The 62,388-nt window shown below is 42.1% G+C and overlaps 2 protein-coding genes across 3 annotated transcripts; both read right to left on the minus strand.

The window, feature by feature from the left end:
• Positions 1 to 6,020: 6,020 nt before the first annotated feature.
• On the minus strand, positions 6,021 to 19,744 carry LOC142140847 (collagenase 3-like). Of its 2 annotated transcripts, none has more exons than XM_075198797.1 (11): positions 19,585 to 19,744; positions 17,907 to 18,148; positions 16,091 to 16,239; positions 13,516 to 13,641; positions 12,018 to 12,179; positions 11,795 to 11,912; positions 10,927 to 11,060; positions 9,840 to 9,999; positions 8,832 to 8,935; positions 6,381 to 7,348; positions 6,021 to 6,205 (listed from the first exon to the last, which is right to left on the minus strand). In XM_075198797.1, the coding sequence occupies exons 2-10, from the start codon at positions 18,101 to 18,103 to the stop codon at positions 7,248 to 7,250; spliced, it is 1,251 nt and encodes a 416-aa protein (XP_075054898.1). In that variant the 5' UTR covers positions 18,104 to 18,148; positions 19,585 to 19,744; the 3' UTR covers positions 6,021 to 6,205; positions 6,381 to 7,247. The 2 variants fall into 2 exon arrangements, with proteins under 2 accessions (XP_075054898.1, XP_075054897.1); XM_075198796.1 differs by lacking the exon at positions 19,585 to 19,744 and adding an exon at positions 18,662 to 19,456.
• Positions 19,745 to 24,033: 4,289 nt separating this feature from the next.
• Positions 24,034 to 39,765, minus strand: LOC142140066 (collagenase 3-like). Its single transcript, XM_075197928.1, has 10 exons — positions 39,642 to 39,765; positions 38,148 to 38,266; positions 37,119 to 37,267; positions 36,473 to 36,598; positions 34,607 to 34,768; positions 32,835 to 32,937; positions 30,415 to 30,548; positions 30,180 to 30,339; positions 24,743 to 24,849; positions 24,034 to 24,250 (listed from the first exon to the last, which is right to left on the minus strand). The coding sequence occupies exons 1-10, from the start codon at positions 39,762 to 39,764 to the stop codon at positions 24,153 to 24,155; spliced, it is 1,281 nt and encodes a 426-aa protein (XP_075054029.1). The 5' UTR covers position 39,765; the 3' UTR covers positions 24,034 to 24,152.
• Positions 39,766 to 62,388: the final 22,623 nt, after the last annotated feature.

The following is a 62,388-nucleotide window of genomic DNA, read 5'->3' on the forward strand; positions in this document are numbered from 1 at the left end:
TATTATCCCCACAGAGGAGAGGTGAGAGATAATACCCCCGCAGAGGAGGAGTGAGATATATTACCACACAGAGGACGGGTGATAGATAATACCCCCAGAGAGGAGGGGTGAGATATAATACCCCCACAGAGGAGGGGAGATGGATTATACCCCCACAGAGGAGGGGTGAGACAATTATACCCCCACAGAGGAGGGGTGAGACAATAATACCCCTACAGAGGAGGGGTGAGAGATAATACCCCCAAAGAGGAGGGGAGATTGATAATACCCCCGCAGAGGAGAGTGATAATACCCCCAAAGAGGAGGGGTGAGAGATAATACCCCCACAGAGGAGAGGTGAGTGTACACTGCTGTGAGAGATGAATACTCGTTACCTTGCATACAAATTACTTGATCAGAGGAAAAACATAATGTAAAACAAAAAATAAATAAAAGGCCTTCATCGTACAAGGTAAGGGCGCATGCACTTTTATCTTATTGGAAGTTGCTTGTATACGAGGAAACGGGTTAGAGTTTGTTACAGATATATAAACACAGATTATATTAATTATACACTTTGGGCTGAAAATTAGGCTCTCGGAAATATTTTATCCCGTGAAGCAGGACTGATCCAGGACAGACAAGTATTACACCAGGCACTGGTATCTTCTCTTCTTCCAATTCACCTCAGAGCTTTGCTTTGAGCAGACGGAGCTGCCAATATATCTTCAAACAGGAGACACTAAGGATGAGCGCAATTATTTTTTTGCTAAATTTGTGCCCATCACATTTATCATCAGAACTGCTTATTTGTGATTCTTAGAGAAACGTTTATATTTTGTTTGCCCAGGAACAAAGGTTTAAGAAATTTTACATATTCTGAATATAGGGATCGGCAATACGGATATTTAATTTACAACGTGTACATGTTTTATTTGTTAATACAAGATTGTGAGTTTGGGGATTATTTAAAGAACAAAATAACCAGCTTAAAACTTTATGTTTCATTATCTGAGTGCAATTTTTAAATATTTTATTCATGTTGTTATGTTTATTTATTATTAAATGTTATATTTGTTTGATTTCTCTGGGCTCAGTTTATTTTATATGTATATCATCTGACAACAGCTCCTCTCCAGCGCTGTGAATTGAATATATTTCTATCTTTGTGCTACTGTAGGAGCACACAGTCTAAGTATATGTGATTGAATATATATAAATATTTATTGCTTGATAAACTCTGCGTCTTTTTTTCTGTTGCTTTTAAATATATATCAATTATATCATGCACAAATAATGGGCATATATTTTTACAAGCAATGCTAGGATAAGTGATATCCTATGCATGTGCACACTACACACCCATTATACAGCATGTACACCATTATTATTATTATTATTATTATTATTATCTTTTATTTATAAGGTTGCACAAAAGGTCTGCAGTGCCGTACATGAAATTTACAGTAGTGTGCAATACACATATAGCAAAGATCCATAACAGATTATTAAACTAAACATAATAATACAAAGACCAGACATCTGCTAATTAACATATAACTTGGTAATGCAGATCAAGTTATTTACAGGACAATGAGTAAGAGTGATTTTGTAAGAAACATCTCTGATAATTGCACCATGGCCACTAGAGGTCTCTGTATTTATTAAACTTACCATTTAATTTACCCTTTTCCAAGATGGCCAGTAATGCATCAAGAGACTCTATCATGGATCCTGTTTGGGCCTACAAAAGCACTTCCTGGATCAAACCTTTGCTTGAGCATTCTGCTTGCTCAGCTCCTATTACTTGTCACAGTTGCTTGTACCCATAATTACTACCTGTGTACCGACTCGGTAATCGTCTGGCTACCCACTTGTGTACCAACCTGGCAATCATTTGACTACCCACTTGTGTACCGAACCAGCAACGTCTATTTTTTGGTGTATCTGCCCGACCATTGGACTGCAGGTATCATAACAGATGGTAATGTCCAATAGGAAGTAGGCCTGGGCTCAAGAAAACAGGGCTAGGGAAGCAGGCCTAGAGGTACAGAGGGTGATGCAATAGTATAAGTAGAACAGAAGGAAAGAGGGCCCTGCTCGTGAAATATAACATCCTAAAGGAAAGGGGAGGGCAAAAATAGGGTGGCACAAATTGGGGGAGTGGAAGTGATAGCAGAGGCGAAGAAGGTAAGAGAAGAGCTGATAGATTTGAATAAAGAAATTAGTTTTATGGGCATTCTCAAAGCCTTTGAGAGTAGAAGCTAATCTGATAGGGCATTGGAGATTGTTCCACAGGTGAAGAGCCACCCAGGTGAAATCATGGCGGCGGGAGATGGAATAGGTAATCAATGTGGTAGTGAGGCAGCAGTCAATTGCAGATAGGATGGGGGGGAGTGTGTGTAGAGATGAGGTTGGAGACAGAGGCAGGGAGGATTGGTTGAGGGCATTGTAGGTGAGGGTGAGGAGTTTCAATTTAATTCTGTAGGCCATGGGGAGCCTGTGTGGTGACTGGCAGAAAGGGATTGCAGAGATAGAGCAGTGGGAGAAAAGGTAAGGTGGGCAGGAGTTGAGGATAGTCTGTAAAGGGGGAGGTTACAATAATAAATGCAAAATATTTTAAGGGTGTGACTAAGAGTTATGGTGAAAAGAGGCCATAGATATATTTCGGAGGTGGAAGTGGAGATACCATCCCCAGAGGAGGGTGGAAGAGATGGGTAAGGAGGGGTGAGAGGATGGGACAAGAAGGGACTGATTGGAGGAGATGTCATGACATATGGACTCAATTTTGGAGGTGAAGTGGGTAGCAGAGTTGAGAGCAGAGAGCGAGGAGGGGAAAGGTGGAGGAGGGAGTTGAAGGTGGCAAAGAGACTACAGGGGTTGGAGGATTGGAAGGAAAATTAGAGCCTTGAAGTAGGACAGTTTAGAGGGTGATAGGGGGGAAGAAGAAAATGGTAGGATTGACATCCGGGTTGCACCTGGTGAGTAACATAAGAGAAGGGGAAGGTGAGAGGTGTGGGGAGATTCTACAAGAGAGTAGATGGTGGTTAGATGGAGGGATAGGTGAATTGTTGAAACCAGAGACAATATAGACGTGGAAGAAAAGCAAATCAAATGAGTGCCCACTGGTGTTGGAGGGATATGTGGTCCATTTATAGAGTCTGCAGGAGGAGGAGAGGCAGAGAAGTCTGGAGGCAGAGAGGTAGTAAAAATTGTTAATAGGGATGTTAAAGTCCCCCTGGATGAGGAAGGGAAGGTCAGAGGTAAGAAAATGATGGATCCAGGCAGCAAAGTGATCAAGGAGTTATAGAAGGGACCAGAGGGGACATTAGATAATGGCCACATGAAGTGGATCTTGAAGAAGAAAGAGAGGGAGAGCTGTGGGGGGATAACCCAGATGTGCAGTGGAGTGAAAGAAGGATTCCAACAATGCCCCCTTGAGGTCCTCCTGGTCTGGATCGGTGGCCCCTTAAGAGAAAGTAGCTGGAGAGGTGGTGTCATCAGGTGATATCCAGGTTTCAGTGATGGAAAGCAGGTTGAAGGAGCTAGAGATGAAGATATCGTAGATAGGAGGAAATGAGAGGCCAAACTGATACATGCTAACCTAGCATTCCAGAATGCACAGGATAGAGGGAAAGAGGGAAGAGAAAAGATGTGAATGAGGTTGTTGGGGGGCTGCTGAACTGCAAAGGTAGGCAGGAGTGAGGCAGTGAAAGGGAGAGAGGAGAGAAGGTTGAGAATTAGAACTAGAATGGGGTCCAACAGTGGGCAGGAAAAGTGGAGAGGAGAACTGCTGGTGGAACAGAAGTGGAGGGACAGAAGTGGAGGTGGGGCTGATCTGGGTGGGCATAAATCAGAGATGGAGAGGGAGGGAGCAAGGAGAGGGAATTGATTTGGGGGGGGAGAGGATATGTAGGAACTGAGGGTGCAACCCAGGGGAGGGGGAGATACAAGGAGAGAGGGGGAGATGAGGGAGGAGGCAGTGAAGCAGAGCAGGGGCAGAGAAGAGAACATAGGAGAGACAGTGGGAGAGGAAGGACAAAGGGAAGAGACAGGGAGGCAGGAAGGGGGAGGGAGTACCAAGGTTGGACATGGGGAAAAGATGGAAGGGAGACAGGAAAATAGCATGATAAGCCTGAGAATGTGAATTGAAAATATGACTGAGAAACAAGGACAGTGAGAGCTTAAACGTGATATTATATATAGGTTGTTGATCTGACATAGTCTAGCACCAACTGTACATGTAGTATACTATAGAACTGTTAGACAGCCTGTGGCTTGTCTACTATTGTGGAACTACAAGTCTCAGCGTGTTAGGACTTGCAGTTCCAGGACAGACGGAGAGACACAGGTTTATACAATACTGCTTAGGCAATCTGTGGCTCTCCAGGTGTTGTGAAACTACAAGTCCCAGCCTACCTAACAGCGCTCTATACAGTGCTGCTTAGGTAACCTGTGGCTTTCCATCTGTGGTGGAACTACAAGACCCAGCAGGTTTTGTCTCAACAGCCGAAGAGCTATAGGTAACCTAACGATCAGTATATATCACTATTAGATGTCCTGTGAATCTCCCGAGTTTACCTACATGTACTACACCATTCTGCTCCCACACTATGTAGGTAATATAGGGAGCTCAGCATATAACTCTGGAAATAAACAAATAAGGTATAGAAGATGGCAGTGAATTGATTTTTAATATAAAAAAAAATTGCAAATAAAAAATACAATAAAAAGATAGTGTCCCTTTAAATAGTGCTATAAGTGTCAACACTATACCTTTTCTTTACAGTTTACACAATATTTCTGGTCAGGATTAGACATTCCAGGCACCTATTCTCTTCTCTTGCACTTGCATATTATTTGTAAGCCACCGTGACTCATGAGGAAATATATTGCAGCAGAGACAGAACAAACGCTGTCAGGAATTAATATTTTGCTTAGTCAACCTTCACAGGGCTGGTCATTCGAGGACAGTTTGAAACTGGTAACCAGCAAAAGAATTGTATTTTAGTGTTTCGCTTTCGGTTAAAACATGGCAGGAGATTTTTTTATTATTTCTTCTGACCTTCAGTTTAGAAACTCGCGACGAAACATCACAGACACCGTCAATTTGGTTTTATTATTTAATTGCAAACAACACAAAGACAAAAATGTCATAAACGGTATGCAATTCATGGAAGATACACACACACATTGGAAAGAGTGGACCCAACACCTACGGACAGTGGGAACAGCCATTTTGTTCATTAGTAATGTCACTAGTTCCTAGTGAATTCATGCACTGCTTTGAGAATGTTGGTTCAACCCGCAAAATGGCCGCCTCTATTATGTGTAGGTGATGGGTACATGTTAAATGATATTAATCATATGAAAATGGTAATAGATTTTGATTGAAGATAACCTAGATTGCAGCAATATTAACAGTTTCTTACTGCACATAAGATCTGATAATTGATTAGGTCAATTTCTGACTCTGGTTATCTGTAAATAATACATCATATAGAGGTTATTGCTCCTTTGTAGATATTGAACCACAGCATAATTATAGATATTACAAACCCTGTTACTAAGAAACAGACTCATGCACTATGAAACCTATGTCGCTCCCAATGAGGGACAATAAATAGCTAAAAAAATATATTATCCATAATAAACCAAACCAGCAGTGCTCTAACATGATATAAAATCCCCTGTGGAAAGTAGTTCTTCTGGTGTAACTGGAAATGATTGGGGACTATGGTGAAATTTTAGAGGTGCCCTCACCCTTGTCCATCACTAGTGACATCCACCCACCACCCACGAATATCTGCACAAGTACCCAACACTAAACCCAATAATGACCACTTTATTAATCTAACACAGTTGCCTGAACCATATATACCCTCCTTTTATCCATACTATCTGCCAAATCTGATTGCCGCCTAAATCAATATGCAGATATACTGACTGAGTGCGTCCTTGAAGCCCATTCCCCCCTGAGTGCTAGACACACCCCCTGGGGTTGTGCCCTCCCATCGTTGTTAGGTGGCCACGCCCCCCCTCTTGCAGTGTCCAAATTCCAAAAGTTAGAAAGTTTGTAGATATTTTTTTAACGTCATCAATTATACAGTTTAACAGATATTGTTGCAGAATCCAGCTGTGCTTCAGACTTTAACAGTTTAGCCATCTTCTCCCTGGACCCATCTTTCTGTAGCGCCCTATACCCCATCTCCCCTCCGCCAATGCACTCCATGGGGTAAATGTATCAAGCTGAGAGTTTTCCGGCGGGTTTGAAAAACCAATCAGATTCTAGCTGTCATTTAGTGCATTCTACAAAATGACAGCTAGAATCTGATTGGTTGCTATAGGCAACATCTCCACTTTTCAAACCCGCCGGCAAACTCTCAGCTTGATACATTTACCCCCATGTGTGCAACACCCATGGCATGTTATCTCTATAAAATAAATAAATGGTAATAGCTTAGCCCTGTTTCAGCCCATTTTTATAATATAGTGGTCTTCCCGCAACACCATGTTTTCAGGGGACTGATTCAATAGAAACAGAGAAGTCTGAAGCACAGTCAGATCTCAGACCTCAGATATTTCAATCCTGTATTCCTTGGTGACATCACCCTATTACTTTCTAGCAAATACGTTGCTATAAGCAGTTCTGTCCCTGTTGGGAACTCACTGCCTTTTTTCATACCCTTTTATCCAGAACTAAACATCCACTATGAATAATTACATCTTAATATATAGGCTGTTTATGCGTTATCTCGATGGCTGACAGAATCTCCTCTTCATTTTAATTGCAGACAAATTCCCTTTATTTTGCCTTTATAAAGTAGCACAACATTGGCTAAAACTAAAGAGAAGCCATTTTGTGGGCTGAGCCTAAATGCAACCATCTTGTCACTGATAAGCCAAAGCTTCAGTGATGTCACCGGTTCCTGGTAAATTGATAGGCTGCAACGCCAGGTATGTTGATTTAACCCACAACATGACTTCCTCCACATTGTGCAAGCATGTTTTAAAAACATGAATAAACATTAAATCCATGCCAACATCATATAGAATAAGGTTCATCATAGTAGAGGAATTGCTGCAGTGTCTTTGCATTTAAATAACATTTTGAAAAACTGAACCCTGGTGCAAATACATAATATTTCACTGTACTTTGTAGCTGTCCCGCGCTTTATATCATACATGGATACAACACATATAGTAGACGTAGTTCTATAAATGACTGCTCAACAGTCTGCCATAGGAGACAGTGTACACTCAAAGTGTTAACACCACAGGAGAGAGTTGGTCTTCATTACACGAGTCACTTTTTTACTCCAGATGCTGTATTCATATTGAAGGGGCCCATTGAAGAAGTAAATGTAACCTACAATGAATAAGACATGTGGTAAGATCTCTGTATAAACCGCCGTGAACGATTTTATCTTAGAAAACTCATATCATTATCACTGAAACCTTACCAAGGCAGCCAAGCGATGCCGAGCTGCCTCAGCGATACTGATCAGCAGCTGTAACAGTTAACTAACTGCTTCTCTGGGCCAGTAGGAGGGTGGCCAAGCTTACGTGACCCAGCTTGCCTACTCATGCATGCGCAGAGGAACTGTAAATCTGTATTTGTGCTTCCGGTTCCACTTGTTAAATATATATATTAAAATTTGTTTAAAAAAATAATTAATTTGGTGGCATTCAAATTAGAAAAATGCTTTATTTAAATAAAGCATTTTATCTATTCATCTCCTCTGCTATCGCATTGCCAAGATAGCGACAGCGGCAGTACTGTTGCGACCCTAGTTGAATTTGCATAGTGAAGCTGACCCCTTGATAGATATGGACAAGCCCTATCTTTAGCAAGAACGCCAGTTTTCATTGGGGAAATAAGTTTTCAACCTTTTGTAAATAGACCCTTAAATGTGTTCATTGTATGTGGGTAATTTTTTAATACAGGTATATCCACTAGGAACCAGTGACCTAGGGCCCGATTCATTAAGGAAAGTTAAGCAAAAATTGAAGTAAGTTTTCTTACTCAAGTGTTCAAGACAAAACCATGTTACAATGCAAGGGGTGCAAATTAGTTTATTATTTTGCACATAAGGAAAATACTGGCTGTTTTTTCATGTAGCACACAAATACTTGGTAGCTTATTTGCACATTGAAATGTAAAGTTGATCTAGGACATACCCTACCCCCAATATAAATCTGCCATCACATTTTATATTTACCTCCCCCTCCAATGCAAAATGGTTTTGCCTTACTTGCTTACTTTTACTTAACTTTCCTTAATGTATCAGGCCTCTAGTCACTATTTATAAAAGCTTTTCTTGTTGTTTTTTTGTGTAACAGCGGAACCAAAAGTAAACTGAGCTGTAGAAGTTAACGTCGGCCAAGCTCTGTTGGGGGCTCCAGGGCAGTGAGTAACCCAAATCATTCTGGTTGTTTTTGTCACTGACAATGGAGAATTGATGAGCTGGCATCAAAATAATGGTAAATTACGACGATAAGTAATTATTTATTGTTGTATTAAGTGCTGATACAAAGTTACACTTTTCGCTGTAATGACTGGTAGTTTAATAAATAGGCCTCTAAGTATATTATAGTTTATTACAAAATCAGTAGACTGTATATTAGTAATTACAAAGGAAACAAAGGGCTAGATTTACTAAGCTGCGGGTTTGAAAAAGTGGGGATGTTGCCTATAGCAACCAATCAGATTCTAGCTGTCCTTTTGTAGAATGTACTAAATAAATGAAAGCTAGAATCTGATTGGTTGCTATAGGCAACATCCCCACTTTTTCAAACCCGCAGTTTAGTAAATCTAGCCCAAAGTTAAATGGCAGCAGTCCAATACTTACCACCTCTTCTATAAGCTGCATCAACTTTGTCACCTATCCCCAGTAAGTCATCTGCTATTAACCTGGGGGAGCCTTTCTCTATAGTCATAGTCTCTTCATCATAACTGGAACAGAGCACAAAATAGTAGAGAAATTGTTTATTAATTAGTATTTACATTAGTTGCTGTGTTACAGTGGCAGAATTGGGGATCTTCCTCCTGAACATTTTGTTCCGTGTGTTTAGCTTCCAGAAAAAATATCTCAGATTCATTATCATTACCAGATAAACTCTGTGTATACGACTCACTGCAGTCATATACACTCCTATATAGACAGGTACCGCCCTTCTCAGTTGGACATTGATAAACATAGCATTTAATAGAGTTCTCCTTCTAATTTGTATAGAGCGCTACAGTAGAACTGGTCACATATGCGGATATATTGCCAGTGATATCAGCAATTGCACATAAATCCTGTTGCTACCCACACTGTCAGCAGGGGAGGGCTGGCAAATTTTAGCCCGGGGGGCAAGGATCACTTTAAAGAAAAAAAAAATGCAGGTGGCCCAGTGAAGTAACTGGATGGTTTGAAAATGATCAGGGGCCAGGCATCCTTCCAAAAAATTATTGCACTTATTTATTATTGATTATTTATATAGCACAAATCATTATGCAGTGTTGTACAGAGGATATATAGTCATACGTACTACTTACATACTGTCATTATCATTTTTTTTTATTATTATTTTTTATTTAAATAAAAATAGAGTGAAGTTATCACTTACATCCAAGTTGTGTTGCCACCTACTTCATTTTTAGACTGCACACAGGAATGCCTTCTCTATAAACCAGACACTGTACAAGAATCGAGCTTTTAGCTAAATGTTAGTTCAGTTTTGTAGAATTCCATTTTGTTTGAGATACTAATACTTATGTAAAGGTGAAGTCTACCACTGACTTTAATGGACGAACATTAAATTTTCCCCCATTTAGGGATCTAGGGAAAGGAAATGGGTGAATGTTTTCATACCTCCAATATTTATCTCCCGTGAAGAAAAGGGTTTTGCCACTGGCATCATTATGAACAGCTGCATCTATAGATTTCAGAGTTTTTGGAAACCCAAGCTCATGTAGTTTTTTGGGATAATCACTGAGTATATCATATCCATTCAGAGCCCAAAATTTCTTCCCTGGAAAAGACGTAATTAAAATAGCTTATACACAACAGTACATATACAACAGCGTAGCATTTGCTCTATGATTGCCATATTATTTTATAACACTATAAAGAACATTTTGCAATCTACCCATTATTTCAGGCTTCATTCATTTGTTGTGTTTTTGCCAGTGGAATTTTGGAATTATTATAGGAGTGTGTACACATCCTGTGAAGTAAATGCTGATTGGTTGATTTGACAGTGCTCGTCAATCAGAGGTTATAAGAGAGAGCGTTGAAGTGCCATAGAAGTATCGGATTGGCTGTCAGAGGCTCCCAATTGAATATTCTGCCACATCATGTACTTATTTCAAAACAGTATGGTTTTGAACTATATTTAAGCAGACAATAACCACCTATTGTGCATGCCTAATCCGTCTGTTATGTACCTAATAAACAGGTACCAGCACAACCTCACTCAATGTATTCCATAATGCAATGTATAACAGAATCAGTGAAGGAAATCAAGAGATGACCTCACAGATCTTATAGATCTTATTTAAAATGTTTGATGAAACTCACAGAAAGAATTACTGTGTTCACAACAGAGAACCATATATATCATTGCACATATTACGCTAAGGTCAATTAAAACGTTATCCTTCGATACACAGAACGAGTGACTTATTCTGGTCAAAGCAGAAATCCGACCTGCAGATAGGTGTACTCTAATTCTAATGGAACAGTGCCATCAAGTGATAAAATATCGCACAATGTTTCAAGTGCAAGTAATAACAATTCATGTAATTGGATCATGGAATGTCACAAATTTAATCATTAAGAAAAGATTACAAAGTTGCATTCATTTGAAAATAACTCATGTTTTTTATATATATATATATATATATATATATAGAGAGAGAGAGAGAGAGAGAGAGAGAGAGAGATATTAGGGACATACCTTTAAAAATATATACAAGATCCTTCTGTGTATATTCGTAGGCAGCGTCGATTTTATTAGGTAGCTCAGGCCAGAAAGACTTGATCAACACTAACTCTGCTTCGACCATCTGTGGATGAACCCTCCAAAAGAACCTAGTGACAGGAGAGATACAGAATAATCAATTTACAGATTCCCGTAGATGGTTATAATTTATCGATGTACTGTAATCTATGTGTAAATGTTGAAGATGACCAGTCAGAAGGTTCTACGTAGGTTTTTTTATTTGATTTCTTTATACATTTTTGTGCAATATGTAATATGCAAACAAAAAAGTACATAATACAGTGCACTCAATCTCCAACTAATATCTCTGGGGTAGATTTATCAAACATTCTTAAAATAACAAAATGGAGGTGTTGCCCATAGCAACCAATCAGATCCTAGTTATCATTTATCTAGTATATTCTACAAATGTTAACTGCAATCTGATTGGTTGCTATGGGCAACACTTCCACTTTTCCTTTTTAGAAGGTTTGTTAAATCTACCCCCTTGACTCAAAGCCATGTCCTGCTGTCAGCATACACTATGCTCTTTCTCTGGTCGCCTTCCTCTATACCTCATACAGTACCTCTTCTGGTGTGAGGCATTAAGTAATCCAGCTTGTGAGAAAGAAAGAGCACTCTATTAAATTGTCTGGGTGATGGAGGAATCGCGTCATTTTAGCCCCGCAATTGCAGGATGCGGGATACTTGCCAGCTCTCCTGTGAGTCCGTGAGACCGACCCGAATTTCGGGAGTCTCTCGGACATTCCGGGAGAGTTGGCAAGTATGGGTTAAACTATGTGTTATACCTTAAATTCCATTTTATAAATGAAACTCTACCAACCTGTCTTTGAAGATAAACTTTTCTCCTCTGAGTTCAGTTATTGCATCAATCTCCAGCTCCGGGTCGCACTTCTCAGGAGTTTTTGGGTGTTTTGGGTTTGGGTCTCGGTTGCCAGGCCCTAGAATTTATAATAAAATTCTTAAGTGCCAATCTTTACAGGAACATATCTGAGGATCCGTGCACCTACAAAGTCCTTCTTATGACATGTGACATGTGTACTCACCGTATAACTCCTGGATCCCCTGTACATCGTCATCAGGAAGAACAAAGCTACCGGTCTCGGTGTACGAGTAAACCGGATACATCAGAGACCCTGGATCTCTGGAATGGTCTAGCCCCAGCGCATGACCAAATTCATGGGCGGCAACAATAAAGAGATTATATCCTGCAAGATATTATTAATCGTTTAGTATCATTCATCTAATCATAGGCTCAAATAGACTTTTTGGGAGCTGAAAACAACAAACTGTTAAGGTGTGCATTTAGAGTCTCTGACTCATTCGCATACATAGATTGAAGCAAAAAGAAACATCCTAATACGCCATGAAATTATACGACTAGTCTCATGGTCGGTCCACCAGTAACTCACCAGCACTTTCGGTAAAATAACCTAGCCTGCACTTGATAACTGAGCACACCTGGCAATTTTGTTAGCCAATTGAAACCAAATTTGCAAAAAATCACCAGATTATTATTATTATTATTATCATTTATTTGTTGGGCGCCACAAGGTTTCCGCAGCGCCGTACACAGTACAAACAGTAGACCAAACAGGGTGACACAGTACAGAACAATAAACACAAAGTACCAATGCTTCAGGAACTCCGGGGAGACATATGGAGTAAAGATAGAGCAGAAGAACCGGTATGGAGACAGGAGGGGAGGGGGGGGCCCTGCTCATAACGAGCTTACATCCTAAGCGAGGGTGAAACTAAAACAGGCACAAAAGGGAGCCAGTGAAGCAAGGGGGAGAGAAGAGAGGAGCCAGGGGGGAGAGGGAGAATGAGAAGAGTGGATGAGAGGTTAGGTGGATGGTTGATAGACTTTAAGGAACAGGTGGGTTTTAAGTGCCCTTTTGAAGGAACACAGGTTGGGAGAGAGACGGATGGAGTAAGGGAGGTCGTTCCAGTGCAGGGGGGCAGCTCGGGAGAAGTCTTGGATTCTAGAGTGGGAAGAGGTAATCAGAATGGAGGAGAGGCGACGGTCATTAGACGAGCGCAGGGAGCGGGCAGGAGTGTGAATGGTGAGGAGGTTAGAGATATAGGGGGCAGTAGACTGAGAGAGCTTTGTAAGTGGTGGTGAGGAGTTTGAAAAAGGATCCTGTAGGGGAAGGGGAGCCAGTATAAGGCCTGGTAGAGAAGGGGAGGCAGAGGAGGAGCGGCGTGAGAGAAAGATGAGTCGTACAGCCGCATTGAGAACGGACGGAGGGGGGCGAGATGGGAGAGGGGGAGGCCATCTGCTCTGATTCATAGCCCCAAACACCAAGGAACAAAAATTTTTCCCCTTGTAAATATTCCTCCAGACAGTCATTTATTTTATTATAAATCTTAATTAAAACAGTTTTATATTTATATATCCAAAATCATGTATTATTTTACGTAATCGCACATAGTTTTTAGGCGTGCATTGTGACAGAGCCTATTGTGTTTATCAGACTCATCTGAAGAGTTTTATTGAATGTTCATTAGATTCTAGAACTATACTGCAGCCAGATGCGTTACCTTTGTAGTCATTTGTGAATGTTTCGTCATCATCAAAATGGGTGTCCCCTCCAATTCTTTCTCCCGGGGGGAAAGCGTGAGCCAGCAAACCGTCAGGGCCATCAAATGGGTAATAATCCCCATGTTCTAGAAAATAGAACAATGAAAATGATGTGATATCGGTATAAAATGGTATAAATTCAGTACTTTAAATCAACATAAAAAAGCTTAAAAAATTGAGCCCAATGCATCCAGGCTTGGCGGGTAGAGCACGGTAAGCCTGGTAAGGATGGCAGGGGGCGCCTCTCTCCGACCATCTGACCCTTACTCTGAACAGAGTATGGATCAGAAAAGGCACCAGGGTATGGGGGAGCTGCCCATGTGCAGTGAAGCTCCAAAGAGGCAATCTCTGGCATGGGGGCGCTGGGGATGTATATAAGTATGGCACCTATATAGCCAAGAATTACCTCCACATTAGTGTCCCCATCCCAATGTGGGAGAGGTGTCTGCAGGAACCAGTTCATTGGTCATGTGCTATTCACATTCAATCAGCTGCCACCTGTAATTCACGCCCACCTCCTAGAGCGGTAGGAACTTCTCTTTGTATCTCTTCTCTTCCAAACGTCTTGTGATGTACGGCAGTGTCAGGGCCAGTTATAGGACTCTCTATGGCACACTGAGAATGGCACAGGTATCAGGAGCAGTACTAGAAGTTTTATATACACTCCTCTAAAGAGTGTATATAAAAATTACCAACTTCTTCCTCTTTCTCTCCGGGAGATCCCAGAGGGGAGGTGAAGTGTGAGGACGGAGGAGGCAGGGCGCGGTGAATCACGCCATTTTAGCCACTCTCCCATGATGCAAACGTGTAGTTTTGCCCCAGGGGCGGGGCTAAAAGGACACGATTCACCTTGAATCGCATCATTGAGGCTCCCATCCTGCCCACGTCACTATGTGGGAGAAAGGCCTGCTCTCCCGGGTGTCCGGGAGACCTACCTGGAATTCGGGAGTCTCCCGGACATTTCGGGAGAGTGGGCAAGTATGATATAGACCTGTTATGCACAAGTAGGGCCTCAAACCTTGCAAGCAATACCAGTGGTGCAAGTGTTCTGGCTGCTGTTGCATGTGGCACACAAGTACAGAGCAGATTTATTTTTTACACTGCAGCTGACCTAGGACGCGGTCACCTCCCAACTCTAAATTTGCCCCTCCCCTGAGTACTTTATTTAGGTCCCAAATAAGGTAAAACAATTATAGGAAACTACTTGTTCATTTATGTACTATTGGGGCCTGAGTCATTAAGGCAAGCAAAGGAGTAAATGTTCTCTGGGACAAACCATGTTACAATGCAAGGGGTGCAAATCAGTTTATTATTTTGTACATAAGTTAAATACTGGCTGTTTTTTCATCTAGCACACAAATACTTGCTAGCTTTATTATTACATTGAAATATAAAGATGATCTAGGACATGGCCTACCCAAACTATAAATCTGCCTCACATTTTAAATTTACCTCCCCCTCCAATACAACATGGTTTTGCCCAGGTGCAAATGTTACTCCTTTTTTATGCTTTACTCTCCTTAATGACTCAGGCCCTTGGAGTTTATATTATAAGAAAATAAACATTGAGGGCCTGAGTCATTAAGGAGAGCAAAGCAAAAAGTGCAAAATCACTTTCATTTATTAGTCTCCGCATGTTTATGTAACTATACCAAATACAATGTTTTATCTTTCTGTCATCCTCTATGCTTTCCAGGCATGTATTTATATCATCAGGCAGATACATTTCCACTGCAGTCAAGCTCTGTAGCAGCTTTATGGCATAACCAAGGGCTACAAAAATACAATTCTTATCCTGATAATGCAAATACATGTTTAATCAAAAAGAGTGCCGGAGAGACAGAGCAGTGTTTTAGTAAAAGTTGCAGGAAGGTATATACCAGTGGTCGAAGTGGAAATTTAGAAGTGGCAGTATGCAAAATGTAATGGGAATGTGAATGGAATTTGATAGTTTTACAATGAGGGCAGTAGAACAAGTGGCGGAGTGACATACAGTGCTATAATTAAAGTCTTCTGATGGTAGAGAAACCCTTTGATACAATAACTATTACATATCAAAGTAAATAATATCACTAGTTTATGTAAGGACATTGAGTCAATTTAGATCATTCTAAGAGGATCTTGCATACTTAATGACTTTGTGCAATGAGCAGCGATTGTTGTACACAATTACACTAAACATCGTGATACATTTTCCATCTGTTGGGTCAGAACCGTAATTTTAGTGCCTGGGGCGAGGAGGAAACCTGCCGCCCCCCCTAGCCTTCAATTTTAACCAAATTAATCTAAAAAAATCATAAACTGTGCCCCCCTTCAGTATGGCGGCCGAACAGTCGCCCCTCTCACACAGCCCTAGTTACGGCCCTGTGTTGAGTCATGTTTGTATTGTCTGTCTGACAGATCACAGGTACTCAGGAAACAGACTCCGCCTTTACCTGTTACCAACCATCTATAGTGAAATTTACCACAGATGAAGACAACTACATATGAACACAAAAAATTGATGTGACTGTGGCATTTTTTAGGCTTATTTACCTTTTTTTCCAAAGGAAACCATAATATCAGCAGTGCCTGACCGCAGTCTGGTGAAATTTAATGGAGTGACATCGCTCCATACTCTCAGTGCCTTCTTAATAGCTCTGTCCACATCCGCTGCTGATAAATCCGGGGTGTAATTAAAAATTCTATCAATAAAACAGGATAAAAGTCATTTAGATTGTTATATACGGCAGTGTAATATATGACAGTGTAATATATAGCAGTGTAATATATGACATTATAATATATGACAGTGTAATATATGACAGTGTAATATATTGCAGTGTTATATATGACAGTGTTATATATGGCAGTGTGATATATGACAGTGTTATATATGGCAGTATAATATATGACAGTGTTATATACGGCAATGTAATATATGACATTATAATATATGGCAGTGTTATATATGCAAGTGTTATATATGGCAGTGTAATATATGGTAGTGTAATATTTGGCAGTGTAATATATGACAGTGTAATATATGGCAGTGTAATATTTGGCAGTGTAATATATGGCAGTGTAATATATGACAATGTAATATTTGGCAGTGTAATATATGACAGTATAATATATGGCAGTGTAATATTTGGCAGTGTAATATATGGCAGTGTAATATATGACAGTGTAATATATGGCAGTGTAATATTTGGCAGTGTAATATATGGCAGTGTAATATATGACAATGTAATATTTGGCAGTGTAATATATGGCAGTGTAATATATGACAATGTAATATTTGGCAGTGGATATGACAGTACATGTCTGTAAATATTTCACTGAGCCAGGACATTCTGTGTAAAACGTATCTATGCTGCAAAACAATATATAAACACATTTAGGACATATATGGAAAATGGTGTACAGGTAATTCTGAAAAAGGTAATGTAACCCATGGCAACCAATCATTGTACACTTCAGAAAATGACAGAAATATCTGGCTGCTATGAGTTACAGCACTTTTTTTTTTGCCGTTATATATATGTCTAATAGTTACCACATATGAACCAGTTGATCTATGTAATGGATAGCTGCATATTCTTGTAAATAAAGACTTTATTTAGTATTTATATTCCTATTTCCTGTCAAATGTTTACTATATCAATGAGAAGTCCACTCATAGTGCCTTTTATTAGGCATGCTAACATCCACTGCACACTGTGTACGGATAGACAGGGCCGTCTCTTCCATTGGGCACGATGGGCAGGTGCCCAGGGGCCCTGCAGCCAAGGGGGGCCCGTCCGAATCCTAAAAAAAAAATACTTACCTTGCGGTCACATCAGCTGTGATCCGGCTCCCTCCCTGGTCCCCCCTGGTCCCCTCTTCCGTGCTGTGCTCGCAGTGAATGCTGGGCGTGATGTCACGCCCAGCATTCACTGCAACCACAGCACGGAAGAGGGCAGAAGAGACTCAGCGGCGCGGAAAAAAGAAGAGGATCGGACTTAAGGTAAGTTAAGGGGGCCCCTATATATATATATATATATATATATATATATATATATATATATATACATATATATGTAAAAAAAAAGTGATTATATATATATAATCACGTTTTTTTTTACATACATATATATTTTTTTTACACACACACACACTATTTCAATATATATATATATATATATATATATATATATATATTTTATTATTTTTTTTATTTTTTTTTTTATTTTTTTTAGGGGCCCGGTACACTGCATTGCCCGGGGGCCCTTAAAGTAGTTAAGGTGGCCCTGCGGATAGATTGTAAGTGAATTGTACCTCACAGTTTTGAAGTGCAGAGTTGCAATGAGGAGGACTAGAGATATGATACCTGTAGGTGAGATTGTTTGTGGGCCACTTAAGCTTCCGTGGGAAGAAGTTGTACTGTCCTACATCAGGAACGCCACATCTTGGCTGTTTCATAACTTCAAGAGTCTCTTCGTCCAGTTTCCCCGTCACATCCAGGCCGAAGAACGATTGCATTTCTTTCAACTGGGCTGTCACACTGTTGGCGCTTTTCCTCAGCATCCCGGCCGGGTTAGCAGCAGAACTATACAAAGTGCTTAGATATTTCTAGAGGCAAAGGAACAAAGTCTCACATTATATAATATTACAAGAATTAAAATTAGAATGCAGGGTATCAATTCACTACGTAACATAAGATACCACTGAAGCGTGACAGTTTCTAGGGCTGCACTAGACTGAATGTCAGTTCCACACACTGCCTGCACTGTCTGTAGGTGTGTTTTAAAGATTAATTTTCTTGACCATGTAGTCGTAAATTTGGAATTACTAATATGTCTAAATTAAATGTAAAAGAAACATCACACAGAGATGGATTAATGAGGTGATTTTTTAAGGGCAGTAAAATCATCACCTTGGACTTCTAAGAGCTTCCCATAACTGTAAAGCATTAAAAAAAATACATTAACAGGAAAAAGTCAGTAAAAAACATGGATTAAGCAACTATGGGCTCAGTGACGGTGATATTTTAGAAGAACAAAAATCCATTTAAAAGATCCAGAGTCTAAGGATAAGAGCTCAGGGCTCCCAAGTGTGCGGATAGTGGATGAGAATATTACTTACCTGTGCAAAGCGAAGATCATTCTCTGCCAGCTCAGAACTCTCTTCTACAGGAATGGGAATTGAAAGGCAAGAGCCCAGACAGACCAACAGAACTGAGCCTGCTAACATTATAGGTGTCATGTTTGGTTCTTTAAGCCCTGAACCTTCTGTGGTTGCATGCTGCAAATAAGCCTCCTTATATAGTGTGAGAGCCATGAGTCACTCCTTTGAGACATACTGAACCTTCTAACCAGTGGATGGTAAATATGATTACTCCTAAATCCCCTCAGAAGACATCCTGGTTTGTGGTGTGGAACAGAGAAGTCATACATCTGTGCCCCTTTTTGAAGGGATATTTTAAAGTAAACATGCCCTCAGCAGATCGGTGGGGGGGGGGAGTACAGAATTGCATAAAGTGCCCTTCTGGGTTTGGGTTTTTATTCATTAGTTTGCAAAATAATTTGTTTTACTCTTTGAAACTTAAAAGAGAGGGAGAGAGGGAGAAATTACTGCGGACGACTCATTGTCAGCGACAGTCCTGCCCAGGCAGCAATTTACAAGGAGAGTTAACAGGAAGCTGGGGCTGAGAATGACACAACATCGCATTTATAGACAGATAGTTTAAATTGCTGTATTTTCTCAGAATTCTCATTGTGTTCCTGTTTAGTACCCGGGTATGGGATCTTTTATCCTGAGTCCCTGGATCCTGAAAGCCATGAGGACCAGAAAGAAGATAAAATAGAAATACACAAAGATATATCATACGCACAGACATATCATACATGCAGGCATGATCACCCAACATCTGCTCCAGTCCTGGGAGGTCATTCATGTATTGCACCCACTGTGCAGTGCTGTCTTTCCGACTGGGCACAATGGGCAGGTGCCCGGGGGCCGAGCGACAAGGGGGGCTGAGGCAGGACTAAAATAAAAAAAAAACTTACTTTTTGCGGTCACCTGACCGTTCAGGTCACGTGGTGATCCGGCTCCCTCCCTGGTCTCCTCTTCCATGCTGCGCTCGCAGTGAATGTCGGGCGTGATGATGTCATCACAGCACTGAGGAGCGCAGAACAGCGACGAGAACAGAAGAGGATTCAACCTGAAGAACAGGGCGACTGAAAGATAAGTTAAGGGGGATTCATAAAAAGAAGTGATATATATATATATATATATATATATATATATATATATAATCACTTTTTTTTACGCATATATATATATATATATATATATATATATATATATATGGGTGCCGATGCACCGCTTTGTCCGGGGTCCATAACGTTGTTAAGATGGCCCTGCCACTGTGCTCTGCAAAATGCAGAGTCGAAACTAACCCCAGTTAAAGGGGCATCACCCGGAGCTGAGGGGAGGATGTAGCTACCTCTCCATCTGAAGAGATGGTAGATTTTCTGGGGGCCAGTTCCCAAAGCGGTAATGGGGGAGTGCAGTTGTGCATGCACGAGACGGACACATAGGAGCATTTGCACATTGTGGGAATGGTGGAAAATATCTCTACCTAGTGCACCCTACTACCACTTTAACACCACCGCCTTCATTAACTTCAGAATTTCAGTTATTCTCTCGGTTTAGGCCTATTGATGTCTTAATTACAATCAGGAGAGAGAGGGAACTTCAGGACTTTATTTCACGTGTCACTTTTGTGGGTTCCAAGATTTTTATTACCTGGTCCAAAAATGACTAGAAATGCGCTTTCCCTTATAAATCGTAACTGTCGGATGCAAAAGACATCCCATTAAAGGTATTACCCAAGGTCTGGTGTCCAACATCTCTGAGGACATGTAAAATTCAACTCCTTTAACGCAGGGGGAAAAAAGCACTGTGGTCCCTGATCAACAGGGAATAGCCCTCTAAGGGGTATATTTACTAAGCTGCGGGTTTGAAAAAGTGGGGATGTTGCCTATAGCAACCAATCAGAGTCTAGCTTTCATTTATTTAGTACTTTCTACAAAATGACAGCTAGAATCTGATTGGTTGCTATAGGCAACATCCCCACTTTTTCAAACCCGCAGCTTAGTAAATCTAGCCCTAAATGCGCCTTTACATAGCATTTTTTTAATCCCTTTATTGCACTATTTCCATTTATATTTTGCTGCTATTTTTACTAATATTTTATTTAACTATACAAGTTATGTTTTAATTAATGTTGTGGTTTAATGTAAAAAGGAATATATTCAATATATAAACCACAGAGTGCACCATTAGAGCCAGCTCTGTTTTTTTCTTACTTCTTGATTTACTGTGTATTAACTGAATGATAGCACCTCAACACTCAAAAAGATATGAGAGCCAAGAATCCCTATAGGGAAGCTAAATAATGGATAGATAAATGCTTAATGAGTATATGTGGTTCTAGGAATTAGCTAGTCTGAAAATAACCCCAACAAACGGGATACTACTGAAAACACAACTGTTGATTATTTAGTGCTAATTTGCGTCTGTTCTCCTAGGATGTAAATTAACACTGTTTTCTTCCCCCTTAATATTTTTGACAGATAGTTTGTCTGACAATCACCCTAACATCACGTCATATCTGATAAGAGATTCATGTCGGCACACGGTGATATTCATCTTGCCTCCTTTATCGTAAAGTCTTATTACACACTTGTTATTATGATGAAGATAAGAATGTGATCTCTCATTAAAGCCTTAGAAATGTGTTTATGCCAGTTTGCAGGTTACTGGAGGAATGTGTAACTAACCACATAACAAACGCATTAATCTACAATCAGCAAATAGCTTCAGGACATCGAGTTTTATCTGTTTTGTAGTGAACACATCGCATTTGATTGGGCAATATCACAGCGTTTTAACTTGCAGAGGAATGGACTGATTTCTGGGTCTGATTTTGATGTAACTATATCCAGCACATTAGTTACTGACGATGCAGAGAGAAAATCCCCTTTGGAGTAAGCAAAACATTTTCTTTCCTGGTTAAAGAGCCAGTGGACCTAAGTCACAAGTATGAAAAGGATTTTGGTAACATTAACAAATAATATTTATATAAAAGATCCCCAGATAAACACATGATATTTGGCGGTGCTTGCAAGCTTATTTGCCTTTTAAAATATAGTGTATTTTAATAGTCTTATAGGGGTGAATTCATGTGCAGATGATGTCCATCCCCACACATTGCCGGCCAATACGGTACAGAATCTCAGCTCATTTTCTCCTTGTATCTTTATGGAACGTGTGATGTCTGCCGTGATGTGTCTTTACATACTGTTCCGGAGACACACTGCAGAACCTCAAGCTGAACTGAACTTCCTCCATAGACAAAAAAATGGTGTGCATAGGAAAAACAGCTCCATCATAATCACAATATCATTCATATGTGGTTCTTTATCATACAGCATTTACAGATTAGGTTTTCTGGGTCTTGGGTATTTCAAGGGGGGGGGTTGCACCTTTTTATAAGTCAATAAAAAGTAAATTGGGGATAGAAAATTAAACAAATATTTATATTATATATTATTTCTAATAGAGTGCCAATCATATTACACAGCTCTATACAGTGAGTTTTGTAATATTCCACATCAGTTCCTGCCCCATTGGAGATTACAGTTTAGGGTGATTTAGTCAGAGGACAAGTAACCCTGCTCCTTCCACTATTTAACTTTCAGTCTGCAGCTTTCGGGTAGCTTCGATTCTCCCCTTCACATCATGACACATCCCCTGAACATGTATGTCTGCTGTCACTAACACAATCACAGGAGTGGACAGGTCACTACCTCCCATTCATCTCCTAAAATATTTTATGCTGCTGCGAATATTGTTATTGGCATCATGTTGTCCTATCTTTGTGACAGTAGACAGAATTGTAAAGTGCTACGGAATCTGTTGGCGCTATATCAATAAATGTTGATGATGTTGATATTGATAGTGTAGCCGGCAGGTATCACTCTACTCCCCCATTTCTCCTCCTTTACTTCCATTCATTATATATTCTACAGGTCAGAGAAGTGAATGTAGTTTATTATAGAGAGCAAAGAAGCGAGCGAAGGGTGAGTAAGACGTTCTTTCATTGTCTGTCATGATTCATTGTCCTAATGTCCTTTTGAAAATGCAGTAGGAGGTCTTGTTCATTGTTGTGTACCTACAAGGATGTTTAACTCTTTCTTGTCCAAGGCCACTCAACCTGTTCCAAGTAAGATCATTAAGTGAATTTTCCAGTTCACGTTCAATATAATTTGTCACATTGTTTGTGAACTAATTTAGCTATGCTATTAATGTAATATTCTGGGCGGTGCCCATCTGACCCCCTTAATTGTGTCCTGTGCTCTGATCACCCTTCAGTCATGTGTTTGCCCATCCCTTGCAGTTATCTCCTGTACCCATATGCTGCCCTGCAGTCAGGTTCTATGCCCATATCCTGCCCGGTCATTCCCTGTGCCCATACACTGGCAAGTAGTCATGTTCCATGCCCAACCCCTGCCTGGTCATGTCCTGTGCCAATAATCTGCCCTGTAGTAATGCCCAATGTTCGTACCCTGCGCTGTAGTCATGTCCCATGTACGTATCCGGTTCTATGAATCCTTTACACATACCCTGCTTGCCTGTTCTGCAGTCATATCCTTTGCCAATCAGCTGATATACAAGTTACAATGAGTTACATCCTCTTAATGAATACTTTTTCAAAAATATATATGGGTAATACTAGCAATTTGTTTTATAAACAGTCTTACTTCCTTTTCTGTGTTTATTCATTGTCTTTATTCTCTAATATTGGGAAGTTGAGGCTTTTTGCTATAAGCATGCTAATTCTAATGTGCCATCTTCTTTACCATTAATATATTTTGCAGTTAGTCTATTTTGGCTTTTCATTATGACTGTTGAAAGTCCCATACTTGATTCTTACCTAGGGCCCCATGTAGTCTAACATCTGCTTTGAGTGGTGGAAGGAATGTTGTGTAGTCTTTGTGGCAGTACAGATGTAACTTTGAAGCGGGATCAGAAGAACAAGGGTGAATACTGGATAGAACATGGATGAGTAATTTATTGTAATTTATTTGTGGATGCATTTTTTGTGCTAGTGCAGTGTCTTTATGCACCTGTGCATTGATGCAGTATTTCTGTCACCTGGAGGGAACACTCACCAGACAGGAAGTTACTCCTTAGCAGAGCAGGTGCTGTCTGGCTGGATAAACAGTGGGACAATTCGCCTCCTGTACAAATGTTATACAATTGTTTCTTTCCCAGTATATATAGGATTGTCTTTTGCTTCTAGCTTTAATTGCATTCTGCAGACAAACCAGCTACATTTCAGAAATATCAATATAGATTTTGGTCTCTGAGCTTTTATGTAAATGTCCCCTGTCTGTCGCTGACCCAGGAAATGTACCAAGGGAGGAACAATTAGTAGAATACAAAGAGGCCATCGATATGTTTTAATACACAATTGAAATACCATGAACATTTTAATATACAAATACAGTTTTTTTGGATATAAATAATACTTGCTATTTGATACACATCAAGAAGAGAGCAATTGTTAACATAAGGTTGAGAATTTTTCTGAGACATCTGTAACATAGTTATTGCTTGGGTTGTACACAATCTGTGTCCTTTTATGGTAAAAATAGATGTACCCTGTATGAAAGAAGATTATTAATAAACTTCACAAGAGTGTATATGTCATATTCAATGTATTTTATGGACTTTGGTACAACATCTTCTTAAGTCGATATAAACATTCAGATCTAGGCCTTGGTGAAGCTAGCATGGCTAAGACACCCTTCTGCAGGTGTCTATTCACAGTTGCCTACCGTGGCTGGTATAAATACGCAGAGCTACACATCGAGTGGTTGGAGCTTGCGTCTCTAAGACTCCCTTGTTGTACAGGTGTCTATAGGCAGCTGCAACACTGTGGCTGATGATAAACTCTTCCAAAGACATGGCACAAGCTCAGCCATTCGGCAGTCCAGAAGACAATGGGAATAATTAAAATTAGCCGTAGGACTGTGACAAAAATGGAACATGGATATATAACGACTGAGGTTAGCATCCCCCTGTAGTTTGATTTATATTAAAATGAAAGTCTTTTTGGCTCACTGTATACCTATAATTTCATAGTGAACTTACCATTCTCATGCCTATAGGCTGCGTCTACTTTATTTCCAACACCGGGGAATAGTGAATCCAGTGGTACCGGGAATCCAATCTCCATCTGTTTTTGTCTTTCATCATACCTAAGTAAACACCAGGGGAAAAGGCTGTCATAGTCATTTCACAGTAGAGAAACTGGGACACACAAGTGTCCCAGCGATATGCTTCCAGCTATCACCCCATACCTAATACAAGCAATAATGAAGGTAAGGGAGGACAGGGGTCGGTGAAAGATAACATGTAGGCTCTCAAGTAACACACATTTTGGGTAGCAGCAAAATTTTGAAAATATTTGAAAAATTCACTTTTTCTCGCTGTGCAAATCTAAACATATATATATATATATATATATATATATATATAGATAGATATAGATATAGATATATCGGTTTATATATGTATATAAATAGATATATATATATCTATATAGATAGATATAGATATATGCATATATATTGGGGAGCACAGTGGCCTAGTGGTTAGCACTTCTGCCTCACATCACTGGGGTCATGAGTTCAATTCCCAACCATGACCTTATCTGTGTGGAGTTCTCCCCATATTTGCATGGGTTTCCTCCCACACTCCAAAAACATACTGGTAGGTTAATTGACTGCTATCAAATTGACCCCAGTCTTTGTGTGTGTGTGTGTGTCTATGTTAGGGAATTTAGACTGTAAGCTCCAATAGGGCAGGGACTGATGTGAATGATGTGTACAGCGCTGTGGAATTAGCAGTGCTATATAAATAACTGATGATATATATATATTTACATTTTTATTTTCTTAAAAACGAAAACACTTTTCCAAGGACTACACACTTACTTATAGTTTGGAATAAAACCTGATTATTTGGGGTGGGTGGGATAAATGCAGGAAAGGAGACAATTTTATTTTTCTTTTATGACATTGTGCTAATTGTTTGCCTTAGATTTAACAGGTACTCATTTAGGTTAATGTGTCAGAATGCCATTTAGTGCAGGGTGAGCACATTTTCTATGGAGAATGAGGACTTATTACAGTAATGTGTCTTATTCTGAGTACAATGAGATATTGTTATGAACCTGCGAGGGTGGAGAATGTGCATATTGGAAAGTTCTGAGTTTTGTATCCCTTCTAAACAACCAGATTTTTAAATATATTTTGAAGAAGTGGCAATCTTATATCTACAATTAATTTCAAAGGATCACATTTTGCACCATCTAGGCCCAATTTATGGAAGAAAGTGCATTTCTATATGCACATAACACAATATAAATATAATAATAAAATGTATATTTGAGGCACTTAAAATAAAGGTAACCTTAATGTCCTATTTCTTTCATCACTTAAGTAAAATATATGCTAATGATGCTCCAAAAATAATAAAAATTAAGGGGCTTGCGATACATACAAATGACATACTATAGCTGGATCACGTAGAAATAACTTATTTATACCTCTACATATCATTGCAAATGTGCTTCTTTTTTATATTGTGTTGCACTTCTGTATAGATTGTTGTATTTCTGTATAGGAAATGTATGTCTACAACTGTCTGAAAGCAGGTAATCTCATGTTAATTAGACCTTTACATCTCGGTGACCAACACGTCTCCTTAGCCTGAAAGCACAGGAGGGGGTAATCACACTTGCTGTCAAGACTTCCTATGTCTCTAAGACAGTATGCAAGTGATGCAGGAAATCACAGCAAGTTTTAGAAACTCGCAGATTGACAGATTGTAAATTAAATTGTGTTAAATGCAAGATTAGAGAAATATCACATCCCAATCGATACTAATCTCTGAATAAAATAATTCAGACTTTTTGGTGCCTGGTCAGAAAAGGGGGCTGATTTACCCCCTTCCAGGCTGTGTCCAAAACTGTATAAAAAAGCACTGTTTGACCATGTAATGTATCATTATTCCATCTGTACACTACTGAAAAGATCACTGTTACCATAAACTGGCATGTAGTTGTCCTTATAAGGGCTACTTGAGCTAATAAAACATCACTGCTTCAAGATCCTGCTTTGACGTCTACTTACCTGTGCTGTAATTCCTGTGAAAAATCTAATCTATTATCTGACTGTTCTCAGGTTGTTATCCTGCATCCAGTACCAATGCACTGTCCGCCACCCTGCAGCTCTAGCCAGTGTGATAGGCCAAGGGGGAACCATCAACAGCAACCCTGATCTAAAGGAAGAGGTCATGGGTACCAGTCCTGGTGCACACCAAGCGGGTATACTAGCAGCGAAAGTTACCCAGAAGTAACCGGTTCTAGGTGCCATAGAAGGAGCCTAGTGGTGGCAGTAGCAAGTCGCTCCTACAGCGTTTAGAGGGGTGCAATTTGGGATAAAGAAAGGGAAAGGTGGTAAGGCAAGCCCAGCTGGTCCCCAGCAAGCATGGACAGGGTGGCATAGGAGGTCCATTCTTTACACATTTTCAATGACATGAAACAAAAGTAAGAGATACCCCGGCCCAAAAACACTTGATACAATTATAACTGTTGGCGCAGGGGCAAACGTAGGATTGGAGTGGAGGGGGGGGGGTATTTAATAGGCCCACCATCCCACCCTAAATTAATAAGCCCACACCAACCCCACTATTAAATAAAATAGTCCCCACCATCAAATAAATATCCCCCCACCAATAAATGAAACGCTACCTACCATTAAATGATTAGCCCCCACGATTACCCTACTATAAAATGAATTCACATTCCACCCATATTACATTAAAAGACCCCCCTGTACTTACACTAAAAATCCCCCCCCCCCCCCCCACACACACACACACACTTACATTAAAAGTTCAACCAAGCCAGGCTCAATTTTTAATACAGGATAATAGTGGAATGGGATAATTTTTTTTGGGTTCACTATCTACAGTACAATAACACTGTAGCCATAACTGTTAACTGAAATGTACATACATAAGTATCATTATTAACTGTTGTATTGTTTTATGGAAACTATAAGAAAACTAAATGCTGCATGCTATATTTACACTGGAACTATGTGAACTTATATTAAAGCCCCCCCTCCCTTTTACATTGAAAGTTTCTTCCCCTCAGTGTGACACGTTTACATGAAAAAGCCCCCACACACACATTCTCCACCACTTCCCCACACTTACCTTCCTCTTCTGGCGCTGTCTCTTGTCTCCCGCAGCCTACACCACACATGACACACACACATGCTGGCAAGGTGGGAGAAAGGGATGGGGACACGGTGCAGGAGAGAGAGCTGTGAACACAGCAGGGGAGACGATCCGCAGCCACAAGCGGTAAATTGGCTGGTCCCGTGGGAGGGGCCAGCCACTGCAAGCATACTGTGCCCCAGGCAGGAGAGGGGATTCCAGGCACCAGGAAGCCCTCCTGGGTGCGCACTTGTGATGGGGACACTTGTTCATCGATACAGGCACTGTGCTAGTTCCTGGCTCTGGGCAGTTGGTGATTACAGGAACTATGTTAGTATCTGGCTCTGAGCAGTTGGTGATTACAGGAACTATGTTAGTTCCTGGCTCTGAGCAGTTGGTGATTACAGGAACTATGTTAGTTTCTGGCTCTGGGCAGTTGGTGATTACAGGCACTATGTTAGTTTCTGGCTCTGGGCAGTTGGTGATTACAGGCACTATGTTAGTTTCTGGCTCTGGGCAGTTGGTGATTACAGGCACTATGTTAGTTTCTGGCTCTGAGCAGTTGATGATTACAGGCACTATGTTAGTTTCTGGCTCTGAGCAGTTGGTGATTACAGGCACTATGTTAGTTTCTGGCTCTGGGCAGTTGGTGATTACAGGCACTATGTTAGTTTCTGGCTCTGAGCAGTTGGTGATTACAGGCACTATGTTAGTTTCTGGCTCTGAGCAGTTTGTGATTACAGGCACTATGTTAGTTTCTGGCTCTGAACAGTTGGTGATTACAGGCACTATGTTAGTTTCTGGCTCTGGGCAGTTGGTGATTACAGGCACTATGTTAGTTTCTGGCTCTGAGCAGTTGGTGATTACAGGCACTATGTTAGTTTCTGGCTCTGAACAGTTGGTGATTACAGGCACTATGTTAGTTTCTGGCTCTGGGCAGTTGGTGATTACAGGCACTATGTTAGTTTCTGGCTCTGAGCAGTTGGTGATTACAGGCACTATGTTAGTTTCTGGCTCTGAGCAGTTGGTGATTACAGGCACTATGTTAGTTTCTGGCTCTTGGCAGTTGGTGATTACAGGCACTATGTTAGTTCCTGGCTCTGGGCAGTTGGTGATTACAGGCACTATGTTAGTTCCTGGCTCTGGGCAGTTGGTGATTACAGGAACTATGTTAGTATCTGGCTCTGAGCAGTTGGTGATTACAGGCACTATGTTAGTTTCTGGCTCTGGGCAGTTGGTGACTACAGGCACTATGTTAGTTTCTGGCTCTGAGCAGTTGGTGATTACAGGCACTATGTTAGTTTCTGGCTCTGGGCAGTTGGTGATTACAGGCACTATGTTAGTTTCTGGCTCTGAGCAGTTGGTGATTACAGGCACTATGTTAGTATCTGGCTCTGAGCAGTTGGTGATTACAGGCACTATGTTAGTATCTGGCTCTGAGCAGTTGGTGATTACAGGCACTATGTTAGTTTCTGGCTCTGAGCAGTTGGTGATTACAGGAACTATGTTAGTATCTGGCTCTGAGCAGTTGGTGATTACAGGCACTATGTTAGTTTCTGGCTCTGGGCAGTTGGTGATTACAGGCACTATGTTAGTTTCTGGCTCTGAGCAGTTGGTGATTACAGGCACTATGTTAGTTTCTGGCTCTGGGCAGTTGGTGATTACAGGCACTATGTTAGTTTCTGGCTCTGAGCAGTTGGTGATTACAGGCACTATGTTAGTATCTGGCTCTGAGCAGTTGGTGATTACAGGCACTATGTTAGTATCTGGCTCTGAGCAGTTGGTGATTACAGGCACTATGTTAGTTTCTGGCTCTGGGCAGTTGGTGATTACAGGAACTATGTTAGTATCTGGCTCTGAGCAGTTGGTGATTACAGGAACTATGTTAGTATCTGGCTCTGAGCAGTTGGTGATTACAGGCACTATGTTAGTTTCTGGCTCTGGGCAGTTGGTGATTACAGGCCCATTTTACCCAGGACACCAGCTCCCATTTCTCCACTAATTTTCCAATTGTATTAACCTGGACTAAACACAATATCTGATGTTGAAAAAACAGCTTTAACATCAATTAACTAAGTCAGTAATAGTAAATTCAGTTTGGAAGTAAGTGGGAAAAACAGAGGTGTCCAATTCCCAGGTGAATTGGACATATGTATTTGTACAGCATGAAGGAAGTTTGGTGATTATTCTGTACTTGTATTAAATTAATTGCTGCGATTTTTTTGAGCATTACCTTCGGCACATATATGTTATTACTGACACAATATCAACAATCCGTTGACTGGTATATATATCATACCTCCAGCACAGGTCTCCAGTAAAGAAGAAAGTTTGTTCTTTCCCTCGGTCATGAAAAGTTGCATCTATTTTCCTTACATTCTCTGGGAAGCCAAACTCAGCAATATCACCTCGTTCTTCACTCATCAGGGTAGATCCATTGACAGCCCAGAACTTCCTCCCTAAATGCAGGTCATTGTTTACAAGGAGATATATAATGCCTTTACATATTACATGTATTATAAACAATTAATTACCTTTGAACAAATAAATGGTGTCCTTAACTGGGGAGTTATAAACAGCATCTATTGAACCTGGAAAGTCTTTCCAAAGTGAACTGGTTGTAAATACTTTAGATTCCGGTAGTAATGGGTGGTGATACCATACACGTCTATTACAAATAAGGAAATATAAGGCAGATTTAAATAATTCATTGTATACTGCAAAAGCTACACACAATCAACAACCATGGTAAACATATGGGGCCTGATTCATTAAGGATCTTAAATGAAGAGGATCCTTATTTCAGTCTCCTGGACAAAACCATGTTACAATGCAAGGGGTGCAAATGAGTGTCCTGTTTTGCACATAAGTTAAATACTGACTTTTTTTCATGTCCCCCAGTTGATGAGGTCCCAATGGTTATTTCTGGGCCAGTTGGGGTTTGCCTGGCAGACGTCGGACTGCCTGCTCTATTCTCCACCACCATATTTAAATAAATCATTTAAATTTGCCACACTCAGGTCTCGTGTTGTTATTTAAGGCTATAGTTAAATAAGGGTAAGAAGGTAAAGGAGGTAATGATATCAGCTGTAAGCCTTTTATAAATTACATATTGTTTGACTGGGGAAGATATGTATTCCTGCTGGTCACAAGTGGTACTGCAATTGATTTGTTTTGCAGTTTTGCTTTTTCACTTTTATTTACTAGCTCACATACTTTCTTGTCTGTGTATAGCAGTACGTGTGAATACTGAGTTCCTGGCTCTCTAGCACAGATAAGCCCTATGAGTGTTGCGTGCAGAGTTCCTAGAGCATAATCACACTTGTGCATTCATACAGTTATATGCTGACAAAACATGTGAATACAGAGTCACTGCCTATAGCATTGTTTAGGCAATATCTCTTGCCATGGGGGGATTCCAGTAGGACTCAACAGTATACAATGAAAACAAAGAAAATGTTATGATAACTATTTTATAGCCAAATTCACACATGCTGCAGACTACTATATGAATTTGGACATGGTAATAACACATATAAATTAAAACATTCTAGCATTAAGAACATGGTGTTATCATAAAATTCATATATTTAACAATGTATTTAACACATTTTGGTGTAAAATCAAGAGGTAACGAGTTGATCCCAGTTTTAAAATCACTTTTTTTCTGTAGGGGTTAAACAAGACTTTAGACGCAGCCCAAAACGGCTTCAGGTGAATTAGATGTGCTTTATAAAACTTGTCCTGTCACTATGAATTAACATTAGTGAACGTAATAGTTAAGCTGTGCTTTTTGCTTATACATAGCGGAGACGGGCGCTTGTGTGTGTCATACCTCAGCGATACGATTGGTCCCTAGGAATTTGATAGGCTGCATTGTCAGGAATATCAGTTTAGATTACAGAACGACTCCCTCTGTAGGTCAAGTGCAAGATCACAAGACAATCTTGTTTGTCCATTCCCTCAAAACTTTATTTTGTAGTTGTCTACACCAGGGCCGTCTCTCCCATTGGGCACAATGGGCAGGTGCTCGGGGGTCCTGCAGCCCAGGGGGCCCGTCAGAGGCAGCGCAAAAAAAAAATCCTGAAAAAAAAAAGAAGAAAATACTAAAATACTTACCTTGCGGTCAGCTGGCGATCCGGCTCCCTCCCTTTGCGCTGCCTCTGACGGCCCCCAAGGGCTGCAGGGCCCATATATATAATCACTTTTTTTTTATGTTTATATATATATATATATAGGGGCCCCGGTGCACTGCTTTGCCCGGTGGCCCCTAATGTTGTTAAGAGGGCCCTGGTCTACACCCCCACCCCCCCCCCCCCCCCCCCCCCAGACGAGTGCTGGCAAATTTTAGCCTGCGGGGCAAGACTTGACTTAGCAGCCCCTATTTTAATGGAAAAAAAATGCAGGTGGCCCAGTGACCCAGCCCAGAGTAGCCCACTATGGGACAAGCCCGGGGGGGCAGATGCACTCCTGCCCCCCAGCCCAAAGAAGGGCCAGCACTGCTACGAGCAGTTGAATAAAAGATACATACCCACTACAATTACACCTTTTAGTCATGCCAACTTTCAAAACTTCACTCCCTGGAGATCCAGAGGGAGAAGTCATGTGACAGGGGATAGGAGCGTCACCATAGCCCCGCCCCTCCTATAAAATGAGGAAATTCACGGCATTGAATAGCAGCGGTGGGGCTTAATGACATGTTTAAGCCTCACCTCGCCATTCAATAACGTGAATTTCGGTTAGCCCGGGAGGTTTCCCTCCTCTTCCGGGAGTCTGGGAGGACTCCCCGAAATTCGGGAGCCTCCCAGGAATTCCGGGAGCGTAGGCAAGTATGCTTTTAGTATTTAAATGTAAATGTAATGGGTCCAATTTAAACAACCATTAACCCCAAACAAGTACTCAATAATAAAGTTTATTAGCAAAAACATGAAGTAATAAACTATAGTAAGTTTACCTGTCTTTAAAGATTAGTGTGCTGTCCCCCCAGCGTGCTATAGCATCCATAGGTACTTCCTGTCTACAGATTGTGGGAAGAATTACACTGGAGGGTCTGGAACCTGAAACACAGTTAGCGATAATTAAACAATGCTGTGCAGGCCTGGCCAAACTGGGCCTCTCCAGGTATTGTAAAACTACAAGTCCCAGCATGCCTGCCCTGCCAGCTACCGACATGCTATCTACTGGCAAAGCATGCTGGGGCTTGTATTTTCACCACACCTGGAGAGCCACAGGTTGGCCATGCCTGCATTAGTGCAAGGAGAGTGATACTCCCTCATTAATGGTGAATGGTCCAACAGCTCTGTACATAGTTGGTTGGTACCACTATTGCACAAAAGATGCGTGCACTCTCCAAAACACAGCATTCTTATTTTTCAAAACTATTTTATTAAATCTGAACATTGAGTCTGAATTCTACAGCAGCCGCGGCGCTGTCAAGAAGCATCCGCAACAGTGCTGTATTATACTACAATACAGCACTGCCGCGGACGCTTCTTTGACAGCGCCGCGGCTGCTATACAGTACCGTTGGTTCCCGGAGGGGAGGGGTTCCTGGAGAACCAGAAACCCCCCCTGCATGTGCCACTGCATTACCAAACAAAAATTATATTAAAAAAAGTATATAATGTCAATATTTATAGACATTTGTTGAGGAAAAACAGGGAAAGGGGAATTGGGAGAGAGAGGCAGTGAAATCTCAGGAAAGAGGTTAAAATTAGATTTAATTAGATTCATGATGAAAATTATTTTACATGTTATCAGTGTTAAAATAATTAAGCCAGAGAAGCCAATTAATATGAAATGATTTAGAGAAATTATTTAGAACACATATGAAGCGTTCTGTTTTATAGACATACTACACTATACAACAGCTTGGACAGAGGGTGGGTCCTGTGATTTCCATATAGTGGCTGTTTAAGAAGATGCAGCGTATACATATATAATGAATCATTTTATAATGGTATTTGCAGATACCCAGAATCGGGAATTGAAGAAAAACAAATTCCGGTATAAGAGCAATGTGGACAGATTAAATTAGTTTTTTAATTGTGCTCCAATTTTGGTCAGTGTGGATCTGTTTAGCATGAATTGCTATTGTCCTGCCTCAGAATAATATAGTCATCAAGGGCCTTTCATTAAGGATCTTAACTTTAGAAACTTCTTATTTCAGTCTCCTGGACAAAACCATGTTACATTGCAAGGGGTGCAAATTATTAGTATTCTGTTTTGCACATAAGTTAAATACTGCCTGTTTTTTCATGTAGCACACAAATACTTGATAGCTTATCTGTACACTGAAATTTAAAGTTGATATTTGTGTGCTACATGAAAAAACAGTCAGTATTTAACTTATGTGCAAAACAGAAAACTAATTTGCACCCCTTGCATTGTAACATGGTTTTGTCCAGGAGACTGAAATAAGAAGTTTCTCAAGTTAAGATCCTTAATGAATCAGGCCCCAAGTCCGTAATTGAAATTTTAACAAAACGGCCCCATTGTATTGCCTATATACCTATCTCAAGGAAGCTCACATGGACGATGAATACTAGTTAGTAGCTTGTGCATAACCATATAAATTCTGCATATAAACACTGATAGTTTTTAAATAAATAAAGTGAAATGAAAGTCAAGAATGGGCTTTAAAAAAACAAAACTTTAAAATGTCTTCCATCCTATGTGAAAAAAGTGGAAATGTGACCATTCATCGGAAAATACATGGAAAATTTACCGTACAGCTCCTGTATTCCCCAGATGTCATCTACCGGAAGGGTGAAAGACTCTGAACTGAAGTACGTGTAGATGGGATACATAAGGGCCTGAGGATTGTTGGAGTGGCCTAGTCCCAGAGTGTGCCCAAACTCATGTAGAGCCACGGGAAACAAGCCGCAGCCTGTGAGGAACAAAAGATCTGTGATTGGTTATACACAGACTGTACATCTTATCGATGCTGAACTGAAACTCAGCCGGAATATATATTGCATAAAAAGTTTTGCTAAGTGTGGCCCCAAGCACTTATCCCCAGCAGTCTAGGAAATGATACGTGCCTGACTCCCCCACGTAGACCCAGGGTCCACGGGTTCAGCACACTGGTCACTGTGCACAATTTGTTTTCATTTTGCATATTTCTACTTTATTATTCACATATTATAAACATTTAACCATCATTTCAATTATTTTTATGTACTTATTTTATAGAGATTGGATGCAGTGGGGCTTCGGAATAAAGTGAGGGAAGGCGGAGCAGTGTATATAGGGGCAAAGACCATGTGACCATGAGACTCAGAATGTAAATCCAGGTCTTGACTCCCATAAATGAATACTGGAACATCTATTTACACTAGAATTTACTCACAGCATGAATTTATTTTTCAGTAGCAAGCCAAATTAAAACAATTATAGGACAGTCCCAATTTGTAGACTCTGAAAGGATGGGGCTCACACTGAAGTGCATGGGGCTTTATCAGAATAAGCCTGGATGGCTTAAGGCATTTTTATGTGAAACGGGGGTGTGGTTTGTACATATAAGGGGTGTGGTTTATTGTTCTCTGATTTTGACTGTGTAAATGTTGTGAGGTATTACATAGTGATTTCACAATATGGCAGTGCTCAGTGAACAACATCAGAATGATTCACTGAATAAACAGAGCTGTACTGACACTCAAAAGAAGATAAGGCAGCAGATTTGACTTTGCTCTACAATATATTAAAATATTTTTTGCTAATAATAAAAAAATATACTAACTACTATATTATGGTGGATGGTAAAATCCAGCTTTGCTGACCATAAGGGTAGAACTGTTATTCAATAAAGCTACATCATTTGGGGAAATTAAAGAGAGTAAAAAAAAAATTGCTTTACATAGAACAGTTTGGAGAATGTTTAATAAATATCTTATTTCTAGGCATTGTATTATATTTATTATTGTATGTATTATATTAACTGCAAGACAATAAACATGCCATGTATGTAACTTGTAACACTACATGTAACAAATGTAAACTGTAAGTAAAATGTCTACTTGAAGTTCTCCACACTGCAAGGCAATTTAGCCACTATTTGGCATTATTACTATACACCTATCGGTTGTATAATACTGATCTGAATAATATACATGATTAGACTATTACATAACTAGATAAGTCCACCATGCTCTTCCTTACCTCTCTGCAGCAGGTTGCCATGTTAGGAGGGAGCTGCTATTTTAGCAGAGCAGACAGAGAGGGACTGACACCTTGGCAGACTTGCTTTACAGAAATGCAGATTGTGGATTGGTTAATTCATAGGAAGGGGCAGTGTCAATGATGTCTTAACAGCACAAATATATGCATTCTTAGCTGACACTGTCCTAAAGACATGGGGAGATTAATTTGTCTGTAATGGTAATAGGGAAGATAATACCTTTTAATCAGAAGTACAATGTCAACAATGTATTTTACCTTAATTTCTGAATATTTCAGTTTGGGGATTTTGGGGATCCTATGCAATTTTCACTAAACAGTTATAACCTACTGAGCAGCACTTAGTATTGGCATATCATTTCCCAGGTCATTGTTAAAGATTATATTGCACAAGTTGGCATATACAAATTGATACCTCCTGAATCCACGGTCCATGTTTCCTCCTCATCAAAATGGATGTCTCCCCCCAGATGTTCACCAGGAGGAAAAGCGTGAGCTAGCACACCTGAAGGTCCATCGAAAGGGAATAAATCTCCATGGTCTAGATGTGGAAAACAGTGTTCTTAGTCCTTTAATAATTTGTATGCATCCATAGAATTAGTTAGTATATATATTACTTATTATCGTAGATTTGTAAGGCACCACAGTGCTCTGCAGTGCCGTACAGTAGGGAAAACAGTACATACAAAAAACAGAGACATACACTGTGGACAAAATAAATGCAGACATGAAAACAAAGGGTATGGAGGACCCTGATCGTTAGAGAGCTTACATTCTAAAGGGAAGAGGGACCAGCTGAAACAAGAGGAGCAAATGTGGCTCAGAGTGGAGATTGGGATAGTTGTGAGGGTGCATTGGTGTGAATAGTGTTATCGTGGATAATGTCACCTCTAAAAAAGAGTTGGGTTTTCAAAGATTTGAAGGCTGTGGGAAAGCCTGATTGAGCGTGATAGGGAATTCCAAATAAGTGGGAAGCAGCACGGGAGAAGTCTTCTAGATGAGAGTGAGAGGTGGTTACCAGAGACGAGACAAGGCGCAGGTCATATATGTATAAAGTTTACCTTGCACTCCGAAAGATATCATTAAATCAGCAGTTCCATTGTGAAGTTGTATAAACTGTAGCGGAGTAACCTTGCTCCACACCATTAAGGATTCACGTATGACCCAATCCACTTCAACCGGTGGCAAATCTGGAGTGTAATTAACAATCCTATACAATGTAAGAACCAGATTATTGAGGAGACACCACACATCCCTTTGTACACACAGAATACGTAATATTTCAAGAATATAATATCAGATCTTCTCACACAAGCAAACGTTGGTCCAAGTAAAATTTTGGAATTCCCTAAATGACCACTAGGGAAAACTTTTCATTTCAATCGTGTAGCAAAGGGAATCATTGTTACTGCTCAATTAATGGAGTGTCATTGTCTTAAAAATGGAACCAGTTCACAGACATTTAAATTGTATTTTCTTTTATAAGATGAAGTAGTGAGTGTATGATGGTATTTTTTGAAAATGTTATTGACAAAAAAAAGTAAAAAAATCTTGGTTACTACAACGTAGTTGAGATATAGGGGAAACAACAGTGATCAATGTAATGTGTCTGCTATGTGTAAACCTTTCCTTCGTAAAACTTTGCTTTCTGATCCTGTTCAATTTTCTAAAAGTTCAATAAATATCATTGATGTAAAAAAGTAAATAAAACTTTATCTCACTGAAAATTTTTTTAAATTCAGCAACAACCCCCCCCCCCCCCACCCCCCACTCTACAATTAGCAGAACTGCAGAGTTTTAAAGAGTTCTAAATAAACACCTTAAAATGACATATTATATATGCAAAATCATTGTTTAAAAGCCTATAAAATTATCTTTAGGTTTAAATCCTCACCTCATCTGATAAGAGGACAGATACAAATTATCACTGTTTAAAAAATAGGTTTAACTTGAAACAATTAATGGACTTGTTTAACATCAGCAATCTACGTTCAAGAACCAAAGCTGTGGGGTTTGGAGAGGTTGGTTCATTTCTCAGACTGTAGCACTGACAACATAAACACTTATTTCACACAAGTCTATTTTCTTACCTGTAACTTATGATAGTAGAAGACCATTTTAAACCCCTTTCAATTATTGTGTATTCTGCAACATCAGGAACCCCACATCTGGGAAGATCCGTCCTATTATCTCTCCTCATATCAAGTTCCTAGTTCGAGAACAAATTATTATCAAATGTTATTAAATGAAACTGACTGTGGGTGGATATTAGACGTCTCTTACGAGAGTGCTCAGTATATTCAGGTACCCCTGCATGCATTCAGTAGATAGTATTTATATTTTTAGGTCAAATTGACATGTTTAGTTTGTAACACTCAAACTATACAATATATAATTTACTTTAAATAAAAATCTATATTTGAAATTTAAAATGACAAAATTAATTACAGTAATGTTGTATTAATTATTATATTAATTAGTTATGCTAATTGTGAAATTAGAATGATTACAGATAACAGAAAGGCAACTAAAAAGATGTTACGTGTTCCACAGAACAACATTACAGATTTCATTATTTTGTTTGATTAGTTGTAGCTGCCACAGTTGCAGTGTTTTTGGTTTGTTTTATTTTAGAATGTAAATGCTAAGTCAATGACCTCATCCCCATGTGTGTGCGAATGTCTTCTGACCACAGTGCATTTGGCCTTCTTTGAAATAGTTGTTTTGAAATTAGGCTGAATGACCAGATTTAATGGTGCGCAGCCAGCAAATAGGTCTGAAAGGCAAACTAGCAATTAAATTGTCCTTTTGTGGAGCTGGCAGGCCAAATCTGGCAAAATTAATTGGTCTGAACATATGTATTTACCTCCTCTAAGATCTAGTTGGTAATATGAGATTGGTTGTCTTTTCTGCTGCAGATCAAATCCATTAATTTCATTATGCACTGGGAGGTCTGACACTAAACCTACATCAGTGATCTGGGGCCTGATTCATTAAGGATCTTAAATTGAGAAACTTCATATTTCAGTCCCCTGGACAAAATCATGGGCCTGATTCATTAAGGATCTTAACTTGAGAAACTTCTTATTTCAGTCTCCTGGACAAAACCATGTTACAATGCAAGGGGTACAAATTAGTATTCTGTTTTGCACATAAGTTAAATACTGACTGTTTTTTCATGTAGCACACAAATATCAACTTTAAATTTCAGTGTACAAATAAGCTATCAAGTATTTGTGTGCTACATGAAAAAACAGTCAGTATTTAACTTATGTGCAAAACAGAAAACTAATTTGCACCCCTTGCATTCTAACATGGTTTTGTCCAGGAGACTGAAATAAGAAGTTTCTCAAGTTAAGATCCTTAATGAATCAGGCCCCTGGTCTTTAGTCCAAGCCCGTATACAGTATATGTGGTTGGCCAGACATTACCAAAGAAGGTAACTTTGAAACACAAGCAAAAAGAGCATTAAAAACACAGAAAACAAGACAATAGAATATATCAATAATACCAGATGATAAAACTACCTAAAAACAAGAAGGGTAACACAGGAAATTACATTTTCCCTTGGAATGAGTACACACCTTTCCAAACTGTTGATCATAATTAGAAAGGAATCTTTGGTCTGATTGTCTGTCTGATGGAATTGGCCAGCCATTAGTTATACCCCAGAAGAGGAAGCTGAGTTTCATCTGGAACATGTTCATATTTGTATAGTGTCTAAAATTGTTCAGCTCAATTATATTTGCAGATAGATGCAGTGTGACAGCAATTTCTTATCAGACTATAACATACTTGAAGGTTGAATACTGTCTCCTGATATGACAAGAACCACTGGTAGAAACATTTTTGTTTTATTGGTCATATTTTCCTCTAAAAACAAAGGTTAAAATTTATTTTTGGTTTCTTTTCCGTCAAGCAGATACAATAAAGAGAATATACCGTGTATTGTAAACCATAATTTGAGATTTGGATAGATCCAATCATCATCATCATCATCATTTATTTCTTTATATAGCACCAGCAAATTCCATAGCACTTTACAATTCAATCATTTAATGTTGCAAAATCACTAAAATAACATTGTTTGATTGCATATTATTATTGTACTATATATGTTTTAGCAGAGTTACAGTGTGAGCCTTGGAAATGAAGGTATCCTCGTGTTCTCCTACATCTCACAACGCCAATTAACAATGGATTTATCCCTTACTTTTATTTGCTTTTATAGTTGGAAAACTAATCACATTCTGAATTTACTTATTGCCCTTTATGAAATTTGCTACACTGTAGAATCTATTGTTCAGTATCTTGCACTGATGAGATCTAATATGATCAAAATAGCTCTCTGTGTGTAATATATGAATCTGAATATGTCTCACTTTGTACTTATGCTATTGATCCACTCCCTGTGTATAGCAAAACGGACGTATGACGGGTGAATGTTGAATGCTTCTATACACATTTCCTAAAGTGAGAATGAAATAGTTAATTTTGTAGTTTTGTGAGTGAATGCTCTTTTTATATCAGGTTGTAGCTGCTTTAAGAGGAATTTACTAAATGTTTTATTTGTATGGGGTTTTTTTTTACGATGGAAGTATTCTAGGCTCTTTTCTGATAGCACAAACACACACCTAGAAGTACAACGTTTAACATTGAATGTGGGAAAGTTTGTGACCGCAGTAGGGTACAGGAATCTGTAACTGTGCATCAGACATTAACATGCACTATACCAGCATTGTTTCTATAACCTTCTAATGAGAAATACACATTCCTATCAAACAATAAACAATGAAACAGTGATTAAAAAGAGTTTGTCACTGGGAATTGGACCAATAAAACTGCCCTGTGGGTCTTACAGAAGTATGCAGTTGTTATTTTATTCATCAGTCATATTAATTAATTAGTTATGTCTGGAACCACACCCTTGTAGTAGAGATGTATCAGCTGCATATTTGTAAAATGTACAGGTAACGTTCGGCTATTTCTGCTATTCTAGAAGATGAACTAAAATTATGGGGATTGCAATAAAAAAACAGCTGTAGACGCAAAGTTTGTCCTCTCCTTTTGTATGTTTAAATGAGTGGTGGGCAACTGATGGCCCCAGGGCAGCCAAGCTGCCACCTGCGGCCCCAGCTCTTTCCTGCTTTATACTACATTGGCTCTTCTCTCATCTTCAGTGATGCCGAAGTTGCACCCAGTCCTTACTCTCTGCTTTATCCCCAGCTTAGTAAGAGCTGGGGAACCAGTTGAAGCTTATTCTTTACCTGGAGCGTCCGACTTCTGCATCACGTGGCCTCCTCTACAGAAAGCAGGGAGATCACCCAGGGATAGCAGCACATCTGAGATCAGTGGAGGTGGGATGTTGTGATGGTAAATCCTAGACTCCAGATAAGTCCCTACAACCTTATGGAGACATTTACCTATAGCAGTCACCGTTCCCTTGCAGCTCCTGTACTTGGATGCCCCCAGGCTTTAACTTGGAGTAATAGAGACTTATCTATTTGTCAGCTTTGCATGGGCATATAAGAGACTCTAAACAATGGATATAGGGGCAAGGAAATCAGACCTAAAGCAGTAAGACAGCCTGTGACAGCCAGATCACATGACCGCAGGGGAATGATTCCTCCACTCCTGCGATCGCATTCTGGCACCTGGTTGTCACGGTGACAGCCATGCTGAAGACATCAGCAAAGAGTAGCGGAGACCAGCGGACTGCAAGACAGCGCTGTTGTACCCGGCCCCCTGGTGAGCCCGGGCCCGGTACAACAGTACCCCCTGTACCCCCCTGATGGTGGCCCTGGGTGCTGGGTTGTGACATCATAGTTAAGAAGCTGCCAGGTGCTGCTCCTTCATGCAAGAGTCCATCACTAAATGCGCGTGCTCCGCAGGGACCATAAAAACACTGCATGAATTATGTAAATCATTCATTATTTAAAGTGCCCCCTAAACCTTAGTACCCTAGGCCAGGCCTGTCCAACCTGCGGCCCTCCAGGTGTTGTGAAACTACAAGCCCCAGCATGCTTTGCCAGTAGACAACCTGTTGATAGCTGGAAGGGCATGCTGGGACTTGTAGTTTCACAACATCTGTAGGGCCGCAGGTTGGACAGGCCTGCCCTAGGCGATTGCCTAGGCTTGCGTAATGGTAGCTCTGTTCCTGGGCATATTAAAAAGAGTTTGGTTGGAAACCTCTCTGTGTTGTTCCTGAATTGTGAGATTTGTGTGTTTCACTTGTTCATCCAACATTAAAATACCGGCTGATGTTGGTGTCTCTTCCATAGATTAAATTATTTGTTGTAATTTTTAACATGGTGGTGCTTTTACGGTACTTGAAGCGTATCAGGTTGCAAATCACTGGTTTAAAAACAATTCTCATACATGTATTGTTTAATTCTGTTAAAATCCTATTTAAAGATCTATTTGTATAGGCTGACGCCTTCCAGATGACTGTGACACTACAGGCTACTAGTGAAACTGATCAAACTAAGAAAACTGGGTGATATCACCTGTGTGTTCCCGCTGCCCACGTACCAGCCATAGGAAGGGCCCGTCACTGGTACAAGCAACAAAGAGTTTTATTTAGCTAGGAAAGTCCCTTCATATCCTGTATAGTGAATCATAGTCAGACACAATGAGGCTTGTGCAGAAATAATGGTTGGCCCCCTACATCGTGAATGTGTCAATTAGTGAAAGAACCGGCTGATAGTTGATCATAATCTTGGCTGGGGGTTTGAGGTCTATAAAAGAGGGTGAGTTTTATTGGCAGTGATACCTGGCAACAACTCTTTGTCTATTTTCGTTAAATTAAGAGGAACAAAAGAAGAGTGTGAGGGCACCCTATGGGCACAGGTGTTTGACCAGTGTTCTCCCCCTAATGTCGGCATTGCTTGGCGTCATACATAAACCCAGAACACAGGGTAAAATTTAAAGAGAACTGCCCAAAATACGTGCAAACGTTTTCTTTTGTTAATTCAACATTCATTTTTATTTGTCTTTGTCACCATTGAGAATGCTTTTTTAGTTAATTTAATATATTTTCCACTTTCAGGTCTGTGGCTACTAAAAAATGCTAAGCAAATAATGTCTTTATGGTTATTTATTTATTTATGTTGTTCTTTTTGTTAGTGCCCATTGCACTATATGAAACCCTGGATGAGGGATTGTTCTCCATTGTAGCAAGAATACCAGTAGCTAACAGTTACTCATGTAGAGTTGGTCGTGCATCTGTTTTTGTATTTTTGTAAAAATCCGCCTTTCCTTCCTGCATATGGGCACTAAGAGAGTGTACGCAGATGTCCGTATGTAGATTGTTGTGGCATCTTAGTGGGAGAAGGAAGGGACGGGCAAGTGTAAGCCCAGAACAGTAAGGGCATGTTCATTTTGACTGAAGTAGACCTGGATGCATACATTTATACACCTGGCACGAGGCGTCTCTCTGGCTGTTACCGTCCGGCAGGTGCAACGAGACGCATTGATAACGATGACCATCAGCAGTACCTGCTAGCTGCTCCTGATTGGCTGATTGAGTCTACACTTTATATGTGAAATGTGCTTTTACGTTTATTAATATCACTGCCGACTATTCCTTCTTGTGTGTATGACGCTTCATTACACTATTATACTCTGTACAAATAGGGCAAAGGGACTTTCACATGAGAAGGAGGCATGAAGATGCATTGCAGGGCATGGCGATCACTTCTGATGCCTTGTACGTCCCCCAGTCACCTTCTCCTCCTCTAAGATCATCCCTTGTGCAATACATAGCCGCATTGAACAGGGCATAGCTCCTGACCTTCCACCCCACGGGACAAAGTGGTCCTGACTGGGTTGGTGGAACAGAGTCCTCACACCGTGGCTGTCCCACCTAAATCATAACAGTTAGGAGGTATGTAAGCACTCTCTTGACCTATCATAATGCATAAATGGGCAAAGGGCCCCATTGCTGTAACTCCATCCTAAATAGAGGCAAGAACTTCCTGAAAATCTGCTCATCTGGATGAGCCACATTTTTTATTAGACAGTACTAATCTCAGATGGATAATGTTATCTGTCTGTTGTTCTCCACCGAACCATTGTAATATTTTCTCAGTGAATGACAGAGAGTTATGACAAATGAAAAGCTGTAGCTGAAACTTTTTGTTACTGCTGAGGGACTGTTTTTCTTTTTATATTAAAACAATGCACTATTTTTTTTCCTAACAATGATTTTTATTAAGGTTTTCATTTATAAGGTACAGAAAATAAACAATAAAATCAGGAGAATGAAGGGGTGGGAGGGGACGATGGGGAGATAGGGGGGAGGCAGTACACACACAGACAAACATAAAATGCAGTTCACAGGTTTATTCAGGACAATCAACAGGGCTAGACCTTGGGACATAGTCCGGGGGTGTCACTGAGAAGAGCTCTGCAGCTGGCTCAGGGGATCACTAGAGTCTGGATACCTGGCCATATATTCACACCAAGCAACCACTTCATGTGGGGGGAAGAGGCAGTAGAGGCATACGGTACTCCTAGCGTTTCCATGTCCCAACTTGGCTGGAACTTGGTGACCACTTTGTAAACAGGGGGAGTTTTCCATGCTTGTTCTATTACAGCTCGGAGTGCAATAAAGATGTGACCAATGACATAACGATCCTCCAAGGAGACCTGAGCAGAGAAAAGATGTAGAAGTGCCACATGCGGGGAGTTAGGGATGGTGGTTTGGATGACCTGTGATATCAGAGTGTACATGGCAGACTATAGAATCTGGATGACTGGGCATTCTCAAAAATATGGAAGATGTCACCCGTTGCCCCACAATCACGCCAGCAGGCCTTGGATTGTGCGGACAGAGTATGTGTAGCCTATCCAGAATCAAATAGAGTCTATGGAGCAGTTTGTAAAAACATCTCCATATGATTTAGGCATCTCGACATCCAATGGGTGTTTTGGAAGATAATATCCCATTGGGTCAAATCAAGTACCTGACCAAGGTCCCTCTCCCAAAGAAGCCGGCAGGAGGACTTCGTCGGTCGCCCCCAGAGTTAAAAATGCACTGTTATAAATTGGAATATTTATACCTTTTAAAAACATTTTTATTTCAGATTTGTACAAACTGTGCAAATTAATTTTCATTTGCTAAGAGCATCAGACTTAGCACAAAATTAATACAATGGCCCATATAAACTTTTTTTTTTTTAACATTTTTGTCAATTATAATAATAAGCAACAGTGATCTAACTAAATATTGTCTCCTGATCTACCCAATATTAGGGCTTTGTTGCTCTTCATCTTGCATAAAGCATTTCTCATCTGTCATTCCCCTAAGAGTGCAATAATAATAATCTTTGTCTAATTATTTATGTAATAGTAGCCATTCTTAATATATAAGTAGCAAAGTGTTGCGTTCGTAGTAAGTACTCCTTATACTCCTCATACATACTTCTAAGTAATGTCCGCCCTTGTAATCAATACATTATCATCTATTATTTCAGTATACATAATGAAAACTTGTGATAGGAACATCATACAGCTCAGGGTGACACATGCAAAAAATACCCGTGAATTTGGCTTTGTGGTTTTAAAGAGGTTTAACACTTTCAGGCTACTTTTTTATTTTTATTTTATTACTTTCTGCATGCCAGCTTGCAACATATCATTATTTAAAAAGAGGATAAAACACTGCAATACACAAAGGAAACTGCATTTAGACCACTACATATTCATGCTGTGAAAGGAGCAAAGTGTCTCAGGAAATTATTTTAGAATGTTGACAACAATGCTAATAATTTCCCAAGAAATTTGTCTGTATTTTGTGCTGGAAATACCGGTTATAGGAGCTTGGTGACTCTCAGTGGTATTTTTTGGTGTTGTATCTTTGTCATTCTAGGGGGCTAAACATGCGGTGATATTACAACTCTATGTGCAATGATTGTGGCAGAAAACTATAAATCACATCAATGACGGGCATCGGGCGGCCCGCTGGCCACCAGCAATCTCTCACTAGTGGCCCCAACTCTGTGCACCCGCTCTGACTTATTCTCTGCTTTGTGTCCTATGTCCTATGTCAGAAACCCTAGAATAAGACTGAACGGGAGCAGCCGGTTTCCGCAACATGTGACAGTGCAGGGAGGGCTTTGGAGGAGGAGGAGGGAGTGCAGTAAATTCCGTACCACATGGTCTCCCTCCTTCCTTTGCGGGCCCCAGCCTGAAGATAAGAATTTTTTAGGCTGCTATTCATAAATGTAATTGATATTAATGATTTAATTGTTGTAGTTGGTTACTAGATTATTGATGGGTGATCCTGGGTACTTCCCCTTAGTAGGGGCATGTGAAGATATCTGAGTGGCATGTGGGGTAAGTTGGGGGAGATTTAAAGATTTGCATGAGCCACATTTACATAACTTTACTATACTCGGACTACATTATAACGCCCCTTTCCTCACCCTTTCTGCCTCTCCAGGCGCAGGCAGGAGTAAGTGCCCGATACGCACAAGTCTACATAGACACATATGCATGCGCCCCCTTTCTGGTCACGTGGTAGACTTGGGAGGCAACGCTCTCCCCTCCCAAATGAACCCAGACTCAACTGACAAAATTTCAGGATTAAGATACCTGGGTGGTCCGAGGGCCCAAATGTGGGGACATTATATGGCAAATGGGAAGCCTGATTGGCATGTAAGGGCCAAGGGTATGTGGGGGCATTTTATGGCAAATGGATGTCTGAGAACTTGTAGGACTTGTGGGGTAATTTTGGAGTAAGTGATGTGAGGGTGCCAAAGTCATTTTGGTGCTGTTTTTTATTAATTAAAATTAATGGTAATGGATGACCCGTTGAAATGTGGAAGGTCACACGTGTGTCATCTGAGGGAATGTGGGGGCATTTCGTGGTAAATGGGGGTCTGAGAGCTTGTGGGGCAATTATGGAGCAAGTAGAGTCCCATCACTGACTCACATAGTCCATTGTAAGCCTGCATCCAAAAGCCGCATTAAACACTACCTGACCGATGACGTCATCACCAAGCTCCCTGTGGAATGGTTACATCAGATAGTGTGTGAACAGTTAGAGCTAACACCTGCAGAGAAAGTAACACAAAATGAAGTTTGAAGTGGGAGATAGACTGACCTACAGCTGTATAGCAGTGTCTGTTACCAATAGCAGCCACAATAAATTATATTACTTCACCGGAAGTCAGTCGCTGGATATTCTAAACATTTATTCTAACATGTAAGTTTTCAAAGTACCCCCTAAAATATATTTATTTATATTAAGTACCCCCTGTGTAAATATATTCAAAGTCCCCCCTCATCTGAATAAATGTATACATTAGATCTCTTCTGATTTTGAGCTATATTTAATAAACTGAAGTACCTCTGGAATCTAACGGAAGTACCCCTTTGGAGTATGCGCACCCCACTTTGGGAACCTAGGTTTAAATCTAAAGGGCAAGGTACCATTTTATATTAGCAAATATGCACTAATGAAAGCGGAATTCTCCCTTAATACAGTATGTGTATGGACATGTCATTTAGTTGAGCGTCTATATCTGATATTTGGATTTTTCATTTGCACACACTTTCCTGGGGCTAATTCTTGCTGTAAGTATCAATGTCTGTGTTTGCATTGATCAAATGCTTTATCTGTCTGCTACTCATAATGAATCAGTGATGTGTTACAGCTTTCTAGCGATTGATTCTATTTTAAGGGCAGAGTAGGCGGATAACTTGTCAGTCCTATCGGGTTTTGCAATACACAAGTAATGACAACTAGACAATATTTACTGAATAAGCAAAACACTGACTCAGAACCTGGAAAAAACCCCACGTATTATTTTGTATGTATGGATGCCTGGGGTCAGATTGATGAAGATGGATTCTATGTGATTTGTATACAATTGTCATTGTCAAACATGGAATATGTGTTTCAAATGCACATACTGTATATCCTTAGGAAGAAAGATTTATGTATTTGATCATATAATAATTCTACACAAGAAACTAGTTGTACTTGGACCACTAGTTAAGACAAACACTGTTTAAAATGTGACTCATTTCACAAAAGTCTTATAGATGAAGTACGTTGGGTCTGATTCATTAAGAGTCTTAAATTAAGAAGTTTCTTATTTAAGTCTCCTGGACAAAACCATGTTTTAATGCAAGGGGTGCAAATGAGTTTTCTGTTTTGCACATAAGTTAAATACTGACTGTTTTTTCATGTAACACACAAATATCCACTTTAAATTTCAGTGTACAAATAAGCTATCAAGTATTTGTGTGCTACATGAAAAAACAGTCAGTATTTAACTTATGTGCAAAACAGAAAAGTCATTTGCACCCCTTGCATTGTAATATGGTTTTGTCCAGGAGACTTAAATAAGAAACTTCTTAATTTAAGATCCTTAATGAATCAGGCCCGTTATGTTTAGATGAAAGCAATATAGCTGTTCTATACAACAATGCACCTTGCGTCTAATATGTATAAATACTTTCTCATCTATACCTAGAATTTCATGGCTGAAAAATAAGCATCGTAATTTTGTCAATTTATAATGTTTCATCTTTGTGGCAATTTCCTGTTGTCTTGTCCTCAAATTGACTTTGCAGGTCTGTTGTGTAACTCCATCCGTGAATTACTTTCATTCGTTTTTCATTGAGAGACTCTGTCTTTTACAAGGAACCTGCCAGTAAGGGAATGTAGAGTTTTCACCATAAGTATGTGACCACATCCCCTGTAAATACATAAATCTCAACGTGGGTTATGGCCAGCTCGCCTAATCCAGCCGAAATAAATAGAGTGCAGCGGAAGTGAGACTTAAATAGGAGAAAGTAAACAGAGGTTAGAGTACATTCATATCCAGTTTCATTAACCTGTTATTCCTATCATTGCTACTGTAATATAGTATTAGTACGTTGCTAGGTATCACTGTATTATATAATGAATAAGTCTATTATTTTCTTGTTTCCAGCGACAAGAGAGCCAAGCAATGCCTTGGGTGCCACCATGTGGTGTGTGATTCTTCTCCCTTAGGTTTACCGTGTCACCTAGGGCCTGATTCATTAAGGATCTTAACTTAAGAAGTTTCTTATTTCAGTCTCCTGGACCAAACCATGTTACAATGTAAGGGGTGCAAATTAGTATTCTGTTTTGCACATAAGTTAAATACTCACTGTTTTTTCATGTAGCACACAAATATCAACTTTAAATTTTTAGATTTCAGTATACAAATAAGCTATCAAGTATTCAAGGGCGGGCTGGACCGGGAGGCAGGGGGGCAGCGGGCCCCCGGGCCGCTCAGTCTAACGGCTATTCGGGCCGGCAGTGAACCAGCAGTGACCCGGCAAACTGGTAAAGACTATTCTCACCGCTGCCAGCCAGTCAGGGCCGGATTAAGGGAATGGAGGCCCCTGGGCTAAGGGGCCCTCCATTCCCCGCGAGGCCCCCAATGTGAGCCGTCCGCCGCCCCCCACCCCCCGCGAGGACCCCCCCAAGCACTTACCTGTCAGTGCAGTCCTCCGTCCCGGCGCGCTGTAAGCTCCTTACTGAGGAGATCTCGCGAGAGTTCATGAACTCTCGCGAGATATCCTCAGTAAGCAGACTACAGCGCGCCGGGACGGAGTACTGCACTGACAGTACTCAGCAGCATCGATCGGGCCGGGGGCGCCCCCGCCCCCGACCGATCAATAATGCTGCTGAGGAGTTTGAAGGGCCCCCTGGATGCCCGAGGCCCCTGGGCTATAGCCCAGTTAGACCTCGGGTTAATCCGGCCCTGCAGCCAGTATAACCAGGAAGCTGAGTATCGCTGTACTTTATTTTTAAATTGCGCCGTTAACAGATTTTCTATTGCTGCAGTAAGTGATATTGCACTGTACTGGATGCTTGCAGTGATACGCAAGAAGACAAAACTACTGTATAATAATATGACAGTTATATACTGCATCGGGGGAAAGAGTTAGTATCCAACCCAGGAAAAGGATTAGAGAATGAGGCGCCGTGAAAAAAAGTGTAAAACACAAGAGTAAAATCATGGGATGTAAAAAAGGGGTTTGACTGTATATCTATATATATAAAAGAAGAAGTTTGTTTGTTTGTTGGCAAATATCTTCCATAGCTCTCAAGGTAACGCTGCCAAATCTTACATCGTTATTTAGTATGGAAAAAGTAACCTATTAGACCACATAGCAACAGAGCGACACATTACACATTACAAACCGGACCCGCGCAACGCTGGGTGACCCTGCTAGTATTTTAAATATGTCACTATTAAGAAAGTTCTTCACACACTGTAATAACATCAGTTATTCTATTATAGGAAAAATACTAAACTCTTATATTCTATAAATGACACTAGTATGAAATACGGAAGGCTTTGAGGTGAGCATTACCAGGGAATGGAACCATGTTTATGTTATATAATATGTGCATGTACAAATGACATTTCTTTAAGAAAGTGGGACATCTATGGAGTGGGGGGATAAAGTTTACTCTCCACTGCATGTAATTCAGAATCCTACAACCAGGAGTGTAACAATACGGGGTATAGGGGGTGCGGCCAGGGGTAGGGGGGCATCTGCCCCCGGGCCGGTCCCATAGTGGGCTACCTTAGGCTGGGTCACTGGGCCACTTGCATTTTTTTCCTTTAAAATAGGCTGCTGAATCGAATCTTGTTCCCTCAGGGCAAAAATTTGCCAGTCCTCCCCTGGGTGCGGCTACAGGGCCCAGAGTGGAAGGGAGCCCATCAATGCCCATAGATGATACACACGCTGTTCCAACTCCATCATCAATCATACGGACCTCCCGGTTTATTTCAAGAGTAGCAGTGTATTCTGTCACAAATCGGGATCTTAGCCGCACTTACCTCATCTTACCGCACTTACCGCTGTCATATCACGGCTACCTGGGTCCCTTCTGGTCATCTGCAGCATTCCCGTTCTCCACACCTTCGTTTGTAAACAAACACATACTGTTTGTTCTGCTGCATGGGCGCGGCCATCTTGGATGCAGTCAGGTGATCATTCCAAACCAACCAGATTCAGAAGCTGTGATCACATGAACTGATCAGCCAATAGTTGTTTGGGACATCCTATTTAAACCTGCTGCTGTGATCTGTTCATTGCCAGAACAACACACTTCTCTCCAGAGGATAGTTCTTGGCTTTAGTGTTCCTGACTGCATTACAAGTGCAGTGTTCCTGACTGCATTACAAGTGCAGTGTTCCTGACTGCATTGCAAGTGCAGTGTTTGCTGACTGCATTACAAGTGCAGTGTTCCTGACTGCATTACAAGTGCAGTGTTCCTGACTGCATTACAAGTGCAGTGTTCCTGTCAGAATTACAAAGTGCACTGTTCCTGTCTGCATTACTAGTGCACTGTTCCTGTCAACATTAGACTGCTCATTCCCCTGCTATATTCTACAATGAGCAAGAAGATCATCCAGGCTGCTAAGTTCTGTTTCACTCCTGCTCCAGCTAGTCCCAAGGGTCCCGAATCGGATCAAGAAATTCAGACGACCGTGACATATTCTACTTTAACCTGCCAGCGTAGCACAAGCCCCAGCGGGTTACCAGGGTGGCTATAGCCGATGGCACAACTCAGTTATGGGCACAGAATATACAGACAGTACCCCTAATGACAGATTTTCTCTGCCTTGCAGCCTCTGCCAGGCTGGAATCATTACTAGGGTGACTCCTGAACTTCCCTATAGAACACCTTGTTCAACTTAAGCCATAAGAGGGACACCGGTGATACAGCCCCAACATCCTCTTCTGACCTGGACAGTCCATTAATCCCCATCAGAGCTTTTCCACAGACACTGTGATGTATCAGTGTAGACACAGACTGACAGGAGGAAGGACCTACACAACTGGGACATCCCCAGAAAAACAAGTACAGATTCACTGTACTTGTGCTCTTCAATTCAGCGAACTCGGCTAACATTAAGCTACTGCCATGGTCAGGGACTTGGGTCTTCCTAAAGGGACAAACACATACCAGCTTGGTGGGAAACTAATTAAATTGAACTTAGTGCACACCAGACAGTTGAGGCTCCGTCTTCCAATGCCGGATAGCTCCCATCCCTCCGGGGCCATGCTCTCACCTGAATAGCGTGGTCTATAGGGTGTGACCAACGAAAACTGTGGTTGCTTTTCAGATAGATTGAGGGTGTGGCCTATTCTTGTAGGTAGAGTGGCCCCTCATTGATTCTTTTAAATTAGGAGAGATTGGTGGGGGAATATTATTGTGACGAAACGAGTGTGATAACCCTGTAACTATTCTGTTTCTCGTTTCTTACATAATGTGGATTATAGCAAGTACTTTTTATAGCCCTTGCTTTTATTTCCCAGCTCACCAGACTACAACTGCATTGTCCAATTACATGTGGCTAAGGGGACCCTGTAGCTCAGTGTAAATATGTATATTGTGTATTATATATTGAAAACTTGCAGTAATGTTATTCATTGTTCTTAAACTGAAGTTAGGAGGGTTATGGGTAAAGATTACTGTAACAGATTCTGGATACTATATTACTAATCTTGATTAGCGCTGGCTTACCTGAGGTGCGGAGTCTAACGATCTCCCCGGTGTTCACCAAGAACCGCCGCAAGGCGGGGTGGGCTTCGCTGCCAGGAGTCGCAGGTCGCGGTCCCCAGGTTCGCCTCAAGATGTAGTACAGCGGAGTGAAGCGGTGGTAGCGGAGTCAACAAGCCGGTTCGGTACACAGGAATGGAGTCAGGCAGAATCAGAAGGCAACTCGGAGTCAACAAGCCAGGTTCGGTACACGGGTCACAAGAATAGGAGAATGGTCAGCAAGCCGGGTCGGTACACAGGGATTGGAGAGCCAGGGAAGTCAAACAGGCAGAGATCAGCACACAGGAGACACTGGAAACAGGAAGACACTGCAATCCACAAAGAGCAGGAGCCAGGAACAGGTAAGTGTTGCTCTGACACTCAGCGAGTGTCAGAGTGAGGTTTTTATACTGAAGGGGATTCAAAATCCCCGCCTCTAGGGTTGTGGTCATGTGACCGCCTCCGGGTGCGGTCACATGGTCCTGAATGCGGAAGTGCGGCTGGACGGAGCGGCGGGGATCAGGTAAGTCCGTGACAATTACGTGGTGTCCACAATATAAGTGAGAGGGCTGATACTAAATTCCTTCTCCCCCCTCCTTCCTCTACAGGAAGCATGGAACAGCTGGGGACCCTGTGACATCACAAAGTAGTGTAAGGGGTTAATTTTAGGAGGGGCTCACTGCTACCTTATCCTTGGAAGTAGGGGAAGCCAATTAGCATCAATTGTTCTCCTTAGGATTAGTCCAGACCTTCTGTCTGCATCCCAGCAGGGGGCTTCTGTGAAAGGACAACTCATCTTCACTGCCCTGTCCAAACCCCCTAGTCCTGCACTGACCAATGGTTAAGAAGAATAGACCCAGGGGTTTGCCCAGGGAGGGGAAATACTGTGGAAATTAGACCTGAGGTATAAGGAACGACACAAGGGGGAAAGGGTGTTCATTCTGCGATTTCATACATGAAGGTGCAAGATCGAGTTTTGAGTTGTCGTTCTCTAACTAGAGTCTATATATGCAGCTGAGAGAGATCCATGGGTCGTGAAGTCTGGACAGCCAGGTGACTATTACTCCTTAAGCTATTGGGGTGAGGGACAGATAATGTGGTAAATCTGCCTGGCATTTATTTACTGTGTGTACATAATATTCTAGTGTTGTTTGTATGACAATAAATATACTGTTGTATTTCTATAACTGCATTTGCCTGAGTGACCATACGAATCCTAGAAGGTGCTGGGTAGACTTCCCTGGCATAGGAAGGCACCCGTGGGTGGCCAGCCAGCGTGAAGTGGGTAGCATTGGGCCAGATAAACCTGGTATCTTCACAATTATGCATTTACATTAAAAGTTTTCAATCAGAGAAGAAAGTTCAATATTGACCAATGAGCCACCTGAAATATGGGATTGCCCTTACAAAGTCATAAAGTTCGGTATATATATATATATATATATATATATATATATATATATACATACATATATATATATATATATATATATATATATATACACACACACACGCACACAAGACAAGCAGTATATCCAATATGATGCTATTGCATCTGTGTACCATGCTTGTATTTATTGTGATTCCACATTCCCCCGGCATAAGGTAGTAATTATTGTCCATAGGTCCAATGCGCATGTTATGAAACTGATATGTTGTGATTCTTGCAAGGCATAAGACAAAGGAGGCAAGGCTTGTGTCCAGGACTGTTTGGTTATCCCTAAACACACTTATTCCATGTCATTGCTGAGGTTTAGATTTTTCCTATATTCACTATATCATGGGTCCCTCTTAAGTATGGATTTATTAACATTTTGAGTGTAACATTATCACATACATTATAAATCCCATTGTAACTCAGGTCAATTAACCAGGCAAAGAGAAGCTTCAATGCACACAGACATTTCTTACACATTTATTCAGATATCGTGATGCCCAATTATGAAGTTTCAGACTTAACTGGATTAAAACGCAAAACATATGGTACCAAAACAACCACTGATACCAATGTCAAACCACACTTGCCAACTGTCCCTGAGTGTCCAGGAGACTCCTGGAAGAGGGGGGCCACCCTGTCCGAAAACACTTCTCTTCCTTGAGAAGTTGGTGAGGAAGGGTTTCGATTTACTGGGAATCACGTCAGTATGACCCCACCCAGGGCCGAACTGGCCATCTGGCACTTCTGGCAAATGCCAGAAGGGCCGATGGCTATATGGGCCGGCACGACTCCTCCTGTCTTCATGGTAGCTGGTTCCTCCCCGGGAACCAGCTACCTCTGTTGCGCTCCCTCCACCGTTGCACTTACAAGCAATCTGGACAGTTTCCAGTTTTTTTTTTCTGAATGGGGGTCGCAGGGGTGCCGCGATTCTCGGGGGGCCCGCAATTTTTTTTGGGGGGGCGGGGGATCACCAGTGTGAGAGAGCCAGGGGGTAGGGGCTGCTGGGAGAGTGGGTGAGAGAGCCAGGGGGTGCTGGGAGAGGTGGTGAGAGATCCAAAGGGGGAAGGGGGTGCTGGGAGAGGGGATGAGAGATCCAAAGGGGAAGGGGGTGCTGGGAGAGGGGATGAGAGATCCAAAGGGGAAGGGGGTGCTGGGAGAGGGGATGAGAGATCCAAAGGGGAAGGGGTTGCTGGGAGAGGGGATGAGAGATCCAAAGGGGAAGGGGGTGGTGGGAGAGGGGATGAGAGAGCCAAAGGGGAAGGGGGTGCTGGGAGAGGGGATGAGAGAGCCGAAGGGGGTGCTAGGAGAGGGGATGAGAGAGCCAAAGGGGAAGGGGGTGCTGGGAGAGGGGATGAGAGATCCAAAGGGGAAGGGGGTGCTGGGAGAGGGGATGAGAGATCCAAAGGGGAAGGGGTTGCTGGGAGAGGGGATGAGAGATCCAAAAGGGAAGGGGGTGCTGTGAGAGGGGATGAGAGATCCAAAGGGGAAGGGGGTGCTGGGAGAGGGGATGAGAGATCCAAAGGGGAAGGGGTTGCTGGGAGAGGGGATGAGAGATCCAAAAGGGAAGGGGGTGCTGGGAGAGGGGATGAGAGATCCGAAGTGGGTGCTGGGAGAGGGGATGAGAGAGCCAGAGGGGGTGCTGGGAGAGGGGATGAGAGAGCCAGAGGGGGTGCTGGGAGAGGGGATGAGAGAGCCAAAGGGGAAGGGGGTGCTGGGAGAGGGGATGAGAGAGCCGAAGGGGGTGCTGGGAGAGGGGATGAGAGAGCCAAAGGGGAAGGGGGTGGTTGGAGAGGGGATGAGAGATCCAAAGGGGAAGGGGTTGCTGGGAGAGGGTATGAGAGATCCAAAGGGGAAGGGGGTGCTGGGAGAGGGGATTAGAGATCCAAAGGGGAAGGGGTTGCTGGGAGAGGGGATGAGAGATCCAAAGGGGAAGGGGGTGCTGGGAGAGGGGATGAGAGATCCAAAGGGGAAGGGGTTGCTGGGAGAGGGGATGAGAGATCCAAAGGGGAAGGGGGTGGTGGGAGAGGGGATGAGAGAGCCAAAGGGGAAGGGGGTGCTGGGAGAGGGGATGAGAGAGCCGAAGGGGGTGCTGGGAGAGGGGATGAGAGAGCCAAAGGGGAAGGGGGTGCTGGGAGAGGGGATGAGAGATCCAAAGGGGAAGGGGGTGCTGGGAGAGGGGATGAGAGATCCAAAGGGGAAGGGGTTGCTGGGAGAGGGGATGAGAGATCCAAAAGGGAAGGGGGTGCTGTGAGAGGGGATGAGAGATCCAAAGGGGAAGGGGGTGCTGGGAGAGGGGATGAGAGATCCAAAGGGGAAGGGGTTGCTGGGAGAGGGGATGAGAGATCCAAAAGGGAAGGGGGTGCTGGGAGAGGGGATGAGAGATCCGAAGTGGGTGCTGGGAGAGGGGATGAGAGAGCCAGAGGGGGTGCTGGGAGAGGGGATGAGAGAGCCAAAGGGGAAGGGGGTGCTGGGAGAGGGGATGAGAGAGCCAAAGGGGGTGCTGGGAGAGGGGATGAGAGAGCCAAAGGGGAAGGGGGTGGTTGGAGAGGGGATGAGAGATCTAAAGGGGAAGGGGTTGCTGGGAGAGGGTATGAGAGATCCAAAGGGGAAGGGGGTGCTTGGAGAGGGGATTAGAGATCCAAAGGGGAAGGGGTTGCTGGGAGAGGGGATGAGAGATCCAAAGGGGAAGGGGGTGCTGGGAGAGGGGATGAGAGATCCAAAGGGGGTGCTGGGAGAGGGGATGAGAGAGTCAGAGGGGGTGCTGGGAGAGGGGATGAGAGAGCCGAAGGGGAAGGGGGTGCTGGGAGAGAGGATTAGAGAGCCAAAGGGGAAGGGGGGTGCTGGGAGAGGGGATGAGAGATCCAAAGGGGAAGGGGGTGCTGGGAGAGGGGATGAGAGATCCAAAGGGGAAGGGGTTGCTGGGAGAGGGGATGAGAGATCCAAAAGGGAAGGGGGTGCTGTGAGAGGGGATGAGAGATCCAAAGGGGAAGGGGGTGCTGGGAGAGGGGATGAGAGATCCAAAGGGGAAGGGGTTGCTGGGAGAGGGGATGAGAGATCCAAAAGGGAAGGGGGTGCTGGGAGAGGGGATGAGAGATCCGAAGTGGGTGCTGGGAGAGGGGATGAGAGAGCCAGAGGGGGTGCTGGGAGAGGGGATGAGAGAGCCAAAGGGGAAGGGGGTGCTGGGAGAGGGGATGAGAGATCCAAAGGGGAAGGGGGTGCTGGGAGAGGGGATGAGAGATCCAAAGGGGAAGGGGTTGCTGGGAGAGGGGATGAGAGATCCAAAAGGGAAGGGGGTGCTGTGAGAGGGGATGAGAGATCCAAAGGGGAAGGGGGTGCTGGGAGAGGGGATGAGAGATCCAAAGGGGAAGGGGTTGCTGGGAGAGGGGATGAGAGATCCAAAAGGGAAGGGGGTGCTGGGAGAGGGGATGAGAGATCCGAAGTGGGTGCTGGGAGAGGGGATGAGAGAGCCAGAGGGGGTGCTGGGAGAGGGGATGAGAGAGCCAGAGGGGGTGCTGGGAGAGGGGATGAGAGAGCCAAAGGGGAAGGGGGTGCTGGGAGAGGGGATGAGAGAGCCGAAGGGGGTGCTGGGAGAGGGGATGAGAGAGCCAAAGGGGAAGGGGGTGGTTGGAGAGGGGATGAGAGATCCAAAGGGGAAGGGGTTGCTGGGAGAGGGTATGAGAGATCCAAAGGGGAAGGGGGTGCTGGGAGAGGGGATTAGAGATCCAAAGGGGAAGGGGTTGCTGGGAGAGGGGATGAGAGATCCAAAGGGGAAGGGGGTGCTGGGAGAGGGGATGAGAGATCCAAAGGGGAAGGGGTTGCTGGGAGAGGGGATGAGAGATCCAAAGGGGAAGGGGGTGGTGGGAGAGGGGATGAGAGAGCCAAAGGGGAAGGGGGTGCTGGGAGAGGGGATGAGAGAGCCGAAGGGGGTGCTGGGAGAGGGGATGAGAGAGCCAAAGGGGAAGGGGGTGCTGGGAGAGGGGATGAGAGATCCAAAGGGGAAGGGGGTGCTGGGAGAGGGGATGAGAGATCCAAAGGGGAAGGGGTTGCTGGGAGAGGGGATGAGAGATCCAAAAGGGAAGGGGGTGCTGTGAGAGGGGATGAGAGATCCAAAGGGGAAGGGGGTGCTGGGAGAGGGGTTGAGAGATCCAAAGGGGAAGGGGTTGCTGGGAGAGGGGATGAGAGATCCAAAAGGGAAGGGGGTGCTGGGAGAGGGGATGAGAGATCCGAAGTGGGTGCTGGGAGAGGGGATGAGAGAGCCAGAGGGGGTGCTGGGAGAGGGGATGAGAGAGCCAGAGGGGGTGCTGGGAGAGGGGATGAGAGAGCCAAAGGGGAAGGGGGTGCTGGGAGAGGGGATGAGAGAGCCGAAGGGGGTGCTGGGAGAGGGGATGAGAGAGCCAAAGGGGAAGGGGGTGGTTGGAGAGGGGATGAGAGATCTAAAGGGGAAGGGGTTGCTGGGAGAGGGTATGAGAGATCCAAAGGGGAAGGGGGTGCTTGGAGAGGGGATTAGAGATCCAAAGGGGAAGGGGTTGCTGGGAGAGGGAATGAGAGATCCAAAGGGGAAGGGGGTGCTGGGAGAGGGGATGAGAGATCCAAAGGGGGTGCTGGGAGAGGGGATGAGAGAGTCAGAGGGGGTGCTGGGAGAGGGGATGAGAGAGCCGAAGGGGAAGGGGGTGCTGGGAGAGGGGATGAGAGAGCCAAAGGGGGTGCTGGGAGAGAGGATGAGAGAGCCAAAGGGGAAGGGGGTGCTGGGAGAGGGGATGAGAGATCCAAAGGGGAAGGGGTTGCTGGGAGAGGGGATGAGCGATCCAAAGGGGAAGGGGGTGCTGGGAGAGGGGATGAGAGATCCGAAGGGGGTGCTGGGAGAGGGGATGAGAGAGCAGGGGGGGGTGCTGGGAGAGGGGATGAGAGAGCCAAAGGGGAAGGGGGTGCTGGGAGAGGGGATGAGGGAGCCGAAGGGGGTGCTGGGAAAGGAGATGAGAGAGCCAAAGGGGAAGGGGGTGCTGTGAGAGGGGTGAGAGAGCTAGGGGGTAGGGGGTGCTGGGAGAGGGGTGAGAGAGCCAGGGGGTAGGGAGTGCTGGGAGAAGAGGTGAGAGAGCCAGGGGGTAGGGGGTGCTGGAAGAAGGGGTGAGAGAGCCAGGAGGGAAGGGTGTGCAGGAAGAGGGAGTGAGAGAGCCAGGGGGGAAGGCTGTGCAGAAAGAGGGGTGAGAGAGCCAGGGAGGTAGGGGTTGCAGGAAAAGGGGTGAGACTGCCTGTGTGAGCTGACAGCTGCTGATCCCTCCTCGCCCAGCGCACCCAGTAGGAGAACAGAACACAGGATGCCATAATCAGGTAAGTTCAAATATTTTCTCGTGTGCAATGTGTTTTTAACCATCCTTTTTTGAACTGGGGGCACTACAGCGTATCCAATGATGTTTAAAACACTATGCATTGCTCATTATTGCACACTGTAATGTTTCTTGCATATTTATCTGTACAAAGATTTTTAATTAAGAGGAAAAAACATTGCTTGTCATAAATTTTACCTGATTGTGACAATATATCTATTTATGTTTGCATTGTAAGTGGTGTATTAAGCTGTTCCTGGGACTTACACTCAGTATCTGATATGCTGTACCAATTTTTATTTGTGAATGAGTTTTTGTCTGAGCACTACTAACGATTTGGGCGCACTACTATGGCATACTGTTATTTGGGGACACTATTATGGCATAATATGACCTTGGGGCACTACGATGTGGCATAATATGACCTTGGGGCACTATGATGTGGCATAATATGACCTTGGGGCACTACGATGTGGCATTATATGAACTGGGCGCACTATGGTGTGGCATAATATGAACTTCTGCCAAAGGCAAGTCTCTCATTGTTGAATATGACGTGGGCCCAAAGATGTTGCTCTATCGGGGGGCACAAAATTCCTCTTGTCGGTCCTGCCTGTGAGTCAAGGGGGTAGACGTCTCCAGGTAAATAACCCAAATGTTTCCTATCTAATCAAACTGATGGATCACTATTTAATAATTAATCTAATTATCTCTCACCCACCTCCAATATCCCCCTTAATTTATATCCTGTGTTATTTAAAATGAATAGAAAAAAGACGCATATCCAGTTACTAAAAAAAAAAGTTAGTAAAAAAAAATAGTTTTCTCTGACATTTTGCTGTAGATGGAAATACTTTTAATGCGGCCGTGTGGGTTCAAATGATTGTTCAATAGTTATGTTTTTTCTGATATTTTTGTTAGAGTTTTATTTCATGTGGAATGATTCATGAAAATTCTGCCATTACTATTTAATTGAGGGAAAAGGGTACCTGTTACCTATATGTGTGTGTAAGTATTCTGTTGTTGCTATCTTGTGGGAGATTTGAAAAAAGCAAAACAATTGGTTTCCTACAGTGGCGCCTGTATAATTGGCAGTATTGCTGTAGTATGGGGTGACGTGCTGGTGGCAATGTTGTAGTGTGTTTGGGGCTTAGTATTGCTACTAAGTAGGAGAGGGTATTGCTGTAATGTGGGGGTGATGCCGGATGCTGTAATGTGGCAGATGATGCTGGATGCTGTAATGTGGGGGGTGATGCCGGATGCTGTAATGTGGGGTGTGAGCCGGTTGCTGTAATGTGGGGGGTGATGCCGGTTGTTGTAATGTGGGGTGTGAGCCGGTTGCTGTAATGTGGGGGGTGATGTCGGTTGTTGTAATGTGGGGTGTGAGCCGGTTGCTGTAATGTGGGGGGTGATGCCGGATGCTGTAATGTGGGGTGTGAGCCGGTTGCTGTAATGTGGGGGGTGATGTCGGTTGTTGTAATGTGGGGTGTGAGCCGGTTGCTGTAATGTGGGGGTGATTGATGTAATATGATTGTGTGTGCGGGGTTATTTATTGCTGTAATTTGGGCACTAATATTGTATTGTCATGGTATTTATTGATGTAATTAGGGTGCTAACAATGTAATGTTGAGGGTCATTAGGAGAAATAAATATCCCCACACACACACTCATACTACATCATATTGTACAGCACCAGCAACGCGCACTGCACCAGCATCAGTGCGCAACAATATAGTGCATGGAGCTCACAACACGTGGGCCTGTGTGCTATAAATGCCAGGGCTGATTTTTAGTCCCAGTCCGGCCCTGGCCCCACCTACTCCGTGCAATCATTGCGCAGTGGTGGCTGGGTCATGATGACGTAAATCACATTGTCATGCCACCCTTTTTGCCCCTAGTGCCCGATAGTGACCAAATTGGGCATAGATACAGCTGCTCAGATCTTGGGTTGAGGAGCTGCATCTGCCCGTCTAAGGCAATCTTAAGGGATAGTGTCCAATTGGCCGTGTCTACATATATTATTGAACCCTCATTAATTGTTCTGTCTAGAAACACTTGTGATTTACATTTATTCTTCTGTTGATACTGACACACAGTGTCATTTACAAGAACTGTAATGCCTAGAAATAAAAATACACTTCTCATCAACAAACACTGTAACCGCGCGATCAGCTGACAATTGCTTTCCCTTTACAGAAATACTGTGGTGAACCATAATGCCCGGGGTTACCATAACAAGGCTATTATTTGCTTTAGAACACACCGCATCCATAAACAGGACAAATTATTACAGTTTTCCCATGTCTGTAGATGCCCAGTTAGATCCTGTGCTTTGTTTATCTCTGTTATTTAATCTTTTCTTCCAAACCCTAGAATAACACTTGTCAGGCTTTTGCATTGTCTAAATACATGGTTTAGGACCACTAAACCTCAGAAATAACATTGTATTCCCAGAATTCTTACCAACAACTGAACTATAGCTATCTGCATTTCCAAAATGTAATATAATGTAGATTTGAGCTACCCTACAGCTCCACTATAGTTTTTTTGTTGCAGTAGATATCTAGATTATGAAAAGAGAGAAAGCGCTAAAAGTAGATCAATATTAAAAAATAATAATATAAAAATGACAGAATTTAAACCACATGGAACTGACTTAGATAAAAGTATTATTTCATTTACATTTTCACATAATATAAAACAATGCAGTACTAAAATAACATTACTGTGACTGGATCACTTATACATAACTTATGCTATAAATTTATTTAAAGGAAATAGCGCAGGGCGCTAATTTATATAATTGCAAATGCACTTATTTTTTATATTGTATATATTTTGGTATAGGAAATCTTTATTTCTGAGACCAGGGGAGAAAATTCGTTTTTTTCTGTTTTAACCTTGCTACATGAAATGCATTATTTCTGATGCATATATCTGATACAATAAGCCTTTGTTAGGAAGCCTCTTGTGTATCTTGGTGTAAGGAAATGCCTTGTTTGGGTTTTTGCCATTTTTCTTGG

The sequence above is a fragment of the Mixophyes fleayi genome, chromosome 2, assembly GCF_038048845.1.
Source record: "Mixophyes fleayi isolate aMixFle1 chromosome 2, aMixFle1.hap1, whole genome shotgun sequence".
NCBI classification, from domain to species: Eukaryota; Metazoa; Chordata; class Amphibia; order Anura; family Limnodynastidae; genus Mixophyes; species Mixophyes fleayi.

Coding starts and splice junctions, on each gene's coding strand:
- LOC142140847 (XM_075198796.1), bottom strand. CDS start 18,856: ATGGCTCTCACACTATATAAGGAGGCTTATTTGCAGCATGCAACCACA. Junction 13,642..16,090: donor GGTTTCCTTTGGAAAAAAAG/GTAAATAAGCCT, acceptor TCTATTTTCTAG/AACATGGGGATTATTACCCA. Junction 11,061..11,794: donor AAGTTTATCTTCAAAGACAG/GTTGGTAGAGTT, acceptor TCCTGTCACTAG/GTTCTTTTGGAGGGTTCATC.
- LOC142140066 (XM_075197928.1), bottom strand. CDS start 39,764: ATGAACATGTTCCAGATGAAACTCAGCTTCCTCTTCTGGGGTATAACT. Junction 32,938..34,606: donor GGGAATACAGGAGCTGTACG/GTAAATTTTCCA, acceptor ACTGTGTTTCAG/GTTCCAGACCCTCCAGTGTA. Junction 30,549..32,834: donor ACACTAATCTTTAAAGACAG/GTAAACTTACTA, acceptor TATTTGTAATAG/ACGTGTATGGTATCACCACC.